A 72,089-nucleotide genomic window follows, 5' to 3' on the forward strand; every position below is an offset into this window, starting at 1 on the left:
TGCTCTAAATAAGATTTACTCTGAAAAGCTCCCCATGGAGTTTACCAAAAAGCATGAAAGCCTACTGTGTGTTTTTGCATTTAGCACATTTTTACCAAGTGTTATGAATCTCAGTTGTAATCTTTCATCTGGCAAATCCTGACGTGATTCTATCCATTATACACTTAATAATAGTATGAATTGTACGGCCGAAATCTTACGGGGCCGAATCAGCCGACCCGAATTTTTAAAGGTATGATATTCCTCTTGCTTTAAGAAAACGTCTCATTTCTGCTACAGTCTATTTTTCCACATATATTTTACCTGTGCAGTGGACCATGACATTATATTTTCCGGAATCATCCGGTAATTTCAAAAGGCGCGAGAGGCAGGTGTGGCGTATACACACCATCAGCGCCGCCCTGGGCCTTTGGCGGCGGGCGCACAAACTACGCTGCGCAAAGCGCCTCCATATGAGCTCAGTGGGTTTAAGTACCATATTTCCTTCATTTCTTATGTAAGATACAATTTCTTTACACTCAGTTACAATTTTTCCTTACAGATGTACATTCACCACCTAAAAAAATGACTGTGATCAATACTCAGGCAACATACTGTAATACTTGCACGTAAACTGTACCTAAACTGAGATGGATGCAACCTTCCATTTCTAGTATACTTTGATAAAGAAGCCATTTTTTCTCCAATATTATATGTAGATATATAAAAAAATTATCCTATTTTCAGCAAAGTAACACAAAAATTGTATTACGGAGGGTAATTCAAGTTGACCCCACTTTTGCACCTTACATTAAGTTATCTGGCGAGCGATGGCATCTTTTTCCAGTTTGTGGGGGTTCCTATTCATATTTACCCAATCGTTCCTCCACTTCTCTCTTATATTCTGACTTTTTCTCATCGTCTTGTAAACTTTCCACTCTCCTTGCAACTACTCCTTCCTCCCGTCCTTCCCTTCTTCTATTTCTCCATTTTACTTGGACCTTGATTATGACCATCACCAAGTAGTGGTCAGAAAGTCCACTCTCCCAACCTCTATATGTTCTTGCATCCATTACACATCTTCACATCCTTTCATCCACACACACATAACCCATCACTGCCTTCCTTTCATTCAGTTCATCATTCACCCTTCTCATCACTCGCCATGTTACAACTAATAACTTGCCTTACAAGTAATTCTTCTGCTTACTTTGATATTCTTTTCTCTCCGTTGGGCTCTTCCCATCACAGCCTTATCACCTGTCCTATTGCTCCAGCAGACCTGTGGACCCTAACAAGAAGTGGAGGCTGTGGCACTTTGGAGCTGCTGAATGGGAGGCCCTCAGGCAATACTTTTTTTATTTTTCTCTGGAATGGTTATTGCTTCCATGGGCAAGAGCCATGTGAGTGTGCCTTGTGCATTATGGAGGTTATCTCTTGTGCATGGAAGCATACATTCCTTTCTCATATCCTTTGACTAATGCAAGAAATACCTTGGTTTAATCACGCTTGTTCTAATGCTGCGAACAAGGAGAAAGCCTACAAAAGGTACAAGAGCCAACCCACCCCTGAATGTCATCTCTTTTATGTTTTTGCCTGGGATCGTGCCGAGTCTGTTCTTCACTCTGCTAATATAAATATAAATATAAATGTGAATATATATATATATATATATATATATATATATATATATATATATATATATATATATATATATATATTGTTACATAGCCTATGATTTCATCATCCTTTGTGTAATTTTAACGCACAGTATGCTGCATGTTTGATCACGAGCGTGTTCTGCCTCAGTTCCCCCCTTCTACCGTTATAGTAGAGTAAGTCGATATCTCTGTTATACTTTGCGGGATTGTCATCTCTTTGTCCCCATGGCTTCATTTGCGCGTCCTTATTACAAGTTGTATCAGGCTCTGCTGGCTCCTATATAATGAGCTCAGTCTCTGCATCATTGCCACTTAGATCTGCTCCTCATTTTGTTCACATCTCTGTCCTCCCCTGTACAGATATTATTATTGTGAGTGCTCAAGAAATCTCCAAACATCTAGCAGCTGTGTGTAATTTGAGTATAACTGTTGTTGCATTTTTTCTTGTACTGTATAGCATAAGTTTAATTTGTAGGCCTAGTGAAGTTTTTGTAATTCGTGTGGGGTTCTTTATGTCAGTCATTTATGATAATAGTTTGTATCTGTAATTATTTATCTGGCATTCACTGAGTATTATCTGGTATCTCATTTTATCAGGGCTGACTTAGATAAATTTACTCTTGCTAACTTCGTGTTAATAGAGGCTATTGCAGTTAACCATATATTTAACCTGTTTATTTGCCATTACATTATCTTATGAGTTCTGAATGTTTTGTTGTTAATTTAAGCATTAAACTTTAACTTGTAATTTTACCTAACTCTTTTGTTTTGAACCTGGAACTTTACGGGACAGTAGTGACTCTTCATATTCTCACTTAAAGTGTACATTATCTTTCTCTGTTCCGTAACATAAATTTGGCGACCTCATATCAGGATATTCAGGATATTATCATAAGGATATTGTTTGATATTTTGTGACTGTGATATATTCATGATGGCTACTATTTCTACACTTGATGAAGCCAAGGACTTTTTGTCAAATGTGCAAACAGTGTGTGATATAGAAAACAGAACAAAGAATGAACTTAAGCTTGTTGCTCAACAATTGGGAATTGCAGTTCACTCTCATCATTCTAAGGATCAAATTGTTGGCATGATTAATAAAAGCTTGTTTAATGTAACTCCTCCAAATGAGCAAACGCAGATTGAATTAGCTAAGTTACAGCTAGCTCTGCAGGAGGCTCGTGCTAAAGAAGCTGAATTTCAGGCAAATGCTAAGCAGGCGGAATCTCAGGCTCGTATTGAAGAGGCACAGATACAGGCTCAGGCACAAGTTGAACTTGCCAGGATTCAGGCAGACCATGAGTATCGCATGAAACAAGGTGGAACTGGATCATCTAACTCTGATGATTTTGATGTGGCTAAAAATGTTAAACTTGTCCCTCCTTTTAATGAATCTGATTTAACAAAGTATTTTCAGTTGTTTGAGAGGGTAGCTACAGGTTTTAATTGGCCTAAGGAGTATTGGCCAGTACTCCTTCAAACTGTTCTCACCGGTAAAGCTCAAGTAACTTATGCATCTTTGCCTCAGGATCAGTCTGATAATTATGATGTAGTTAAGAGCTTGATTCTTAAGGCCTATGAGCTTGTTCCTGAAGCTTATAGAGTAAAATTTAGGACAACTTACAAGCAAGATAAGCAATCCCATGTTGAGTATGCAAAAATCAAAGAAGATTTGTTAGAGCAGTGGTTAAATTCTAAGAATGTGGATTCTGATTTTGACAAATTTAAGCAGATGATTTTGCTGGAGGACTTCAAAAGGTGTATTAGTAAAGATGTAAGCCTATATCTTGATGAGAAAAGAATAGATAATTTGTCTGATGCTGCAGTTTTAGCTGATGAGTATGTTCTCACTCACAAGAGATATTCTAGAGAAAAAAAGGGAAAGCTGAGAGTAAGTACGTTGCCTCTACTCAGAGTACAGGTAACAGGAAAGAGAATAAGGATGATGTTTCTCAGGAAGTAAATACCAGCTTCACCTCTAGATTTCAGAAAAGTAAATGTACTTATTGTAGTAAGCTTGGTCATACTACGGAGAGATGTTTCAGGAGACAGCGTGATGTGAACAAAAAGGAGTCTTTAAATATTCAGTCAATTGGTCTAGTGTCCACTCTTGAGAGTTCCCAGAATTCTTTAACTGAGTTAACTGAACCTGCTTTGAGGGGTAACTTAAATTCTCATGATGGAGCTCCTCTTTTGAGTGACACTCTCAAGAGTTCATGTGCTAATTTCCTGTCTGATGGTTTTGTCAGTCCTCTGGACAGTATTGACAGGAAATCAGTTAAAATATATCGTGATACAGGTGCTTGCCAATCCCTTATGCTGACCAGTGTTCTAGGCTCTAATGTTAATTCCTCTGATGAAACTGTAATCTTACAAGGTGTAGGGAATAATTACTTCTCTGTTCCTCTGTGCAGAGTGAATTTAGAGTCTGGTTTTGTTAATGGTTCTGTTATGGTTGGGTTGGTTGAGACACTCCCAATGTCAGGTGTAACTTTCTTACTTGGAAATGATATTGGTGGAAGTCAAGTGTGTCCAGCTCCTCAGTTGTCTAGTGAGCCAGTGGCTGCGTCCCAGGATTGTGATGTCCCTGATGTGTTCCCTGCATGTGCTGTCACTAGGGCTAAGTCTAAAGTTACTGGTGATTTAGAGGATAATGATGATGATGATGTTATCCTAGCTGACACTTTTCTTGCTAATTTGGACCACTCACCAGATGAGGCAGTACCCCGTAGTGTTGATAATTTGTCTCGTCAAGAGTTGGTTGAGTTGCAGGTTGCTGACCCTGAGTTGAAAGGTCTAGCTAACTCTGCTTACAGTGAAGAAGAGTCAGCCGGTGCTTCTACTTGTTATTATGTAAAGTCAGGAGTACTTATGAGGAAGTGGAGACCCCCAACAGCATCAGCCGACTGTGAATGGGAGGTTGTACATCAAGTTGTCATCCCTCGTGTTTGTAGGCAGGATATCATTAGAGTGGCTCATGATTCCAGTTTGGCAGGACACCTTGGAGTGAGGAAGACTGTGGCACGCATTTTGAAACACTTCTACTGGCCAGGTATCTTCAGGGATGTTTCCTGGTATTGTAAGTCTTGTCACACCTGTCAAGTTGTGGGGAAGTGTAATCAGACCGAAAAGGTTGCACCTCTAGTTCCCATTCCTCCTTTTGAGGCGCCTTTCACCCGTGTGTTGGTGGATATTGTGGGCCCTCTTCCTAAGACTTCTTCAGGATTTTCTTATGTGTTGACCATGATTGACATGGCTACTCGTTATCCTGAAGCCATTCCACTTAGAAACATCTCAGCAAAGAACGTGGTTAAGGAAATGCTAGGGTTCTTCACAAAGTTTGGTCTGCCCAAGGAGGTACAGTCAGACCGAGGAAGTAATTTCATGTCGGATGTTTTCAAGCAGTCTCTGAAAGAGTTGGGCATCACCCAGATCACGTCTTCAGCTTACCATCCCCAGACCCAAGGAGCGTTGGAGAGATATCATCAAACACTCAAATCGATGCTCAAGAAATACTGTTTGGAACATCAGAAAGACTGGGATAAAGGTCTTCCATTCGTTGTGTTTGCCGCAAGAGAATCTCCAAATGAATCACTGGGCTTCTCACCTTTTGAACTACTGTTTGGCCATGAAGTAAGAGGACCCCTTAAGTTACTCAAGGAATGCTGGCTGTCGGAGGAAGATGACGTCAACCTGCTGGAGTATGTGATGAAGTTCAAAGAACTGCTGTCCACTGCTTTACAGCTGGCGAGAGAGAATTTAGGAGCTGCTCAGGAGAAGATGAAGACTTGGTATGACAAGAAGTCCAGGTTACGCCACTTTCAGCCAGGAGATCAGGTTTTGATTCTGCTACCAGTTCATGGGCAACCTCTTCAAGCCAAGTTTAGTGGCCCTTATTTCGTGGAGAAGAAACTCAGTGATGTCAACTATGTCATCGCCACACCAGATCGTAGAAAGAACAAGCAACTATGTCACATCAACATGCTAAAGTTATATCACAGGCGGGACGAAAATAATCCAGTCTGCACTGTAGCTGTTCCACAGTCTGCAAGTGAAGCTCTCCCATGCAGTATGAGCCTGAGTGATAGTTTGGGGAAGAATCCTGATATCATGAATGATCTCCAGACTAAGCTTTCTCATCTACCACCCAAGGAAAGGCAGGAGTTTTCGGCATTACTGCAGGAGTACCTGCAAGTGTTCCGTGCTACTCCAGGAAGAACCACTGTGTTGATGCATGATGTCGATGTTGGAGACGCAAAGCCAATTAAATTGCCTCCTTACCGTGTGAACCCAGTGAAAGTTCCTCTCATCCAGAAGGAGCTTGGCTACCTGTTGGACCACAAGATGATTGAGCCCTGTCAGAGCGAGTGGAGTTCTCCTGTCACTCTAGTCCCTAAGCCAGGTGGGTCACAGAGGCTTTGCATTGACTACAGACGTGTTAATAAGATAACTAAAACAGACACTTACCCTCTCCCTCGTGTGGAAGATTGCATAGACAAGATCGGAAAGGCTAGGTACATAAGTAAGTTTGATTTGTTAAAGGGATACTGGCAAGTACCTATGACTGAACGTGCTAGGGAGATCTCATGTTTTGTAACATTAGGAGGGACCTTTGCATGGTCTGTAATGCCCTATACAAATTGTTTTAGAGTAATAAGAAATTTCCTTTGTAAATTTCTTTTTTCTTTGTGGGGAGGTGTTACATAGCCTATGATTTCATCATCCTTTGTGTAATTTTAACGCACAGTATGCTGCATGTTTGATCACGAGCGTGTTCTGCCTCAGTTCCCCCCTTCTACCGTTATAGTAGAGTAAGTCGACATCTCTGTTATACTTTGCGGGATTGTCATCTCTTTGTCCCCATGGCTTCATTTGCGCGTCCTTATTACAAGTTGTATCAGGCTCTGCTGGCTCCTATATAATGAGCTCAGTCTCTGCATCATTGCCACTTAGATCTGCTCCTCATTTTGTTCACATCTCTGTCCTCCCCTGTACAAATATTATTATTGTGAGTGCTCAAGAAATCTCCAAACATCTAGCTGCTGTGTGTAATTTGAGTATAACTGTTGTTGCATTTTTTCTTGTACTGTATAGCATAAGTTTAATTTGTAGGCCTAGTGAAGTTTTTGTAATTCGTGTGGGGTTCTTTATGTCAGTCATTTATGATAATAGTTTGTATCTGTAATTATTTATCTGGCATTCACTGAGTATTATCTGGTATCTCATTTTATCAGGGCTGACTTAGATAAATTTACTCTTGCTAACTTCGTGTTAATAGAGGCTATTGCAGTTAACCATATATTTAACCTGTTTATTTGCCATTACATTATCTTATGAGTTCTGAATGTTTTGTTGTTAATTTAAGCATTAAACTTTAACTTGTAATTTTACCTAACTCTTTTGTTTTGAACCTGGAACTTTACGGGACAGTAGTGACTCTTCATATTCTCACTTAAAGTGTACATTATCTTTCTCTGTTCCTTAACAATATATATATTCTTCACTCTGCTAATATAAATATAAATATAAATGTGAATATCTATCTATCTATCTATATCTATCTATCTATCTATCTATATATATCATTCGTACTAAATGCTCTGAACTCTCCAACTCTCTTCCTGCTCCTTCTGGCACCTTGACAAAAAAGCTTACAATGTTACCTCATCATCCTTCCTTCATCCTTTCCACTCTAATGGCTCTGTAGCTATTTCTTCTACTGATAAAACAAAACTCTTCACTCAGAGTTTCTCCTCCAATTTCACCTTAGACGTCTCCTACATCACTTCCCCTCTCAGACTTCATAATGACTGACATTAAATTTTTTTCGGCTGATGTATTTTCTGCTATCACTGGCCTCAATACTAACTAGGCATATGGGCCTCATGGGGTCCTTCCTGTTGTCCTCAAGAATTGTGCTTCTGTGGTTACATCCCGCCTAGGTAAACTCTTTCACCTTTAACTGTCATCTTGTACAGTTCCTTCTTGCTGGAAGTTTGCTATCATTCACCCTGTCCCAAGGAAGGGCGACCATTCCCAGCCCACTGACTATTGCCCAATTGCTTCTGTATTTCAAAAGTTCCTGAGTTTGTTCTAAGCAAAAATAAATAAATAAATAAATAAAGCACCTTTCCTATCACAACCTTCTTTCTGACCGTTAGTATTGGTTCTGCCAGGGATGCCCCACTGGTGATCTTCCCACCTTCCTTTCAGACTCCTGGTCATCCTCTTTTCGGAACTTTGGTGAAAGCTTTGCCCTTACACTTGACATCTCAAAGGCTTTCGATCATATCTGGCATAAATCTTTAATTTCCAAACTGCTCTCTTACGGTTTCTATCCTTCTATCTGTGCCTTCATCTCTAGCTTCCTTCCTGGTCGCACTATAGCTGCTGTTGTAGACGGCCATCACTCTTCTAGAGCTATCAATAGTGGTGTTCCTCAGGGCTCTGTCCTACCACCGCCTCTCTTCCTTATACTCGTATTCATCGATGACCTTCTAAGCTCTACAATGAGCGCCAATAATCGTGTCGCGGTTTTGTCCGAAGGTTAACTGTTACTCGTGAAACATCATGAACCGTCCGTATGACTAACGCCGGAATATACCAGACGTTTATTCCGTCGGCTTATGTTTTCACCAAATTTCACGACACGACTATTGGCGCTCACTGTACATCTAACCCTATTAATTCATACGCTGATGACTCCACGCTTCACCTCTCCATAACAACAAAGGGATGAGGCTATGGCATACCTAATATCCGACTTGGCTTATTCATTTTCTCTGACTGGGGGAAAAGTAATCTTGGAGTTTTAAATGCATCAAAAATTCACTTCTTACATCATTCACCCGGACAAAATCTTCCAGAGGAATATCCTCTAATTTTCAACATTATCCACCTCAATCCTGCATCATCTTTAAACATACTTGGAGTTTCACTATCTCGGGATTTATATCGGAAAGATCATATTGCGACTCCTGAAAAATCTGCTTCTAAGAGATAAGGTTTTCTAAGTCGACTCCGTACTTTCTTTACCTTTGTACAGTTTTTTACTTTATACATGGGTTTTATTCGCCCCTGTGTAGAGTACAATTCTCAGGTGTGGGGAGGTTCCTAACACAGCTCCTTTCAGGAAGGTGGAGTCAAAGGCTTTTTTCTCATTAACTCTCCTCCTGTTATTGGCTCCCGTCAGTCTCTCAGTCTTTGCTGCACTGCTGCATCTCTCTCTCTCTCTCTCTCTCTCTCTCTTTTTGTTTTCGCTACTTCAATGGTAACTGCTCCTCTGAACTGTCTGCTTGCATCCCTCCACCACTTGGCCGGGCACGTAGCACCCGTTTAGCAATAAACTCTCATCCTTTTTCTGTTGAACTCTCTAATGCAAGAGTTAACCACTACTCCCAGTCCTTCATGTACGCAACAGGTCAACTATGAACTGTTTCCCTCTGTTTGTATTTCCTACTGCTTATGTGTTCCAAACGCAGTGTGTCCAGGCATCTCGAAATGAACGTAGCTTGAATTTGGCTCTCTTCTATCTTGTCATTGCCTTGGAGGATACAATTTGCCGGCTCCAGGTCTTTGGTTCCTTCTTCCTTACATGAAAAAAAAAAAAAAACTCCTCACCACTCACCCTCCCTCCTCAACAGCCATCATCACACTCTCCTCACCACCCTCCCTCCCTCCCCAACAACCATCAGCACACCGCCTCAAAATTAACTCCCTCAAACTTAAGTTTCCTTGGATTTCTCTACATCTACTGCTTATGCTCCTGGATCTCTCTAGTATTCCCGGCTTTGGTGACGCCCGCACTTCACCCCTACCAAGCCAGTGAGTGTGTTTGATGTTGTCCTGTACGCCTGTTGTCACTGTTATGATAATGATGATGATGTTATTCATAACATTTGTTGTCAGGGTTTGGCACATACACACACACACACACACACACACACACACACATATACACACACACACACACAAACACACATTCATACAGAGAGAGAGAGAGAGAGAGAGAGACTGAGAGAGACTTTTTGATAAACTTTCAGAGAAGTAACTGGGGAGGAATGAAGATGTAGTGATGAGAACCAAAGACTAAAGACTAAAGCTGAAGAGACCTTACACTGGGAGGGTGAGCTACAGCCAGGTGGGAGTCAGGAAGAGCTGTTCCTGAGCCCTACCTGATCTCCCCACGACACTCCACCGATACTATCCATACTATTTAATCTGCTGTATGTGTGTGTGTGTGTGTGTGTGTGTGTGTGTGTGTGTGTGTGTGTACTCACTGAACCATCGTACTGCTACCAAGGCAGACTACATTGAATCAGTGGACTGGCAAATGGGTTACTGGATAGGTCGTTGGGTGGGAGGGGGAAATTAGGGCCACTGAGAAGTAGGTTCATTTGTTAAATAGGTCCATGGTTAGTTAACGTTTGGCTTACTTCCATTTAGGAAAATAGTTCAGTAGAGGAATAAGTCCTTGTTGGAAATAGGTCGACGTGAAAATAGGTCCACAGGGTGAAAGAGGCTCATGTGAGGAGTCGCTGTTTATGCATGGTGAGAGGAGGAGCCCATGAAGGTCAGTAAGTTTATGAATAAAGTAGTCCCCACAGGTAAGATAAGTCCTGGGAGAGATTATACTATAGGTCCATTGTGGAATATAGGTTCAAGGAGGAAATTAAGGCCCCAGTGGACAATAGGTTTCCTGGGTCCAGGGTAAAAATACAGCCATTGAGGAAAATAGGTCCAAGAAGAAAATATATCCATGAAAGTATATAGACCCACAAGGGATAATAGATCCATATGACACTGGTCCATGGAAGAAAATAGGTTCATAGGGGAAAGCTAGGCAATGCTGGGACATATACCTGGGGAAAATATAGGTGAGTGGGGTGTTGACCTTTAGAGAGTGTAGCTGGAGACTTGTTTACACACCAGTTGTCCTTAAATTAACATGGACCAAAGCCACAACTGCTTGGCCAAGAGTGATTATATCTGATTCTATTAATGAGCCGGACGTCCATTTATCTGTAGTTCAAGCTGAGAATTAATAAGACTTTATCGTATGTGATACAGAAGAAAACAGATTTGACAAGGAAATATTTTTGATCGATCCTCCATGGAGAGATCCAGCGAGACACATCGGCTTAGCATTGTTTACGAAATCTTATTCGTTTTGTAATCCTCTTGTATTTTTTTTTATGCGAAGAAGAAGCAACCAAAGGCCGCGAGCCCGCAATCATTGTTCCTTCCAAGAGAAAACCAAAATACTTGAGAGAGACAAATTCAAAATCCGATCATTTCGAGATGCCTGGACACACTGCGTTTGATAGACTGGAAATCATAGGAAGCAGGAAACACAGACAGAGGGAGACAGTTCCAGAGTTGACCTGTTGCATAAATGAAGGACTGGGAGTAACGGTTAACTCTTGCATTAGAGAGTTGGACAGAAAAGGGATGAGAGTTTGCTGCTAGACGGGTGCTACGCGCCCGTCGTAGAGGTGGAGGGATGCATGCAGACAGTTCAGAGGAACAGTGACCACTGAAGTAGCGATAGAAAACAGATAAAGATGTTACTGCGCAATACAGGGCATTCTGCTTTACTCCTACTCCTTGATGAGCAATGACCAGAGTATGTATGTACGTATATATGTATGTATGTATGTATGTATTATAGCGTCCAACATACGGTATACAATACCATGGGCGGGCAGGTAAGACCGTGTGCTACGGCTCCTGACGGGCAAGTCATACCACCTTTCGACAATGGACAAGCAGCCTGACCCTACCCAGTGCTTCAAGTATGGCTATGGGTGTAAAAGACTTTTTAAATGTAGGATTAGATGTACATTTGGAAATTGTGTTTTACTGGCTTTGTTTGTTAGTGACACAGTATGCAATATGTCATATTCGTATAGAAAATTTCTACAGAATGCAAACACCAGAGAATATGACAGGACATACTGCTTTGCGGTAGGTGGTGGCGACCATCTTCCACTCGCTTGATGTAGTGCTGCCTACTTCTTCCTTCACTTCATTACTCTTTTTCTGTGTCTATCCTCTCTCTTCCTATTCCTCCCATCTTTCCTGTTACTTTTTACTACTCTTCTTTCCATTTCAAGTGGCTTTAAATTGAGTAACGAGCCAAATGGTTTCCTGTATGCCAGGGAACCATTTACAGTGCTAAATGGTAACCAAATAACCAACCCTTACGCGTTCCCTATGTGTTAACGAGTGGGTTGGTGAAGGATTAATGCCCTTCCTCGTAAAATTACTAACTCAGAGACAAACGGCCACCCCTTACAGGATTATGGCATCTAGCTGTAGAGAGATAGACATACTGCTTCACCCTTTCATATATGTGGCCTCCCCCGTCCTCCTTGTCGAAGGGAACCAAGGTCAGGATAATTGTTAGAGGCAGACGCTACCCACCCGACCAACAGAGCCTCCAAAAGAACTTCAAAACCTGCACATAACATGCCACCTAACTGTAGGTAAAGCCAGAGGAGAGAGCATACATTGTATTTTACTATTTCATTGTAGTATATTCCAGCACACAGTGTCCCTGCCTCCTTATGCATAAAAAAAAACTTTTTTTTTTTTTTAGTGGTTCTGTATGACTACTTAATCTCTTTGTAGCTTTTTTTTCTTTTTCATCCCTGTCATATCAGAGACTAACACTCTAGCTGAAAGTGGGGCACCTTTGCACCATGGCTAGGTAGCAGGTAGGCCTTTATGACTTATAATCCTAGTCCTCCCTTCACTTATAATAACTAGAATGGCACTCAGTAGAGCGCATACCTCCGCCAACGGCCTATCTCGCAATGTTAAAGAAAGTGAAAAAAAATCCTGGATCCCCACCAATATTTAATGTAGTGCATTCCGGGCCAAGGCCCATTCTTCTACCAAGTTTCGTGGAAATCCGTCCAGTAGTTTTGTGTAATCTTGCTCACAAACCAGCCAACCAACCAACATACAAATGGACAGGATGAAAACGTATCTTCCATGGCGAAGGTAATTATAATTAGCTACTTTATTCTCAGTTAATGCAAAATTTTCCTAAGCTGTAGAAAGCTATGAAATGTTACCCTTTTCTCCTGCACTAGAAAAAAAAAAAAAAAAAAAAAAAAGGGACCCAAACGCGAGTCCGTAAACTCTTACAATGAAAAACACACACTTTTGTTCTATCTTTTATTCTGTAATGTCTTCTTTTCAAATACACCTCTATGTCCTGCTTAACTGAAAATGCTGAGTTAGAAGTTTTGAACCCAGTGATGTGTTTGTTTTCATGTATTTTATTACTCTTGCCAATCTTTGATGAACTGAGGATACTAGGCTGTGACACAAGTTGGCTTTCTCCAAGGATCTCCGTTTCTCCTCAGATTTTCAAGGTTCTTTCTCTATATTTTCATTCACTGATATTCCTCTAGCTTGTATCAAATTCTCACAGATATCTCTTAACGGAAAACTGGCCAAATGCAGTGTAATAACAGCAAGTATTTGGGTAAAAGTTCTCTCCTTCCGTGCTTGTTGATCGAACCATTTTAAAACAGCTTACTCACTTAAGACGCTTTCCCGCATATTGTTGCCGTCCATGCAGGCAACAGAAACGGAAGTGCTGTACACCACTGAATATTGTTTCTTAATGTTGTAACTGAAACAGTTTTATAAATAATAATGACTGATTTTAATTATTTATTTAAGCCCCTGCCTTTTCAGTCTAACTCTACAATATAATATCTATATCTATCTATCGTCTATCAATCTATCTGTCTATCTATCTATATATATATATATATATATATATATATATATATATATATATATATATATATATATATATATATATATATATATATTGTTACGGTAGCGCCGGCCCGGGGCTATTACAAAAAGACCACAAGGCAGCCTTAGATGGTCGGCCTCCACTGCGTTGCAAAAATAACGCAGACCCCGGCACTCACACTCCGCAAACTAGAGAAAAACTGCGCAACGGAAAAGTACTTAAGAACGCAACACTCTGTACTTTGATAATAAAACGGAACAGCCTACCTATAGATCTAGCCTACTATCGTCACTACCGGAAGTAATACCGCCCGAGACAGTATACAGGAACACCTCCCACTTACTTCCGGTGGTGACGACTTTCTACTTAACCCGTGTCCAAGGGGGAACGCAGTTAATAGCTCACGATGGTTCTCACTAGCCTTGTGCAAAGAGATGGGATTAACTGTGTAGGGGTTAGGGGGTGTGTGTGTATGTACGTGTGTTGGGGAACGTTAACAAAGGCAGCGAGAGGACCACGGTGAGCCAAACTGGCCCTCCAAAGACAACACGGTTACAAAAACAAAATAAAATAACTACTTTCCTCAGTCAACAAACAAATGAGTAAAAATAAACTTAAACAAAAACGCCAGCTCGGCATAAAAATGACTGGGGAGAGAGAGTGTGTGCACACACGCACGATACGGAAGCTAGTTGGGAAGAGACTGCCCCGACGCCAGGCTCGTGGGCAGCCAAGCGCGAACGCATGAATCAAATTAATTAATAAGAACTTATATTCGTGCCCCTCTCTCTCTACAATAAATTGGTACTTCTAATGCAAGCAAAACATCATTAAATATACTGGTAGCTCACACAAGACAATCAAAATAATCAAATGCATTCTCAGCATGGTATTAAATAAAATTGCCCTCAGTGGCAGGAACGAAAGAAACAAAAGAACTTGTAGCACTCGCTAATTTAAACTCCGCGAATGACACGGATACATACTGCATAATCCCCTAGCCCAGCTGTAACGGCTGCACCCGTGGGAACGGAAAGGCGGACGGCGTAACAATATATATATATATATATATATATATATATATATATATATATATATATAGTTTGTTACCATACTACATTTGAACTCCGCAAATTATTCCTAACTGTCCCAGAGCGATAGTTCTGAAATTTCAGTTGGTTCCGTTTAGGATTTCCTATTATCGTAACTAACGAACTGGTTCCTACAATTTTGAAATAAACCGGTATTTGTCATTTACTTATTGCCTTCCGCAACAATTTTCATAATAGGTTTCACCTTGTAAAGATATGAGGAAGAGTATGTGTATTAGCGCTGCCCGAAATCTTGTGGCTACTCTGCCATCACTTCTTAAGGCGACTGTACTTACTCATATAACCAACGTTTCCGATTATGATACGTTATTGTTATACCCCACCTGTGGCTAAGGGTTGAAAGGCAGGCCGTCTGTATACAGATAACTATACTGTACACTATGAAATAAATTGCTCTCTCTCTCTCTCTCTCTCTCTCTCTCTCTCTAACTTAAGCCACATCGTGTATGTAATGTCATCATTTGCATACTGAGTAGTGCTTATCAATAACATCAGCGTATAAATGCATCATTACGGGGATAGTATTCCCTCCTTCTTCAGATTCACCCTGCCCATCACTCTTTTTCTCCCCTCCACCTATCGCCAAGTTACATTGCTATAAAGGCATCATCCAGTGAAAAAATAATGTCACTAACAAAATAATTATCATAACCAGTGATGGTCTGTCGCTGACTGCACGTACCTAGGTATATAGAACAAATATATGGCCATGCATACTTCTTTCCTCAGGATCCCTTGATGCCGCTATGTCATTGCGGAGGATGCTCTTGGGTCAACATTTATTTTAGAATCTGGCCGATGTGTAGGTCCAAGTCTGCAAAATTTCGCCTTCCTAATACACACCTTATATGACGTGGAGCCATCCTTCAGAAAGGTACTCAGCCTCAGTGAGTGAATGAGTGACACAGACAGGGACATGCACTATACCTGGTTACTCATGTGGATGCACCAAAAACCTATGGCAAGTATATGATATTCATGTCCTTGGCTTCATGGTATACGCTTACAGGTTTTCGGCCGGCAAGATGTGTCGAACTGGAAGAGGTATTGCCATAACTTCAGACAAGTGCTCTTGGGCCCTTCGGGCACCTCACACTTGCTCCTGCTGGGGGCTCTCGCGTTTATGTGCTGTTCTAGTGTAACGTTGTCACTTGGATTTTTTGCAGCTAACCAACTGATCATGTTATTTGCAGCTTCTGGAATGGAACCCAAGTTGTCCGAACGCAAGTACGAAATATTTTCGTTGTACCTGTGGGCAAAAAATTCTACGGAGATCCTATGCAGGGCGCTAGGAGCGTCTTTTTTTGGTCAAAATGTGATCGCTCATTAAATATAGTAAAAGTTTTTCAATCGTGATGGGACCAAGTTTTTTCATATCAGCGAATTTTTTGCGATTTCTGTGCCAATTTTGGTGCGATTTGAATGTGTAGTTTCGGCTGCCCAAAATACACACACACACACACACACACACACACACACACACACACACTCGGCTACTGCTATAGTATATTAGATGATACAAAATCATGGTTAAACTTTTGATGGTTTATCAGCAGCTGGAGACTCACTTAGTCGACGACGTGACTAAAGATAAGCCAAAGAGAGCAAGAACCAAGCAACAAAAGAGCCAGTAAGGGAGGAAACCACAATGAACAGAGAGGTCAAGACAGATAGCAATTACAAGCCAGAAAAACGATGCTTAATTAGAACAGGGGAAGTCAGGGCTAGACTGAGAGTGAAATGGCCAGACAGGGCTGGAGCTGGAAGGATAAAAGTGAAACTCATAGAGGGCTACGTGGCAGGAGTAGTCGCTGTAAGAGTGATAGAGCCAGATTGGGCTGGAGCAGCTAGGGTGACAGTGAGTGAAAGAGTTAGGCAGGTCCAGATCAGAGGATAGTCAGTTAAAAATGGCATAGGCAGGGTTCTGAACAAGAGCCACAAATCTGAACAGAAATAATGGAAAAAAAAAAAACGCCAAAGTGGAACCAAACGGGGCATGGAAGTGGAAAAGATGATAAACTTTTTTATAGTCAGTAAAACAGTGTAAGCTTAAATATAACCACACACACACACACACACACACACACACACACACACACACACACACACACACACAATGTTAGGCTACGACAGAAATAGCTTCACTGATATAAGCTCAGACATAAACCGGATACCACTGGCAAACAAGGTATCTGCTGGTATTGATTTAGTGTGTATGTGGGAGGCAGTATAACTTTCACTCACTCTATCTCATACGGAGAGAGAGAGAGAGAGAGAGAGAGAGAGAGAGAGAGAGAGAGAGAGAGAGAGAGATTTCGTTCGTTCAAAGATTTCCTGCAACTTTATTGCAGGCCGGGCCATACATTAGCCCGGTCAGTGGGGTATGGGCTGATTAAAAAAATAGTAAGTGGGGAGGACAGGACCTAGGGATTGCCTAGCACACACGTCCTGTCTCCTGGCGGGCTTTGTGGTGTGTGTGGGAGAGAGAGAGAGAGAGAGAGAGAGAGAGAGAGAGACACGGTGTTTTCCACCTGCCTATTTGTCTGGAGCGATTCTACCTCTTATCTTTATACTAAAAAATAATGCAATGAGTTTTGCCTAAAATTACTTTGTCATTTTAGCTGACCCGTCTTTTACGTATCCTTAGCTCATTTCAGAGCATTATGGTGATCTGTTGATAATGTGGTGGTCTATTCTTGGTGTGAAGGTCAATCTTTTGTGTATTGATCTTTATAGTGTTGTGGTGTCTTTACGTAATAGTGGTGTGTTTATGGTGTGGTGGTCTGATTATGGTGTAGAGGTTTGTTTATAGTGTTGTTGTCTGTTTATAGGGTGGCAGCCAGTTTTTGGTGTGGCTGTGTGTTATGGTGTGGATTGTCTTTTTATTGTGGTTGTTTTATGGTGAGGATTGTTAATTGTTTTTGGTGTGGTTGCCTGTTATGGTGTGGATAGTCTGTCTGATCGTTTATTTATGATGTGATGGTGTGTTTATGGTGAGCATTGTCTTTTTCTGTGTGTGTGTGTGTGTGTGTGTGTGTGTGTGTGTGTGTGTGTGTGTGTGTGTGTGTGTGTGTGTGTGTGTGTGTGTGTTGTGACATCTTTATTATGTAGGTAGACAATTTACTTATGGTTTTATGTGCATAAGATAGCCGGGATATGTCAGGGTCGTTGTTCTATGTTGTAATGTGTTTGACTTCATATGATTCAGTTTTACTCGACCAAACAACAACCAACAGGAATTTTTGAGACCTTTGATCTGCTATTCGTGACAGTTATGATGAAGGTGCTCGAACCGACCTATGCATTTCAACCCTAGAGTGATGACTAGTATTTTAGGAGAGAGAACAGTCATGTTCAAGACTGCGGGTAGAGACAGATGGATTTGTCGAATACAGATGCATGAGTAAGGACTGGTTAATATAAGGGGGTTACGGAAATGTGAATGAATACATCAAGGTGAATAAGATTGATGAGAGAGGTCATGAACGGTGAGTGAATCCTAGAACTAAATCTTTAAACTGAATCAAAGTCAGTGAATAAAAGTGTAGATTTGCAATACAAGAGTTTATAAACGACAGAATTGGTCGTTGTGGGCTCAGTAACGGCATGCAAACAAAGATAAGGGTATTTGCAAACATGGAAGGACAATTAGTTAGGCACGCAAATTTTTGTGGGTAAGCACTATATATATATATATATATATATATATATATATATATATATATATATATATATATATATATATATTTTTATGGAACAGAGAAAGATAATGTACATTTAAGTGAGGATACTAAAAATCACTACTGTCCCGTAAAGTTCCAGGTTCAAAACAAAAGAGTTAGGTAAAATTACAAGTTAAAGTTTAATGCTCAAACTAACAACAAAACATTCAGGACTCATAAGGATAATGTAATGGCAAAAACAGGTTAAATATATGGTTAACTGCAATAGCCTCTATTAACACGAAATTAGCAAGAGTAAATTTATCTAAGTCAGCCCTGATAAAATGAAAATACACCGGGCAATGCTCAGTTAATGCAAGATAAATTATTACAGATACAAAATATTATTAATGATGGCTGACAACAAGAACCCTACATAAATTACAAAAAAACCTCACTAGGCCTAAGAATTAACCCTATGCTACACAGCACAAGAAAAAATGCAACAACAGTTATACTCAAATTACACAGCTGCTAGATGGTTGGAGACTTCCTGAGCACTCACAACAATAACTGTACAGGGGAGGACAGAGATGTGAAGAAAATGAGTAGATCTAAGTGGCAATTAATGTAGAGACTGAGCTCATTATATAGGGGCCGGCAGAGCTTGATACAACTTGTAAGAAGGACGCGCAAATGAAGCCATGGGGACAAAGAGCTGACAATCCTACTCTGAACAACAGAAAGGACGACTTACCTTACTATAACGGTAGAAGGGGGGAACTGAGGCAGAACACGCTCGTGATCAAACATGCAGCATACTGTGCGTTAAAATTACACAAAGGATGATGAAATCATAGGCTATGTAACACCTCCCCACAAAGAAAAAGAAATTTGCAAAGGAAATTTCTTATTACTCTAAAACAATCTGTCTAAAGTCTAGATAAGCAATCTGCAATAACATTTTCTTTCCCCTTGACATGTTGTATGTCTAATGAATACTCCTGAAGAAGTAGACTCCATCTTGTCAATCTCTGATTTTTATCTTTAAACTTACTAAGGAATTTCAGTGGGTTATGATCGGTATAAATGACTATGGGGTCAAAACCAGAACACAAATAAAATGAAAAATGCTGTAAACCCAAAATCAAGGCCAAAAGCTCTTTCTCAATAGTTGAGTAGTTCTTTTGAGGTGGAGTGAATTTCTTACTGTAATAAGATACAGGGTGTTCAATACCCTGATCATCCTCTTGCAGCAAAACAGCCCCAGCTCCTGTATCACTTGCATCAACAGCCATCTTAAAAGGCTTAGCAAAATTTGGAGTAGCGAGCACTGGCTGGCTCAATAGGATAGCTTTAAGTTTGTTGAAAGAGAATTCACAGTTATCGGTCCAGACAAATTTAACTCCCTTTTTCAGTAGGTCTGTAAGTGGTGATACAAGAATAGAAAAGTTAAGAACAAATCTCCTGTAATAACCTACCATTCCCAAAAATCTTTGTAGCTCTTTCCTACTTTTAGGTCTGGGAAGATCACTTATAACCTGAACCTTAGCTCCTGGTGGTGCAACATGTCCATCACCAATTACGTACCCAAAGTACTGAACTTTAGCTTGACCAAACTCACACTTTGATAAATTAGCTACAAGATTAGCATGAACCAAACGGTCAAGAAATTTACTGACATGGCATAGGTGATCTTTCCAGTTGTCACTGAAGATTAATACATCATCAATATAAACAACACACCCTGCCAAACCCTCTGTTACAACATTCATGAGCTTCTGAAATGTGGCTGGTGCATTCTTCATACCATATGGCATTACAGAACATGCAAAAGTCTTTCCTAGTGTTACAAAACATGAGATCTCCCTAGCACGTTCAGTCATAGGTACTTGCCAGTATCCCTTTAACAAATCAAACTTACTTATGTACCTAGCCTTTCCGATCTTGTCTATGCAATCTTCCACACGAGGGAGAGGGTAAGTGTCTGTTTTAGTTATCTGATTAACACGTCTGTAGTCAATGGAAAGCCGCTGTGACCCACCTGGCTTAGGGACTAGAGTGACAGGAGAACTCCACTCACTCTGACAGGGCTCAATCATCTTGTGGTCCATCAGGTAGCCAAGCTCCTTCTGGATGAGAGGAACTTTCACTGGGTTCACACGGTAAGGAGGCAGTTTAATTGGCTTTGCGTCTCCAACATCGACATCATGCATCAACACAGTGGTTCTTCCTGGAGTGGCACGGAACACTTGCGGGTACTCCTGCAGTAATGCCGAAAACTCCTGCCTTTCCTCGGGAGGTAAATGAGAAAGCTTAGTCTGGAGATCATTCATGATATCAGGATTCTTCCCCAAACTATCACTCAGGCTCATACTGCATGGGAGAGCTTCGCTTGCAGACTCGGGTGGAACAGCTACAGTGCAGACTGGATTATTTTCGTCCCGCCTGTGATATAACTTTAGCATGTTGATGTGACATAGTTGCTTGTTCTTTCTACGATCTGGTGTGACGATGACATAGTTGACATCGCTGAGTTTCTTCTCCACGAAATAAGGACCACTAAACTTGGCTTGAAGAGGTTGCCCATGCACTGGTAGCAGAATCAAAACCTGATCTCCTGGCTGAAAGTGGCGTAACCTGGACTTCTTATCATACCAAGTCTTCATCTTCTCCTGAGCAGCTCCTAAATTCTCTCTCGCCAGTTGTAAAGCAGTGGACAGCCGTTCTTTGAACTTCATCACATACTCCAGCAGGTTGACGTCATCTTCCTCCGACAGCCAGCATTCCTTGAGTAACTTGAGGGGTCCTCTTACTTCATGGCCAAACAGTAGTTCAAAAGGTGAGAAGCCCAGTGATTCATTTGGAGATTCTCTTGCGGCAAACACAACGAATGGAAGACCTTTATCCCAGTCTTTCTGATGTTCCAAACAGTATTTCTTGAGCATCGATTTGAGTGTTTGATGATATCTCTCCAACGCTCCTTGGGTCTGGGGATGGTAAGCTGAAGACGTGATCTGGGTGATGCCCAACTCTTTCAGAGACTGCTTGAAAACATTTGACATGAAATTACTTCCCCGGTCTGACTGTACCTCCTTGGGCAGACCAAACTTTGTGAAGAACCCTAGCATTTCCTTAACCACGTTCTTTGCTGAGATATTTCTAAGTGGAATGGCTTCAGGATAACGGGTAGCCATATCAATCAGGGTCAACACATAAGAAAATCCTGAAGAAGTCTTAGGAAGAGGGCCCACAATATCCACCAACACACGGGTGAAAGGCGCCTCAAAAGGAGGAATGGGAACTAGAGGTGCAACCCTTTCGGTCTGATTACACTTCCCCACAACTTGACAGGTGTGACAAGACTTACAATACCAGGAAACATCCCTGAAGATACCTGGCCAGTAGAAGTGTTTCAAAATGCGTGCCACAGTCTTCCTCACTCCAAGGTGTCCTGCCAAACTGGAATCATGAGCCACTCTAATGATATCCTGCCTACAAACACGAGGGATGACAACTTGATGTACAACCTCCCATTCGCAGTCGGCTGATACTGTTGGGGGTCTCCACTTCCTCATAAGTACTCCTGACTTTATATAATAACAAGTAGAAGCACCAGCTGACTCTTCCTCACTGCAAGCAGAGTTAGCTAGACCTTTCAACTCAGGGTCAGCAACCTGCAACTCAACCAACTCTTGAAGAGACAAATTATCAACACTACGGGGTACTGCCTCATCTGGTGAGTGGTCCAAATTAGCAAGAAAAGTGTCAGCTAGGATAACATCATCATCATTATCCTCTAAATCACCAGTAACTTTAGACTTAGCCCTAGTGACAGCACATGCAGGGAACACATCAGGGACATCACAATCCTGGGTCGCAGCCACTGGCTCACTAGACAACTGAGGAGCTGGACACACTTGACTTCCACCAATATCATTTCCAAGTAAGAAAGTTACACCTGACATTGGGAGTGTCTCAACCAACCCAACCATAACGGAACCATTAACAAAACCAGACTCTAAATTCACTCTGCACAGAGGGACAGAAAAGTAATTATTCCCTACGCCTTGTAAGATTACAGTTTCATCAGAGGAATTAACATTAGAGCCTAGAACACTGGTCAGCATAAGGGATTGGCAAGCACCTGTATCACGATATATTTTAACTGATTTCCTGTTATTACTGTCCAGAGGACTGACAAATCCATCAGACAGGAAATCAGCACATGAACTCTTGAGAGTGTCACCCACGTTACTGCTCAAAAGATTAGCTCCATCCTGAGAATTTAAGTTACCCCTCAAAGCAGGTTCAGTTAACTCAGTTAAAGAATTCTGGGAACTCTCAAGAGTGGACACTAGACCAATTGACTGAATATGTAAAGACTCCTTTTTGTTCACATCACGCTGTCTCCTGAAACATTTCTCCGTAGTATGACCAAGCTTACTACAATAAGTACATTTACTTTTCTGAAATCTAGAGGTGAAGCTGGTATTTACTTCCTGAGAAACATCATCTTTATTCTCTTTCCTGTTACCTGTACTCTGAGTAGAGGCAACGTACTTACTCTCAGCTTTCCCTTTTTCTTTAGAATATCTCTTGTGAGTGAGAACATATTCATCAGCTAAAACTGCAGCATCAGACAAATTATCTATTCTTCTCTCATCAAGATATAGGCTTACATCTTTATAAATACACCTCTTGAAGTCCTCCAGCAAAATCATCTGCTTAAATTTACCAAAATCAGAATCCACATTCTTAGAATTTAACCACTGCTCTAACAGATCTTCTTTGATTTTTGCATACTCAACATGGGATTGCTTATCTTGCTTGTAAGTTGTCCTAAATTTTACTCTATAGGCTTCAGGAACAAGTTCATAGGCCTTAAGAATCAAGCTCTTAACTACATCATAATTATCAGATTGATCCTGAGGCAAAGATGCATAAGTTACTTGAGCTTTACCGGTGAGAACAGTTTGAAGGAGTACTGGCCAATACTCCTTGGGCCAATTAAAACCTGTAGCTACCCTCTCAAACAACTGAAAATACTTGGTTATATCAGATTCATTAAAAGGAGGGACAAGTTTAACATTTTTAGCCACATCAAAATCATCAGAGCTAGATGATCCAGTTCCACCTTGTTTCATGCGATACTCATGGTCTGCCTGAATCCTAGCAAGTTCAACTTGTGCCTGTATCTGTGCCTCCTGAATCCGAGCCTGAGACTCAGCCTCCTTAGCACGTGCTTGAAATTCAGCCTCCTTAACACGAGACTCCACCTCCTTAGCCTGAGCCTCCTGCAGGGCTAGCTGTAACTTAGCTAATTCAATCTGCGTTCGCTCATTTGGAGGAGTTACATTAAACAAGCTTTCATTAATCATGTCAGCAATTTGATCTTTAGAATGATGAGAGCGAACAGCAATTCCCAATTGTTGAGCAACAAGCTTAAGTTCATTCTTTGTTCTGTTTTCTACATCCAACACTGTTTGCACATTTGACAAAAAATCTTTGGCTTCATCAAGCGTAGTAATAGTAGACATCATGAATAAATCACAGTCACAAAATATCAAGCAATATCCTTATGATAATATCCTGAATATCCTGATGAGAGGTCGCCAAATTTATGTTACGGAACAGAGAAAGATAATGTACACTTTAAGTGAGGATACTAAAAATCACTACTGTCCCGTAAAGTTCCAGGTTCAAAACAAAAGAGTTAGGTAAAATTACAAGTTAAAGTTTAATGCTCAAACTAACAACAAAACATTCAGGACTCATAAGGATAATGTAATGGCAAAAACAGGTTAAATATATGGTTAACTGCAATAGCCTCTATTAACACGAAATTAGCAAGAGTAAATTTATCTAAGTCAGCCCTGATAAAATGAAAATACACCGGGCAATGCTCAGTTAATGCAAGATAAATTATTACAGATACAAAATATTATTAATGATGGCTGACAACAAGAACCCTACATAAATTACAAAAAAACCTCACTAGGCCTAAGAATTAACCCTATGCTACACAGCACAAGAAAAAATGCAACAACAGTTATACTCAAATTACACAGCTACTAGATGGTTGGAGACTTCCTGAGCACTCACAACAATAACTACAGGGGAGGACAGAGATGTGAACAAAATGAGTAGATCTAAGTGGTAATTAATGTAGAGACTGAGCTCATTATATAGGGGCCGGCAGAGCTTGATACAACTTGTAAGAAGGACGCGCAAATGAAGCCATGGGGACAAAGAGCTGACAATCCTACTCTGAAAAACAGAAAGGACGACTTACTCTACTATAACGGTAGAAGGGGGGAACTGAGGCAGAACACGCTCGTGATCAAACATGCAGCATACTGTGTGTTAAAATTACACAAAGGATGATGAAATCATAGGCTATGTAACAATATATATATATATATATATATATATATATATATATATATATATATATATTGGTGAGACACACATTACACGCGTGTGTACATTTTTTTTTTTTTTTTACGCTCTTGGCTGGGAATCGAACCGGAGACATCTAGACAAAAGTCAGGCACTGATTCCATTACACTATGGCGTGATAAAAGCTGAACCGCCTGAATTTTTTGACGAACCAGGTAAATCCATTCAGGGAGGATATATTTCAATCACAACACATTAGGATTACTGCTCAGCCCCACGCAACTCGGCAAGTGACAGAGCAGTTTAAATCTACTGTACCCCAGACACAACACGAGAGTTTTTATAATTATGTTGGAGAGATGCTCATTACACGCGTGTGTACAGATATATATATATATTTTTTTCGTCATTTCTGGACGATGGTATTGAGCTTACGAAACGAGACAAAGGACACCTTCTATTAAAGCCCAGGCTCCTGCATCAGTGGAAGGGGAAAGCGATACTTATTTATGAGGCAGGTGGACAGCCGAGCCCTGGGGTTAATACCCTCTGTAAATTCTGGTCCGTTGAAAGTCAACTACTCTGCAAAATTTCATGAGCCAACGTAAAAAACTATGGCATTGTCCCCCCCTGGGGTTGTTGCCCCGGAGGTTGGCCACTAGGAGTAGCACCCTGCTTATAACGTGGTCAGGGTGAACGAGTACCAATTAACAAAATTTCATGTTCCTCGGCTAAAAACCATGACCATGCATAAATTCATCGGCCATGACCCCCGGGGGTCATAGGGGATGCTCTGTGGTGTAAAACATGGCCATAACTAGAAGGCACCCAGAGAGCACATACCTCCTACAATGCCATTGCCATAAAATTATCCTGATCCTGATCCGCCTCAAAGTTTTATCAATTCTTTCTTGGCCCATGGTACACTCATCCACAAAATTTCCTTGAGTTTCCTAGAGGACTTTTGGAATATTGTGCGGGATACTCCGGATCCGGATCAGCCAAAAAAAATTAATAATTTTTATCAATTCTTTCTTGACCCATGTCCCAACCTTCCAGAAAATTTCATCAAAATCCGTTCTTAACTTGTTGAGTAATCCCGGATCCGGATCCATGGAAATAGGATCCGGATGTGAATCCTGATCCGACCCAAAATTTAATCAATTCTTTCTTGGTCCATGGCCCACCTTTGTACAAAATTTCATTGAAATTCATTGAGTGCTTTTGGAGATACTGTGCAGGATATTCCGGATCCGGCTCAAAATTTTATCATTTTTTTCTTTGCTCTATGACCCAACTTTCCACGAAATTTCATCAAAAGTCGTTCATAACGTTTTGAGTAATCCTGATAACAGACGGACAAACAAACAGACAAGCCAATCAACGCGAGGTAAAACATTACCTCCTTGACGGAGGTAATAAAGATATAACGTTATGCAAAATTTCATGCTTTGGGGTTAAAAGCTATGATATTGCCCTCCTGAGGTATGCACCCCCACCCCCTACTCAGGCTGTAGGGGTGGTCATCATCACACACTGGCTTAGACGTGGCTGACGTAAGAGCCTACCAGTATGCAAAATTTCGTGCTCCTAGATTAAAAGCAATGACTCTGCATAATGAGTTTCCTGGCACCCGGAGTGGGCCACTCCATTTTATGTAGCGGGCTACGCTCGGTGGTTGCACCTTTAGCACAACGTGGACTGAGTACACATCTGTCAATATGTACAATATTATGGTCGGTTTAAAACTTTGGTTGTGAGTTATGACTATGGCGGAGACCACCGGGGGCTGTCCCCCCCTCCCTCGTGTAGAGGTCTCATCATATTTGTTACCTGACCCGAGCAAATCTCTTACTGTTGTGCAAAAATTCGTTTTCTTAGGATTAAAGAAAAGAAAGACCATGCCTAATGATTTGGGGATGAACACCCTTGAACCTCGGCCCTATGAGGAGCGACACTTGAAGGTCGCACTCTGCCTGAACACTGACTCAGAGGGAGTATACGAATGTGCTAATAAAATGTTCTTAAATTACAATATTCTTCCCATTAGACCCGTTCCCTGTTCGCGAAAAAACAGTAACTCAATGACTGACTATGTGACAGAATTAGGGACATACACTTTTGGCAGCCACTGTGGGTGCGGCAAAAACATGCTGTTCTGTTGTACAGTATAAAAGTGTTTCTTGGGGCCCTCTAAAATTTTATTTTCATTAGTGACGGACATATGGTATATGACGTCGTCTGCAGTACTATATGGGCAACATCTGAGCATGACATTTTACTTTTTCTCTTTTATCAGTTAATGTCTTTTCATGAGGCACTCAGCTTGAATCAGAAACTATCTTAATCATGAAACAGTGGATCTTCATAGGGCATGGACGAAAAACTAATAAACGCTCTAAGAATCTTTATGACATTAGCAGAGCATGTGCAAGAATAGAAGAATGCTTAATTGGGTGGTTCAGCATCAGTATTGAAGTTATGATGTATAATGTCGACACGGTTGATCATAGTTCTTCAAAACACGTTTGCATTTACCTGCTTCGTTTGGGGCACCTCACTAAAACAGGAGAAAGAAATCTCTTTCACTTACATTAACAGGTGTATTCTTAAAAATAATCCTTCCCCTAAACTTTCCCTTCCCGTCAAAGGAGTTTTGATTTCCATTGGTATTCAAACAGATTCCCCTGGAAGGAAAGTGAAAATGTTCTGGTTGGTAGCCGTGTTAAGCTAAAAACGACCCATCCTGGTGATATTTGTTATGGTGGAACATTAGATTTGTAAACTAATACATCAAAACACGCATATCTCGTGATGGATAATGAAAGCACAACACATTTGGGTTGTGTTAGATCGCCACCACATCCATACTCTTGGTTTGTATTCAGTCATAAATACCATTCTGGCCAACACGGCAGCGGTGTTCACTCCTCAAGACAATATTGTGATAATCAATTATATTCGAGGAATATTATTATCTTTAATGATGTTATTCGTAAATGTAAGAATCACTTGCTAAAGTAAGTCCCATGTACTCGCATGGCGGCGCTCATTTGTTTTCTTTTTTTTCAGCTGGAAGATGAGCAGAACCACTCGTGTGACCTTGATGGCAGCTTTTCCTTTTCCGGGCAAATTAACAAACAAAATGTTTCTTGAAAAGAAGCCTCGTGTGCCCCTGGCCATAATGTACAAGATTTGTCAGTGTCAGATCATCTAAGACTGGAGGAATATCTGAGGTAGTACGTCATGTGCTCTGTTTATGTCTGGCCGAACATCTCAGCCGACATGGGTAACACTTTTAAAGAGACACAAATAGCACTTAAAAGATAAGTATATTGTTGTAAATCGTATTAAAAAAATTGTACAGTATCGTTCATCGATATTTTAAATATATTTAAGACAATAAACTACAAAAGAATGCACAAAAATTGCAACGAGATTTTTGAAGGGACGGGTCAAATGATTCCGTCAAGTTCCAATAATTTCGGCTGCTCGAAGGGAAGACCTTGCCCTTCGAGCAGCTCAGAAAGAGAAGGAGTTTTAAAAGAATACTAATTCAGCGAAGGATGACCTCCCCATGCAGCTAAAAGGGAAGGAAGAATACGGAGATAAGAGTCTCAACTGTCGTAACTAATTGTCTACACAAAACATTTTTATTCCACTGACATACAGGCCCAACTCATTTACGACTTACGCCATCCGCTAAATATCTTGTATGTTATAGATTATTAGCAGAAAGTCACATCTCTTAAAAACCAATTCATTCCAATTTCTTCCGTTTCATACACATCCCTCACCCTCGTGGAAGCTTAGTCTTCTGTGATTCAGAATTTCTTTCACACAACCCTTTCTCCAGTTTTTAGGCATCTCTCTCTCTATCCTCCCCCAGTTCTGATATTTACACTTTCCTAAATTCAAATACTTACTGCTAAATTCCAACTGAGTTTACGACCAATGCTATATCATCTGCAGACAACAGTTAGCTAGTTTCACAATCTCCCTCCCTTCATGTCTGCTTTAAATTTGGCATTCTTTTTAGCACCCTTATATCTACTTCAGTCATTAGCCCATTCATGGACAGATTGAATAGACATGGAGAGAACACATGCCTAATGCAAATTCACCTTTAATTCAAATTGTTCATCCTCTTCCCATCTCTCCCTGATTCATCCCCTTTGGTAGGATTCTTCACCGTGTATTAAATTACGCTGCCCTCCCATACATATGTAATACAAGGCGTCCGTGTCGTACTTTAGCTTTAACAGTCGACCCTGTACAGCAGAACAAGGCATGGAACTGTCTTAGGTATTTGTGAAGGGGCTCGTACATCATTTGTTGTGGATTATGGTTCTGTTGTGAACTTATTATCTGATTTTTCCTTTGCAAATATTAAGAACATGAGACGTGTTTAGATACTTGAGCCACCTGATGTTCAGCTTTGTGGTGCTGACAGCACAGAATTTTACGTGAAGGGTAAGGTAAGTCTTGAATTACATCCTGATGATTTAGTAGATCCCTTTATAGCTGAGTTCTGTGTCATAAATAAACCCAACATCCAGCAGATGTTTTCACTGGTACTGACACCATGACTCAACATTCAATTGAAATGATACCCAACTGTGATAGTACTTAAGTAAAAGGTTTCTATGTACCATGGGTCACAAAAGTATCTGTCCACTATGCGTGAAACAGTTGGGACAACAGACCGAAAGTCAATGATATATTAGTGTCCGACCTACCACACATTGGTAGCCCTGAAGTCGGGAGGTGTCATATATCGCCAACTAGCAATATCCTCTTGCAAACATATAACTGTTATGTTTATATAAACAGACACTGCCCATACACAATGAGACGTTGGTAAACATCAGCAGCTGTTCGAATGTTTTCAGTAGGCATCGGACCCCCTGTGCACCGATACTTTTGTGACCCATAGTACCAGGTATGGACTACCCACCCCCTGTCCTATCACAGGTAATTTCAGTGACACAACCTACAGCAACTCCTGGTTCACATCTGCCAGTAGACAGTAACAAAAAGAATGTTGTTGGAGTATCACACAAGCCTTGCTCTAGCAGTGACACAATGTCTTTTTCATCCACGTCGCAGTTAAGTACCTTAGTGAGACTGGATGATACTTTGCAACATGGAGATGAAGAGAGGAGTTACAAAACAGTGCACGGATGTCTTGACGTGTTGTAGGTGCGAAAGAAGTGCATGTCTTAACTTTCCCTGAGACCAGCTGTGTGAATGGTATGATTTGCGGGTCAGCCTTGTGTTCGGTGCTACATGATGGCTTGTGTTATCTTTACCTACTGTCACCAAAGTACTATTCAAGCGTAAAAGTGGCACAAAGATTGGTGATTTCCTGGTGTACCCGTCGACAGTAATTGTGTACCAGGATATAACATTCTCTGTAACTGCTACCTGTAAGTTGATGATGATACACATGGTATGTACACCACTGGAAACTCCACGGATTCCACTTTTACATTTTCTCCTGACATTGCTTTTGATATCAATGCTGGTGATTTTCCTGAAAATAAATCAAAATAACTTGACCTTCTGCAGACTTATAGAGATGATGTTGCCCTGTCTGGCGAACCTATGCGAACGACGAATCTTGTAAACCATACCACTGAATTTGTTCCTGGTACTCAGCCAGTATTTGTGCATCCCTACAACTGCATCATAAAATAAAATTATACATTACGGCTTATATATTACATAATTATGTATGGCAGAGTCCTTCCGTGTGTACCACTCCTCTGAACGTTTCTAAGTGTGGGAAGATATTGCATATATGTATACACATCTTGGTTTAGTACGAAAGAAAATATAAATCAGTATAGCAGTAAACTGGGCCAATGACGAGTGACGCTGCAGTGCACTACGCAATAGAAAGTGAAAGTGACACTCGCTTTGAAGTTATTGTGGATTGCAATAGCTATAAGAACAAAGCTCAGTACTGACAGCGACAGAAAACGAAGTGCATAATATGTAAGAAAATAAAAATTAGTGTAATAGCAAATAAGAAAATGGTGAGTGACACTGCAGTGTGCCACACAATAGTGTGTGAAAGTGTCGTTCGCTGCGATAGTATTATGGACTGTTATAGCTATAAAGTACTGACATGTGGAAAATTAACTCCTAATTGCGTAATTTGTAATAAATGGTTGAGTGGGAAGTAAATAAGTTACTAAGTGCTACGTATCTTCCCTCACGTGGCAACTCTGTGCCATTATGTGACTTCTATGCCTTACACATGAGAATGTAGTAATTAGTTGTAACACTGAGTCATACATTTAGTGAAAAAGTCCGTATTTGAAATTTATAGATTTTTTTTTCGTCACAAATACTACTATGCTCACGTTGCATGTGTTATGCTGTGTTGCAGTTGTGATTTTGCTCTTATAGGTTACATCTGTAACCACAACCCAGTGCAACGTGTCCTTATAAATGAAAATTAGTGACTAAATTGGTTTTTGGTGTTAACAAGCATGCAAGTCACCTCCCACACCTGGTTTCCTGACGCAGCCAGGCAGCCACTTGCGGCACTGTCCCACGCTCGCCAGGGAGCCGTGCAATCACCGTCCTCAAAAAACATCTCTTCTACTTGCTCTCCCCCCGTCCCCGGAACACCCACAAACCTCCTCCAGTTTGTTTCAACAGTTAGTGGAAAGACTGAACTTTGACTAGAATTCAAACGTGTTTGGTTAAGAATAAGTGGTTCAAAACAGCTAATGAAAAGCAGAGTTCTTAAAAGTACCCAACTTCTGAACTTTATTATTACATATAAAAATGTTTAATAGTCAAAGTAAAAGTATCATGATGCGAATGTATGCAACTAAAGGTACAAAAGTATCTTGTTTATAAAAGAGTCAAATGCTAAAAGTAAAAAGTTATCACTAACTTCTCAGCCAACTTCAAGCTGTAAACTAATTAATTATTTGTGGCGGAAATGCGACAGCGAGGAATGCTGTGGAAAATAGGAAGGTATCAGATGTTTATGTGTATGTAGAGATGACTAAGGCTAAAAAGAGGCATTGAATTATAAGCTGGAAATATGTAAGGAAGACTGGATGGTTGCTGCTGTACCAATAGAGTGGAAAAAGACTATGCTTGCACAGAAACAAAGGTGACCGAAATAAATGGAAAAACACAACACTATATGGCTACAGAAGGTTATACCGAAGGTGTCTGGAAAAACAATGCTAGAGAAGATATTGAATTCACTGGATTATATGGTGAGATACGAACAAGGAGGCTTTAGGAGTGGTAGGGGATGTGCGGAACGGGGAATAAAACAAACAGTGGAGAAAGCTTTTGAAATGGCCTGTAAGGTATGTATGACATTGACGAATCATGTGAATGTTGCTGAGAGTTTTCATGTTTGAGATGAAACCTGTGTTAGGGTAGGTGGGCAAAAAGTTAGCAGACAGAGATCAGCGTTGGTGTGAGACAAGAAGTTGATCTAGACATGGCTGTTCAGTGTAATGGCGTGTGTGTGTGTGTGTGTGTGTGTGTGTGTGTGTGTGTGTGTGTGGAGAGAGAGGGGGGAGAGCATGGGATACTGGGAAGTTAGAAAATGAGAGAGAGAGAGAGAGAGAGAGAGAGAGAGAGAGAGAGAGAGAGAGAGAGAGAGAGAGAGAGAGAGAGAGAGAGAGAGAGAGAGAGAGAGAAGGTAATGAAGGGTAACGATGGAATAACTCAAATTTGATGTACTGTACGAGTATGCAGATAAATGTTGCTTGCTGATAATAAACACAAGGCTTCCGGACTGTTGTAGTTTTGTTAAGGTCTGTGAGCATCGTGGTTTGATAATAACTGCTGACAAGAGAACAGTGATGTGTGCTTAAGGAAAAACTGATTCCCAGTGTGATGTGGTAGTGAAATGAACGTGACTTGAACTGGAAAATGAGTTTACTTTTCCCTTGGTGCAATAAAGGAAAAGATACGTAAATGCACAAAGAAAGTGGAATGTAGGGCAGCACAAGGAAGAATGTGGCGGGTGGTTTTAAGTGTCTTGATACAAAACAGAAGTTTGAAAGTGGAGGGTGCAATAGGATTGTATAAATGTGCTTTATTACCCACATTATGATATGGATGTGAGGTGTTAGTGCGGAAGGAAAAAGAAAAGCCATAAATAAGAAGAGTGGAAATGTGGTTAATGAGGAAGGCATGTGAAGTGCGTAAATCAAAATGTACAAAATATGATTAGTGAAAGACGTGGAGCTAGGAAGTGTCTTGAGAGTTGAGCTGGAGAGCCTACACAGATGGTATGGTAGGTTAAGAAAAATATAAGTAGGGGGATCATATATGTTTCTGTGAGTGAGTCTGAAGGCGGGAGAAGTGTTAGGCCAGAAGGATGATGTATTGATATGGAAAATTAGTACTCGTATGTGATAAAGCGAGATATGGAGTCAAGGTAAGTGAACTGATGGGAGCGAGTGAGTTCTCGGACTGACCTTGTCTGATAGATATTGTTAGTAACTTCTGTAAAAAAAAAAGTGCTGACCGTCATGCATGCGAGATAGAATCAGGATTTCAGGAGTCTGAATGTCAAGGGAAAGGGTGTTTGGCCCATTTCACTGAAGATGCACTTCATTAGTTCTTCCTGTCTTATTCTTCTCTTCTCTTGTTTTGTGGACTCACCTCACCCGACCTTTACAGGTGAAAATGAGGCCAAAATGATGGTGATGAAGCGAGACACATATGATGGCAGTGATATTGTGGGAAGAAAGCATAATGGCCAGTACGAAAAAAAGAAAAGAAAAAGAAAAACACACATGATTCGTCCAAACATGAACAGCTGATTGTGCTTGGTCACCATCCATGTTTGCAATGTTTTGTGTTCTCTCACTGGCCAGCGAAGACACAAACTTCATTATTTAATGCAGCGAGTACTCTTTTTTTTTCTTCAAATGTATTGGAGCACAAGTATGTGAAAAACATAAATAATTAAAAGCAAAAATAGCAAACGAAATGTGTTCAGTTTAAAAAGTCTTAACCCACAAAAGTTTCTTGAGTACAGTCTTCAAGTGAATGTACTTCATTACATTACAGCTCGAGTGAAAACACCCCATTTGCGCGCGCGCGCGCGTGTGCGTGCGTGCGTGTGTGTGTGTGTGTGTGTGTGTGTGTGTGTGTGTGTGTGTGTGTGTGTGTAATGTATAATGTTTATAACCTTGTGATGCCTGTCTGAACCTTTATGACGGTGAAGTAAGGAGAATCTCTCTCTCTCTCTCTCTCTCTCCAACTAATATTTTGTATTGAGAATGGAAACGAACAACTGTGCATTAGACCTATTGTTCTATATCAGTTTTATGGCAGTTTATAGGCTGAATGAAGATACTGTAATGCTGTGAGAAAGTGAGTCATCTGGTGTCACTTCCTTTACACAGAGAACAAGTACTACCAGTTAAGTGAGCTTCGACCATCGTCCTCTGAGACACTGGCCTTGCTATCTGAGCTTTGGGCCTCACTTTAGGGTCACATCGAACCCGTTTTACTTATCCAACCTATTGTGAGCAAGTGATAAGGAAATTCATTTAAACTGAAAATTGTCGATCATATGGGTATACCTGTAGATAAAACAGTGACCTCTGTAACAATACTTAAATATATTTACATACAGTATTGGGAAATCGTTAAGACAAAGGACCATAGCCTTCAGATGTCTATTTATATTCTTCCATTACACAGGATATCAAAGCTCACTATACACTCTTTCTCACCATTTTCGTGTCCAGCTATGAAAAGCAAGATTACACAGGCAACCTTAGGTCATCATAGACTCCACTGGTCAGCATTTCTTTTGTTTTATTATTTGTTTGTCTTTATTCCTGTCTTTCAAGAATAATGGGCTGAGGATTTTCGATGTGAAGATATTTTCCTTTTAAAACACAACTTTTCCAGGCTCAAAAAAAAAAAAAAAATCATTCTCACTTTATAACTCTAGTGCGGGACTTTTGTTCACCCTCACTCACATACTCTCTCTCAGTCCATTACTGTCACACAAACACTCGCTCTTTCTCACTCAAATTCACTTACACTCACTCACATTACTCATTCACACTAACTCATTCAGTAACAAACTAGATTTCGTTTTTGCTCATTTCTCTAAAACTTGGTCACCCACAATTCAACTGGCAGACATATAAGGTTACTCTTATTCACACATAGATCTTTCACTCCTGCAACCAGTCCGTCACACACACTCACTCGAACTGTAGTTTTACTCCCCATTCACCCTCACATTCAGATAATACTGTATATTCTCTTGATACTCACTCTCCCTTAAATTTATTCACCTACACTTTTAGTCGCTCTCACTCAGGGTCAGTCATACTCACTGTCATATATTCTTACGTACCTTTCACTCATTTTCTTCTATATTCATTCACCTTAACTTTTACACACCCATTCACTCACTTTCATTTCTATTCACTCAAACTAACCGCTGACTTATTTTCACGTTCAGTGTCATTCATACCCACTGTCACTTACTCTCACGTTTTTCCTCTTTTTTTTTTTTTATTCAGATTCATTTTACTGACTATTACATTCTCTCACCCTCATATAAGTCTGCCCGATCTCATAGTCACACACCCATCTATTCTATTTTTTTCTTTTTGTGTGTGTGTGTGTCCAAAAAATGCTGAGTCTCATTAAAAGTTTCGTTCACTTTAAAACCTGTTAACAAATCCAGCCCGAGTGACGTCGCCTTTTTATTACTGTATTTTCCTTTATACTGATAGGATTAAAACGCCTAAAAGAAAACCAGCTGACCAAACACCGACCTCAAAACCACAAGTAGAGCAAGATCAATTTCCTCAGCTCTGTTGGTAATATTGCTTTGCCGGTTCTTTCATCTTGTTTAATCAGCTTTGGTGGCTCAGCCGTAAGTGCTTTGCGTGGCTCTTATTATCATGTGGTCCATTAGCTTTTTAATTTTTTTTTAAATAAAAGGAAGATGGAACCAAAGGCCAGGAGCCAACAAACCGTTCCTTCCAATAGAGAGAGAGAGAGAGAGAGAGAGAAAGAGAAATGCAAGATCCGTTCATTTCGAGATGCCTGGACACACTGCGTCTGAAAGACTGGAGATCATAGGATGCAGGAAATACAGACAGAGGGAGACAGTTCCAGAGTCGACTTGTTGTATAAGTAAAGGATCGGGAGTAACGGTTAACTCTTGCACTAGAAAGCTGGACAGAAAAGGGATGAGAGTTTGTTGCTAGACAGGCGCTACGCACCCGTCGTAGAGGTGAAGGGATGCAGGCAGACAATTCAGAGGAGCAGTGACCATGGAAGCAACGATAGAAAAGAGATAAAGATGCAACCGTGCGACGAAGAGACAGAGACTGAAGGGAGCCAGTAAGAGGAGGGGAGTTAATGAGACGAAAAGCATTTGACTTCACCCTAGTGAGAAGAGCTGTATGTGGGGAGCCTACCCACACATGAGGGTCGTACTCTTCACAGGGGCGAATTAAACATAAAATCAACAACTGTGCAGGGGTAAAGAAGTCACGGAGTCGGCTTAGCACACTTAATCTCTTGGAAACATATTTTTACAAGAGATGTAATATGATCTTCCCACGATAAGTCCCAACAGAATGAAACCCCAAGTACGTATAAGGATAACGCAGGATTGAGCTGGATATTATTAAACATTAGTGGGTACCCCTGTGGAAGATTTTGTCGGGTTGATAAATGTAAGAACTGAGTCTTTGATGCATTAAAAACAACAATATTATTTTAACCCAGTCAGAGATGCGAGCCAAGTCAGACATTAGGTGTGCCATAGCCTCATCCCTTGTTCGTTAAAGTAACTGCTGAGATGGACGTTGCGGGAACGGAATGGAAAGGTGAAGGGTGGAATCATCAGCGTACGAGTGGATAAGGTTAGATTTACAACTTATAAGATCACTGATGAATAAAAGAAAGAGAGTTGGTGATAGGACAGAGCCCTGAGGAACACCACTGTTCATAGATCTAGGAGAATAATAGTGACCGTCTACAACAGCAGCCATAGAATGACCATAAAATAAGATAAAGGTGAAGGCACAGATAGAAGGATAGAAACACTAAGAGGGCAGTTTGGGATTTAAAGATTTATGCCAGACTCGATCGAAAGCCTTTGAGATCAAGTGGAATAGCAAAGCTTTCGCCAAAGTTCCGAAAGGAGGATGACCAGGAGTCTGAAAGGTAGGTGAGAAGATCGGCAGTGGAGCTTCCCTGATGGAACCCGTACTGACGATCAGAAAGAAGGTTGTGATAGGAAAGATGCTTTAAATTTTTTCTGTTAAGGAAAGACTCGAAAACTTTTGAATCACAGAATGTTAAAGCAATTGGGCGATAGTTAGAGGGTTGGGAATGGTCACCCTTCTTTGGGACTGGCTGAATGAGAGCAAACTTCAAGCAAGAAGGAAAGGTACAAGTTGAGACAAAGACGAAAGAGTTTACCTAGGCAGGGTGTAAACACAGAAGCACAGTTCTTGTGGACAACAGGAGGGACTCCATCAGGCCCACATAACTTGCTAGTAGTGAGGCCAGTGATGGCAGAAAATACATCAGCTGAAGAAATTTTAATGTCAGCCATGAGGAAGTCAGAGGAGGGAAGTGCTACAGCACCAGAATTGTTGAAGGTGGAATTGGAGGAGAAAGTCTTAGTGAAGAGATCTGCTTTATCAGTAGAAGAAATAGCTACAGAGCCATCAGAGTAATAATGGGAAGGGAAGGATGATGAGGTGAAGTTGTTAGAAAGGTTTTTGGAAAGGTGCCAGAAGGAGCGGGAAGAATTCGATTTGGAGAGTTGAGAGCATTTAGTAGGGATGAACTTATTGTTAGCAGAGCGAAGAACAGACTTAGCACGATTCCGGGCAGAAACATAATAAAGATGTGATTCAGGGTACGTTGGCTCCGGTACCTCAAGCCCTCTCCTTGTTGTGGACAGCATTAGAACAGGCGTGATTAAACCAAGGTTTTCTTGCATTAGTCAAAGGATATGAGAAAGGAATATATGCTTTCATGCCCGATAGAATAACCTCCGTAATGCGCAAGGCACACTCAAATGGCTCCCGGCCATGGAAGCAATAATCATTCCAGGGAAAAGCAAAGAAGTACTGCCTGAGGGCCTCCCCATCAGCATCTCCAAAGTGCCACAACCAACGTTTCTTTGGAGGGTCCACAGGCCGTACCAGAGCGATAAGACAGGCTGAGGTAATAAGGATTTAATCAGAGGAGCACAACGGAGAGGAAAGATTAACATCGTAAGCAGAGGGATTAGTTGTAAGGAAGAGGTCAAGTATGTTGGAACTCTCTCCAAGGCAGTCAGGGATACAGGTAGGGTGCTGTACAAGCTGCTCTAGGTCATTAAGGATAGAAAAGATGTAGGCCTGTTCATCAGGTGGATCAATGAAAGGAGTGGAGAGCCAAAGGTGGTGGTGAACACTGAATTCTCCTAGACTGGAGATTTCAGAGAAAAAAGAAACGGATTGGATGTGTTCCACCGTAAAAGTAAGATAGTCAAAGAATTATTCATCGTAAGTAGAATAAGGAGATAAGTAAACAGCACAGATATATTTAGTCAGAGAATGACAGGAAAGCCGAAGCCAGGGAGTAGAGAAATCAGAAGAATCAAGTCTAGGAACACGAGAGCAAGATATGCAGTTGCATACAAATACACAACAGCCACCTTTCGCTTTGAAATGAGTATAGAGAAAGTAGGAGGATAAAGACAGGGGTTTGGTACGAGTTGCCTCAGACAGCTGAGTTTCAGTTAAGAAGAGAACGTGAGGTTTAGAGGAGGAGAGGTGGTGATCAATAGAGAGAAAGTTGGAGAAAAGGCCGCGAACGTTGCAGAAATGAAGTGAGTCAGACAGTGGTTCCAGGCAACTCGTTGAGTCGTCACCGAGAGAGGGGCAGATGGCGGGGGCATTTATGGCCTCCCCCCCCCCCTGGAGACTCCGAGGCTTGGTTATTAGACGCCATTTTTTTTTATAAAGGAAGTGTAGTGTGTACTGTGCATGTAGTTTGCTGTATACAGTTAGAGAAACTTGTATTGGAGAGCATGCTGACCTACTCTGTATTACTAAAACACTGAAAAAGTTCAGCAAAGGGGGATGGTCAGGAACTAGTCCCGAGGGCTGGTGAAACGGGAGCTCCAGCTCTCCCTGTCATCAGCTTTCCATCCACCTTGGGAGTACTGCCCTGCTCGACTGGTGCTAGTCTACACACACACACACACACACACACACACACACACACACACACACACACTCTCTCTCTCTCTCTCTCTCTCTCTCTCTCTCTCTCTCTCTCTCTCTCTCTCTCTGTATGTATGTATGAATGCATACTGTGTGTGTGTGTGTGTGTGTGTGTGTGTGTGTGTGTGTGTGTGTGTGTGTGTGTGTGTGTGTGTGTGTGTGTGTATAATATCACTGTTTGCATTCATTATCTATTAAACAGAACAAATTCTTGACTATTAATGTTTTCAGTGTATTGTGGTGATTGCTATATTTCTGATATGTTGTGGTTGTCATGACTGATCCAAAGTTACTGGAAATTGAACCAATCTAGTGAACTGATCTGATAGTTCTGCCAATGTCAAAGTTGCAATACTGAGGCTACTAAGTGTCGCTGGGAGCATTATATTCGGTTGTGTTCAAAGTTTATTTTATACGTGTCAACTGTCACTGACTATATCACGAATGGGAGGCCATGCTGGATATGAAAATAAATTTCTTTGCGAACAGAACCAGCAATATGAGCATCATGTCCGTGAGGCCTGGGGAGAGAGACACTAAGCCAGCCACCTAGACCCAAGTAGCGAGTTCAAGAGAAGCGAGACGGCCACCATGTCCCTGAGGTCTGGAGGGAAAGAGGACACAAAGACAGTAACCTCGACCCCTGTAGTTAGTTACCTCTGCTCTTCTCCCCACAGTAATGAAAAATATAAGTGTAGCCTCAGCGTCACTTACAACGAAGTACCCCAAATATGTTGTGAGTCTTACCACGCTTGAAAAACTGGAGGAAACAGGAATGATAGAATGCGAGGAAGTGAATGTCAAGAGAAGAAACAAGTCCTAGGGAATAATATATAAAGGGTCTTGACCAGTCATGGGCATGTACACGTGTATCTGAGAAAGAAACACAAATATGTCCGCCAAATGTGACACGCAGAACACTCCTTTACATCCAGGTCTGTATTTCCCGTTCTGTATAATGAACAAACTATGGTAAATAAAACAGTCTTATCCAATTGAAACCACTAAGAATAAGATGACTAAACATGAGGAGAAGAACAGGCATTTTGGTTTTACCTCGAAACCGACGTCGTTATAATTAGATTAATCTTGCTGTCATCGATGATTATACTTAGTTTGGAGTGATGTTTCAAACTGGAAATGATAATATTGCCAGCATTTACCCAAACACTATCTCTTGGTCCTCTTTCCATGCATGAATTCGTTGGAAGCATGAGTAAACTAAGACGGTATTACTGAAATGTTTATGTATCAATATGTTCATTGTCTGACGCCACATCCTATGAAAAGAAGCCTTAAGAAATGTATCACCAAACGTTTGTGTCCTTACTGACGACATCCTTTCCCCCGATACACCAACAACGCTCCCTTACATAATCTCATACATTACTCACCATCTTCATCTAGGTCTCCTCCTTCCATCCATCTCTCATATAGGCTATTCTCTGGTCAGTCGCTAACTTTCCTTTTGCTGTAGATGGCCGATGCACATTAAAGTGATCTTTTATGCATTCCCAACAACATCACACACTACACTACATTCTTCGCGAATTCCTTCATAAGTGTATCTATACCTCCATGCCACTCCACAGGCACCTGTGAAAGCAAGAACAAGATGGCAAATTGTGTTATCATGCAACTCTTCACAGAAAGCACATTAGCCATACTCTGAAACTGTCACTTTAGAATTAAAAACGGGTAAAGAACGTGCAGAAAACAATGCCTTTTTAAAGTATTTTCACAAGTAAAATGTAGTAATTTTAATGATAATATTTATTTGTATCTTCAGAGTCATGCGGGAGTCGTGCTTTTTATATTATCCTTAATTTAGGAGTGGCTGCATTACGAAGCAAGCCAGAGCAAAAGTTTAAATTTCCCACACAACACATACTGACTTTAACATTATTAGCTTTACCATAAGTCTTAAACACTAGGCCCGGGGGATCCGAGATATAACAAGGCAATGGTCCAATGTTTTCAAATGTAGGTAAACAAATTCCACTTAACCATGCATTCTGTAGACTATGAGATTCAGAAACAATATCTTATTTGAACACTTAAGCTAGGAATTCTGAGCATTGTGTTAGCAGTCTTATAAATGAAAAGTTAAATCGGCTCCCAGTTGCATCACAAGCAGTGCAGTCATAGCATCAATCAGTTTCTAGTTTTCTAACGAATCAGTGGCAGCATATTCCCGATACATCATAACAACAGGAAATAAACACTCATTCCACAGCTATTACTAATTTTGGGTTTACTGTCAGTTACAACATGTCAATAAATTACAGATGCAATTAATAGCTGTGCATAATATCTGTCCACATTATTATTATTATTTTTTTTTTTCGATTTAGTCTTTACTGTTTTCAAGGTTTATAAATTACCATTATGGCGGTAATTGAAGTCTATACACAAACTCGTAATAATATATGACTTCCTTATTCCCTCAACTATGCCTCATTATGAACTTAACTGATAATTCAACTTTCTCCTGTAAACCAATAATTTCCTTAAGCATGCTAAAAGCTGCAAGACGGTGCGTACCATTGTATTCCTCGTAAAGGGAAGTCTGGAAGGAAAGGGAGAGTGATATAATTTTGGTGTATATATTTCTATATGTAGATCTACACTTTGGCTAATGGCAATTTTTCTAACCACCATAAAGGTCGGGACAACTCTTTCAAGCCACAATGATCGAGCACCACAGTTCATGTGAAACTCTGCTTGTTTCTACCCTCTTTATAAGTGATAATTTTCCTAGTAATTACTTCCCTCTCTACAGTCCAGTGTACTGCAGGTAAATCTCTAATCTTCCTGGAAATGAGTTTTCTATTTCACTCAGTAAAAAATATTGGCTATGAGACAAATAATGGTTGCCGCTGACATATAAGGCGTTATAATAATCAGCAAAAAAAAAAAAAAAAAAAAAAAAAAAAAAAAAAAATACTTTTCACTCAGTTTTTTTTGCGTATTCGCCTTTTCTATAAGAAGAGGTTAAGGTGGCACCGCCTGTCTAGTTCCACAATCGGCTAATGTAGTAAGACTTGAAATGGTTTCTTGGAGCATCACGGACGATCAGGCAAATCTCTCTCTCTCTCTCTCTCTCTCTCTCTCTCTCTCTCTCATTTCATGGTACATCCTTGACCCTTGTATCTATATATGTACCTACCCTAATCCAGATATCTATCAGTCCATATATATATATATATATATATATATATATATATATATATATATATATGTGTGTGTGTGTGTGTGTGTGTGTGTGTGTGTGTGTGTAGACTCTACACTGAGTGACAAGCCCAATGGTTTCCTGTACACCAGGAAACCATTTACTACGCTGGGTGGTAACCATATTACGAAACTGTGGCGCTTGGTGGTTTAGAGGGTAATTAAGGCGCTCCAATCGGATTGAGCCTGTGTCGGTTTATATCCAATGGGTGGTTGGGGTTTATTCCTCACGTAATGCCACTCAGTGAGGCTGGTCACTCTCATCTTAAATGTTAGGACAACTTGCCTAGCCCCGGGCTCCTGCGCTCCTCATGGGGCAACACAGGATTGGATGATGGATGGATGGATAGAGAGAGAGAGAGAGAGAGAGAGAGAGAGAGAGAGAGAGAGAGAGAGAGAACAAAGATAATGCGTTAGTCTGTTTGTCTGCCAATTGAGGGGAATGGTTTTTACTACGAATATAAATGTATACATTATAGTTGCTAAAGAGGCGCCCCTGATGGCCAAGATTAGATTATTAAGAAATAATTAAGTCAGTATCCTGGAAATATGGTAGCTAATTACCGTAATGTGTTTTACTACTGCAGTACAACCATATCATTATTAGCTCCAAGGGGTGGGATGGGTGGACGAAGTGGTCTGGGTGGACAGGGCAGGTGGGAGGGGGTTCGGCAGGGTTGAGTGTATGGGTGGGTGTGGAAGGACAGGGTGGGTGTGGTGGGACAGAGTTAGTGGGATGGGTGGTCAGGGTTGGGTGGGTGTGGTGGGGCATCGTGGGTGGGTGATTGTGTGGGCAGGATGAGTGAATGACTGGATGAATGCGTCGGTAGGGTGGGTGGGAAGGTTGGCGGATGGACAGATAGGGTAGGTGGGTGGATGGGTGAGTTGTGTAAGTAGGTGGAGTTGCTGGGTGGGTGGGTAGTGGGATAATAGGTCCATGGTAAGAATATGTCCTTGCGGAGTATATCCCTGGGGAAATGGACCAAGGATGAACACTGGTTCACTGGGTAAAATGGGATCCCGGCGGTCTTCTTCCTCATGGGGAGTGAATATACAGGTTCCCAGGCAATGGAGATTCGCACGATCATTGGGTTTATTTAGGCTATGCCGGGTGTTCCTGCTAGTCTGTAACATAATGTGACACGCCTGGACGGAAGTAACTCGGATAATAATTAGCAACTTCGGGTATCAGCAATAAAATTCTGGCAAGATACACTACCGAAGCAGTAATTGTTCCTTCAGAGAACGGTTGTGATATTTATTCCTAAATACAAATTTAGTGTTTATGCCTGCTAATTTTACAGTGCCACAAAGACGACGGTGTCTGTTGATCCTTGAGTTTTTCTCTCTCTAAATTGCCAGTCGGTGAGAAACCAAGGATTGTTATATGTGAGAGCGTCTTTAAGAGGAGTCCTGTTTGTCTGTCTTTAAGAACTGTTAGATTCGAAATGCTTCACTTACGTGGACTTAAGCAACTTTAGGCAAGCCACATCATACAATCATCCTCGTACACCACACCACATCAATGACATTAAGCGAATGACCTTGAAGTTTCTGTATTAATTATTTCTGTACTTGTTTACTTCAACCACCAACTCTAGACTCCCTCATTTTAGGTAATAGACAACATTTCCTTATCATATATATATATATATATATATATATATATATATATATATATATATATATATATTCCACCAGCCGTCAAACCCTTCATACAACTCTTTTCGCTGTTACTTTCAAGCCGTTTATTTGTTTGCCTTCCACTCTCCATTTCCTTCCAGTCCTTTATTTTATTTCACCAGTTGACTTTTTTTTCTTTTTCTGCCTCTCTCTCTCTCTCTCTCTCTCTCTCTCTCTCTCTCTTTCCACATGGGCCCCTTTACTCTTGGTCGCCCCTTCTCCCCTTCCGTCCCGTCCATCTTCCTCTCACACTGCAAATTTTCCATTTTCGCTTCCCGCCTTTCTCAACTCCTTCCCGTTGACATGGCCTCCTAGATCTGCCACTCTTTCCTCCGTGTCACTCCGTATTCACCCAATTTTTTTTTTCTTTTTCATGGACTAATGATCTTTCTGGCTCAACTTCCTCGGTGATTATTTACAGTTTTACAACTTACTGTTCTCCTGTTTCTTCTGCCTATATTTACAGTTTACATAGATTATGGCAGAAAAAATAATATATGAGCACAAACTTACTAAAGAAATATTTGAGGCTATTTTCAACATTTACCACGATGGGTTCCAATTCAAGCGAGTAAATTTTCTGGGGGTAGCAAGAAAAAACAGAATATAATGATTTCCAAGATACTTTACAAAAAAAAAAAAAAAAATGATTATCCTTCAGTTTGCAAAATACGTTTCATTGAAGTTATATGCTAAATAATGGTAGCCTTGAGGGTTCTCAGACATTACAGAATGAAAAAATGAAATAAACATTGTGACACCACTACCTCGACTGGTTTTTCTATTACTTTTTGTATTTTAATCTAACGTAACACACACACACACACACACACACACACACACACACACACACACACACACACACTTAAAGCTGTCCTTCTGCTGCAGAAGACAGCGCCTGTTATACTCCCACTGTCTTCAATGCCAAGTGTGTAACTGTGCAAATCAATCCTAAATTCGCAAATTTTGCCACACAGTCGGTATGTCAAGTCCGGGTTTTTTCAGAGAACTCCGTGTTGGTTGTGCCTCCGTTGTCTTTGCTCTTCTCTGGCCAGGTTCCGAGCTTGTTTGAGATGAATGGTTTCTTCATTGCAACGGGCTCTCCACTACATGCTGTCAGAGGCATTGGTTTGAAGATCTTTTGGTATGATGTTACATTTCGCCAAAGTTGTCCTTATATGATCCTTACACTCTTTTTCTGTCCCCCTGGGCTGTGGCGTGCTGCAGGGAGTTCGCTATAGAGAACCTGGCGGGGGGTGGAGGGGCTGTGCTCTGGAATGCAGAACATGTGTCTAAGCCATTTCAGCTGTTTTTTTTTAGCCAGCATTGTTTCTATACTGCTTGATTTTGTCCACTGGAGAAATTGTGAATGAGGGACTTTATCCTCCCATGAGAGTCCTAGGATGTGTTGTAGGCATCGGATGTGACGCGACTCAAGCGGTTTGATGGGCCACGGGTAAGTATTCCAGGATTCATGTGAAGAAAAGCATATAAAGGATAAGATGGGAAGAAGATAGGAGAGAACGTCAAGAACAAAGGTAGAAAAATGGTAGATTTTGCTAGTCAAGACGCCAGGGATTCACTTTTAACAGAAATGATTGTTTTTAATATATATATATATATATATATATATATATATATATATATATATATAATGTAAATGTATTTATATATATGTATATGTATGCACAGTACATATCAACGTGTGTATTCATATAAATAGGTAGACAGAGAGATAGATATTTGTGAGAGAGAGAGAGAGAGAGAGAGAGAGAGAGAGAGAGAGAGAGAGAGAGAGAGAGGCGGGGGAGAAGCCGACGGGCAGACAGACAAACTCCGTTAGACGAATATACAGCGGATTTTTTTGTTGCCAGATACATCGGTTCTGGCGTTGCACAGAGAGAGAGAGAGAGAGAGAGAGAGAGAGAGAGAGAGAGAGAGAGAGAGTTAAAAAAGTTGGCCTTGAAAACGTGTTAGGGAATTGCGGGAATTATTATATACACGCAAATCTTGGCGGCTCAACAACTCGGTCGTATGACGCAATTAGCGGGGTGGTGAAGATGTGAAGATCGGGGTATTATCTGATGAAAATCTAGGCCTGTGAATCCTGGAACTTCACACAGATTAGCGAGTCACTTTGTGTTATCCTGAGATGAATCCATGAATGGACCACAGCAGCAACGTGTTGATGGAAACTGCTTTTATTCCTCTGAACGTTAACTGTTCTTTGTACTGAACAAATGCGTGCTGTGGTAGCCTGAATATTGCACCAAACATCGTCCATGGTGCACTGATGGATAAGGCAATGATAAGACGATGCGTGTATCCTTCCATTACGATGACACCTTTTTCCTTTCAGTCATATTATCACTAAACGACTTTATACGGCTTTGGAAAACCTGAAGTTAACATAATCTTATTAACTCTTTCAAAGAGACAGGACATAAGCCTTCAACAACAACAACGAACATCATAAACGTGGGAGAAACATGAAAGAGGAGACTACAGCGGAAGGTGAGAGAGGTGGATGTGAGAGAGGAGTAATGGGGGGATAAATTCTGGAAGTTGTGGGAATGTTTATCTCCTGAGAAGGAAATGTAATTTGGAGAGAAATACGAGAGGTAGAGGGAATCTGAGGGAGGTGAAGTGAAAAGAAACTGACAGTAAGTAATGTAAAAGAAACCAGCGGATGTGTACAGGTGGGTGACAAGTGATGTTTACTGTTATATTCATGATTATTATCAGTCACCAATAACTCTTTCTCAAAAGTTACGTCACACGCGGACATAGTAAAACTTTTACCTAACTACTGACATTTAAGTCTAAGTCATACCTTAATGTGACCGCTACCAACCTTCCTTCAAATATTTACACTGAATCAAGTTGAAACTGTTTACTTTAGAAAAAAAAAAAAGTGATTTAAAGAGAACACTCTTATTACATCTTTACAGTATTATACTGTCAGCGTAAGGGATATACAGGTTATACCAACGCAACATTTATTCTGAAACTTTTAACACTGACAATAAAAATAAACTCCGACAATAACAGTGTCTCTTAGCTCTGCTATTAACATGCAACAGTAGAAACTCATTGCGATTGGCGGCACCGCTGTCTAATGGCGGTGGTAAGACAGCTCTGGCCTTGGACACACTCCCATGCCAAAAATTTCCCTCATTTTGCTTCATTTTCTTCCACTTGTACTTCAAAGTTCCATAGGTGGGAACTCGAAAAAGGCCTCGAGCTACAGAAGACTGCATCACACTCTCAGCATCTTATCCAGGTCCTGTCTCACCTTAAGATAATATTTGCAGTTCCAGTTCTACTCGTACTAAAACCAGAACTGTGATGACACCCTTTGATACTGTATTCTACCTGCTTGAGAATAAGTTTATTCAGCTTACTGAATGAAGGGATAAGTCGCTCACTAAGTCTCTCATCAGGGACGTCGGATAAGTGGCGTATGTTTTACCAATTCTCATGACTTGGGATCAACCTAAACCGGCGGAGAACAATGTAAGCAGACACAGTTGTACTTTATGTCCTGTTACGGATTTGACATGTATGCACCCTGCCGATGTTCCCCTAGTGGGATATACAGACTCACACAAACGCAGCCACAACACAGCTTCGACATGCACTTCTGACCCTATACTGCAAATTCCTTACGCCACTATACCGGTGCTTGAAACGCTGGGTGTGGGCGGGTCACTTATCCAGTGATAGAGAGTGGTGTTTCTTGGCCCAATGGATCAGTTGCCCTTAACAACTGATAAAACACAATCTGAAGCGCTCAGTACAGCTGTCTGTTAATGCCAGATCTGTGCAAGTCAAACGTTTCAATAAGTACACAGATACATACGTACATACTCATACATGCATGGGTAAGTGCAGGTACACTACAAAAAGAAAAAAAAAATCCTATTTATATCATACTATTGCCAAGGGATATTACAACGCACGAAAAACTCTCTCACAGTGGAGCGGTTTACGGTCTAAAATGAACATCGCTGATATTTCTACAGCCATAAAATGATCGTCAGTAATTGCTCAGCAAAAACGCCAACTCACTCCGTATAATCTTACCCTTCGGAAACTGCAAAAAACTGCTGACCTGACATCGCAGTGTTTGATGTTGCGTTGTTGTGATGCAAGAACCATTTCTGAGTCCACCCTCTTCTGAACATTTGCACCTGATGCATTTCCGTAGACGTCTCAGCACTTTAATGTAAAACTGTTGGTTCGCAGTCTGTTCACGGGCAACAAATTCTTTAAGGATAACTCCCTCATTGTCAAAAAAAAAAAAAAAAAAAAAAAAAAAAAACAAGATCAACATTGTGTTGATGTTGGACTTGATGTGACGCATTTTTCCGCTACTGGAGACGTTGGTGTCTTCCACTGACTGGACTGGTGCTTGGTTTCGGGATAATACTCGTAAACCAAAGTCTTGTCACCTGTAATGACATTTGAAAGAAATTATGGTTCATTTATCGACTGTTCTCTCAAGTCCTGACATATGTTCACACGATTTGCTTTTTGATCTTCCGACAGAAGACGGGATAGGAATTTTGCCAAGACTCGGTGCATGCCAAGAATTTGTATCAAAATCCGTTGCATTGAACTCAAAGAGAGGTCGAAGGACAGCCAGGACTGACATGTCTTTTTTAAAACAAGCACACCATTCGTAAATTTTTCTTTTTTTTTATTTCCTGCTTCTTGAAACTTTGCCCAAGCATTGTCACTGCCTCAGCTGTGGTTTTCCCGAGCAAATAATAATAATAATAATAATAATAATAATAATAATAATGCATATTCTTTGCTCATTCAAATCTGCATAGTGGTTGGAGGAAAATCGTAGAAGTCACGTGAACGAGCAAAGAATAAACGCCAGAGATATGGACTGGACCCTCTCAGAACGATGTCACGTGGTGAATGATTCACAAGACTGCACACAAGTGGTGCTTAGTATCGCAACGGGGAACTATTTCTTTTTCCCGCGCCATCGATCTCTTCCGGGAGGTTTGGGGTCCCCTCTAGTGTATATATATATATATATATATATATATATATATATATATATATATATATATATATATATATAATTGTCAGGCATATATAAATATTTCTTTCATTTCCTATACTGTGTTTATATCGCGTTACAAAGATCTTGCAATTACACCGCTGCAATCTAAGATACAGTGTGCCATGTGTACTGTAGAGTTCGAACCCCAAGAGACGTCTGGATATTTTACGTCATTATGATGGCATCATGAGACATGGGCTGGTAACGGTCCCATTCATGTACTTTAATGAACCATTGCAGCAAGCCGCTGTCCCTTGTACACACACCCATATAAGTATCGTTACACCTCCGGGATACAATCGGACACCACGTATGAAACGCTTGATAACAGCCTTCCTCCACCCCAACTGGGACAGCTGGAATGTTCAGTATGAAGCTCATCGGACCCCCCCTGTAACAATACTATTTTGAGTGTTACAACTTCTCAGGGGTATATGGTACTGCTGGCATTTCTGTTTGAGATATGTTGTTTATATTACCCAGGAGGGGAAGAAAGTGTTCATATTATTTTTACTATTCTATGAATATGTTCGACGTATGTCATGCAGAAAAAAAATTAGTGACTGGAAATTTTTTCGCCTATTTGTTGATAACACTGCCACTTACTTTTCCTCATGGTGTCCATCTGGACACTTCACACAGGTAGGTGTAAAGAATTCATAGGTCAAAGCACCTTCTCTCAATCAACCGGGTACCGCCACCAGTCAGCCTCCTCCACCCACCAACCCCCCTATGCCCAACATATTTAAAGGTCGGGACTGAAGTGGTGGCGACTGTGTATGTCAGAGACGGGTGGAGTTTCTGCGTCTGTCTGTGTCTTTTGGTTTGTTTGTTTTTCGCTTTTGTCTGCTGCTCGTGTTCTTTTTGTGTGTGGAAAAGTTTATAGCTAGCATGGGTGATGATTGTCTGTTACTATAAAGGTCTGGTTCTGCATAGGACCACACGCATTATAATGAGAGACACACATTCAGTCTTTCTGCAAATGTGCTGAATACCGTGTGTTGATAAATAATGTATAAATGTGTATGCACAATGTTAATGGATGAATGTACTTTACTGGTAGCCTTGTGTAAACTTGCAGTGGCTGTGTGGTGCTCGGCAGTGTGTGCGTATATATTTTCGTGTCTTCCTAGAAATGACTGTGTACTCCGGCAAGTATGTGTGTACTGTAGTTCTGGTCGTCAGCCTGCTTAGACTGAACAGCTGACCTAAATATTTGGTGTTCGTCACAGGTGCCAGTGAACCATACGTATGTTGTGTCCTTTGTCACTTTCTCGAGCTCACTTCCCCATCCTAATATAGGCAACTACTCCATCCCATCCCTCCATTTCATCCTCGGTCTCCCGCTTCCCCCTCCCCCCTTAACATCACTCACATGCACACCCCTAGTCAATCCTTCAGTCCCCATTCTGTCTACATGGCGAATATGTGTTGAAAAAAATGTGGTAAATTCACCCCAGATGAGAAGGAAGCGAGCATCAAAGTAATGAAACAATAACAACGCTGGGGAACACAGTTATAGTAAACGTATACTAGAGGGATAATTACCTATGAACATCACTGGGTTGATAAAAAAAAAATATATATCACGAAGGAAAAATATCAAACACAACATGAAAGGCTGCAGAATTTAGGAATATTGAGGATTGTTATGAGCACAGGCGGCTCGTAAGAGGCAATGTATGAAGAGATGTTTGGAAGGGCAATAATATATGAATAAAGTAGATGTGCAGTTTCTTCCTGTGCATTCAGAGAAAATATGGAAACTGTATACCTAATCCTGTGATAGTTTATGCTGACTTCGTTGAAAACCATGTGTTCGCTTTCCTTTATTTGTGATTGATTTTGTTTTTGGGAGGGGGCTGACCTTTCCAAGAATCACTGGGGGTTCACGCTCTCCAAATACTGCCTTATGGATAAGAGTCCATTATACAACACGCAGTAAGATATCAAAGCCATATCTCCCTTTCTTTCACTACTTCCGAGAATTTTTGTTTAGGTGAGGGAGGGGGAGGGCTGGCCCGATTAAAATTCAGAGTTGGAAAAATATATATAGTGGAAAACCTTTCCAATAACCAAACGAACTCACCTGGGAAGTTTCATGCAAGCATTTTGCCCCATTTATAATCGTTTTTACTTTTGGAAGGGGCCTGACCCTCCAAGAATCATTGGTGGGAGAGGGCAGTCGCTCTCCCTAAATATCGCATTACCAATGATAGTCTGTTGTACAACATGTACACCCACGCACCAAAGTTTCTGTACCCCCCGCCGTGGAAGGAGGTGGAAGTCAGAGTTAGAGAGAGAGCAGGTGAACGGACAACCGTGAGTGGTAGTTTTACTGCGCTACGAGGGGAATGGTGAGAAACCTAATGACATTAGATTCGAGACATATTCATGTCATTCACCTGCAAAACATTATGTGTTCGTAACATACATAGCATATACTGTAACACAGACTGCTGTGTTATCATGAACTCCTGTGAAACTGGTCCAGACACGACCCATCTGTTTCGGATCCTCATCATACAAATAAAGCACCGAGCCAGTTGTATATAAGCTGCGACTGGTCATTATCATATCAACGATAATTTTTGTGAATATTTTATTCTTGGATTGTTTATAGCTATAATATAGAATTACTGTGAAGTTAATGCTCATTTCCACAGTAGCTGTTCGGCTGGTTATAAATGTTAAAACCGTTTTATGTGGACGAATAAACCACATTGTGATGGACAGCGGAGGGCACTTACCAATAATTAACTATAATCAGATGAAATTAGATGCAAACAACACAAAACATTATTAGACAATGAAGATACAGCTGTGGTATCTTGCTCCGCCTCATTATCCAGGCCTTAACTGTTGCTTCACCTAATACTTGCATTATTTTCCTCAGTCTCTGCCTCTTCTTTTACTTCCCGGTATCCTCTTACTTCGTGCCGTCATATTCCTTAGGGAGTTTCTAGTCGTCCTTTCTTATAACCCCTACAGTATTACATTATTCGTCACATCATCACTCCCACACAAACAAAATTAGCACAAGACTGCTGAATCTGTTACTACTATTATTGGCACTGCTATTACTAACCCCCGTTTTCCCCCTGACCGTGTCTAATTTCCCTCACAATAGTACTACTGCTACTACTACTGGACATCCGGCCTCTGTCCATGTCCAGTCGTAAGTTTGTTTGTCCACTAACTTCTAGGCTATTTGATGGATGTCAGTGAAACGTCACATGCGGATATTGGTGGGTTGACGGCAAATCGTGCACTATGTTATTTTTCCCAAACAGCTGTAGTGATCCCACAAAGGACTACAATGGGTTGTACTACCATGGTGAAGTGCTATAGAGAAGGTCCAGTGATAATAAGAACGGTTTGTGGTCGGTTCTGTGGTGTATATATCAGCGCTTAATAATATTGGCACGTTATGGGTCTGCATTTTTATATGTAATGTTAGGAACACTACATATCTATGTTGTTGTTATTATAATAATTATTATTATTAGTGCATACCACGTATACTCACCGGTGGACAACAGGCCTGGAGGCCCAGGTATGATGTGGGGGATAGTGTGGTGTCAGAGAGGGGGAGGAGTAGGGTCGATGGTAACCGGGAGGGAGAGGGGTGCAACTGGGGTAGCGGTGGGGGTAAGTGACGAGTTGTCGACGGTGGGACAGGGAAAATGTGGTTAGCAGATACACAGACTGAAGGACAATCATATGTATTATTATACAGACTTATGGTGGAATAGTAGTAGTAGTAGCAGTAGTACTATTGTGAGGGAAATTAGACACGGTCAGGGGGAAAACGGGGGTTAGTAATAGCAGTGCCAATAATAGTAGTAACAGATTCAGCATCTTGTGCTAATTTTGTTTGTGTGGGAGTGATGATGTGACGAATAATGTAATACTGTAGAGGTTATAAGACCGGACGACTAGAAACCCCCTAAGGAAAATGGCGGCACGAAGTAAGAGGATACCGGGAAGTAAAAGAAGAGGCAGAGACTGAGGAAAATAATGCAAGTATGAGGTGAAGCAACAGTTAAGGCCTGGATAAGGAGGCGGAGCAGGATACCACAGCTGTATCTTCATTGTCTCATAATGTTTTGTGTTGTTTGCTTCTAATTTCATCTGATTATAGTTAATCATTGGTAAGTGCCCTCCGCTGTCCATCACAATGTGGTTTATTCGTCCATATAAAACGGTTTTAACATTTATAACCAGCCGAACAGCTACTGTGGAAATCAGCATTAACTTCACAGTAATTCTATATTATAGCTATAGACAATCCAAGAATAAAATATTCACAAAAATTATCGTTGCTATGATAATGACCAGTCGCAGCTTATATACAACTGCCTCGGTGCTTTATTTGTATGATGAGGATCCGAAACAGATGGGTCGTGTCTGGACCAGTTTCACTGGAGTCCATGATAACACAGCAGTCTGTGTTACAGTATATGCTATGTATGTTACGAACACATAATGTTTTGCAGGTGAATAACATGAATATGTTTCGAATCTAATGTCATTAGGTTTCTCACCATTCACCTCGTAGCGCAGTAAAACTACCACTCACGGTTGCCCGTTCGCCTGCTCTCTCTCTAACCCTGACTTCCACCTCCTTCCACGCAGGGGGGTACAGAAACTTTGGTGCGTGGGTGTACTTAGACATCAAAGGCATATCTGTCTTACCTCGCCTATTTGTATCCATTATAAGTTCTGGAAGGGGGTTGATTCCCAAAAATAATGGTGAGAATTTTTTGTAGCGGAGGACATTATCAGGTAACCAGCCGAGCTGACCTGAGTACTTTCTCTGCAGTCCGGCTGCTCACATTCCCTTAATTTTTATTATTTTTCCTTTGGGGAGGAGGGCTGACCCCCCAAGAATCGTTGGAGGGGATCACAGTGGCCAAACATCTCATTACGGATAACGGTCCATTGTACAACATACACGATGACAGCAAAGCCATACCGACCTTCCCTTCATTACTTCTGAGAATTTCAAATTTGGCAAGGGAGCTGACCCCACTAAAATCATGCTTGGAAAATTGTCTATAGTGGAAGACAGTTCCAGGAACCCGACGAACCCACCTAAGTTATACTTAGATCCATCAAATAGCCTAGAAGTTAAAGTGCACACACACACACACACACACACACACACACACACACACATACACACACACACACACACACACACACACACACACACACAGCTTGAGTATAACGCTACGATATAGGACACGTTGCCAGAAATGATACCATCCTGCTCATATAATTTATAAATAAGTAATTCTTTTCCATGGGAATTCCCACTAAAATGCATTTGTGTCGATGGCGGTAGGTGGTGGCGACCATCATTCACTCACTTGATGTAATGTTACCTACTTCTTCCTTCACCTTTATCATTTTATTTTTTCTTCCTATTTCTCCAATCCTTCATATCATTCTTTTTTCCACTTCAGTTGGGTACATACAGAGACAAGCCTAGTTGTTTCCTGTGCCCTTAGGAACCATTTAGAACGCTGGGCGTACCCATATAACCAAAAAACGAGGTTATGTGGAGCCTACCATATTACCTCCGTTACCTAGGTGGGGTAGCAAATGCGGCGTCCACCCAGGAACTAAATCACACTCTTCCCCGCGCGTCGCTGTGGCGCGTTGCTGTCTACTGAAAGGTAACATCGGTTCAGTGCACGGGACGGCCTTCTACAAGGAAGCATCGATTTATTGCACGGGACAGCCTTGCAGGGGTGATCACTTGCTTGCGTTGGATGGAATTGCTTGGCCCAACAGACCAGGGTTACTCAGCATCTACAACAACGCCTGTTCCTAGTTTTTGATGCTACTCACTTAACTTTTTAGTGGGGGCTTAAGCTGGGCTGAGAATGATTACGGTGAGAAATTGTTAGTGATAATGATGAAGGTGACGCAAAAAAAGTGCTGTATGCGAGTTTGTCACGAAATATATAAGCTTAGACTGTCTAAGGGAGCTTAAATCCGCTAAATCTGACGCTTATATATAGCACAGATAGTTTCAGTGGTCGACGTTAGTAAGCTGATGTCTGAAAATTAACAAACAGTATTCTGTATAATAAGAGGATATTCATCGGCTCAAACGTACAGAAATGACAATGATAAAATGGATGTGTAGTGCGTCCTTGAATGTAAGGTCTGGGGCGGCTAGATTTTCGATTGGAAAGTTGGAAGGAAGGATGGGACTAGGGTGTATTGGTGTTGCGATGAAGAGAGGTAGATTGAGATGGTTTGGGCATGTGCAGAAGATGGAGGATGACAGATGGGTGAGGAAAGTGAGAAGTGTTGCGAGAGGCACATTGTGATCTCAAGGATAAGGGGACTGAATAGTGAGGCTGCCAGAGATCGAGCAACGTGGAAAGCCGCCAATAGGCTGCCAAGGTCGAAGCATGCAAGCATGTTGGAGCCTTTATAAACGACATGAAACGATACGAACTTGTGCTGGTACGGTGGAAAGTGACATTTGGCCTACTACGAGGGAAAAAATAAACTTCCGTATGATGATGTAGTGTATTAATTCAGCTTACGGTAGTCCTCTGGTAGTGATGAGGTGAGAAATAATTTTCCTTGCGCCCATTCAGTATAATGACACTAATAATCTTGTGATCGCCAGTAAGAATAATTCTATGCTGTATGATACTTAAACAGCGTTCCAGCAAAACTATATCGTTTCGTGTGACACAGTTAAGCAGAATACAACGAGTCACCGGTATTGTAGGTGTAAAGTACAGAGCGTGCTGGCACCAAACAACACGGCATTTCACGGTGAATGAACAGAGGTCGATGACGCTGGTATGCAAATTTTTGCGAGCACTAGGTATCCACACACACTTTTTGGGCGATGGGGGGTGGTAGGGATGGTTCTATGCACGCTGCCGTCTAGGAAAGTGTATGTGTATACATTTATGCGCAGTTTAATTAAACTGAAACAGTTGGTGGGATGCCAACCATCTCCTGCTTGATATTGCTCTCCCTTCAAGTGTCTCTACACTGAATGACAAGCCAATTGGTTTCTTGCAAACCAGGTAACCGTTTACTGCGTTGGGTACTTGCTATATGACTAGCAGGCGCTGGTGGTCGAGGGGGTCAAGGCACTTCATTGCGATGGGGATTGTAATGGTTTAAGGGTTTACATCCGTGGGTTGGTTGGGGTTTATTGCTCATAATGTCGCACAGGAACGAGCGAGGCTGGCCACCCTGGGCTTAAGTCACGACTATGTAGGCTATCTCCGAGCCATAGGCTCCTCAAGGGGGCACAATAGGACAGGATGATAGACAGTGTTTGACTTTATCGTTACAGTTGTTGAATGATAAAAATTGCTATGCTTTTTTCTGTACAAAGTCTTTGTGATTGAAGAATGTGGTCTTCGAGTGTGTATTTCAAGTATTGTTGTTGTGAGTTAGCGAATGTTGCCTTGTAATTTGGTATAGTATAAATTTTTATTACTGTTCTGTACTGCTGATGTTATATACCTGGAATTTACAGTGCGTCATGCAGGATATGCATGCTTGCTATTGTATAAATATTTATTTTTATGTTCCACTGGCGAATGGGCAATTAAGAACGAATACTTTTTAAATCCCTCTTTTTCTGTACACTTTTATCTGTCATAATGGTAATAAATCATTCATCACATATACACCGCTGCCTGAATCATCATCATCATCACCATCATCCTGAGTTTGTCTTCTGCAGGACAAAGTCTCCTGCTATCCTTTTTCGTTCTGACTTCTTGACTTTAGCCTTTTCCATCTAGACTCAGTAAATCTCCAAATCTCATATCTCAGTCTTGCCCTCCTCATGCCTCTGCCTCTCGCTCCATCTCTTGTTTGCCTCTTATTTGCCGTGGTTGTCTGTCTGATTTCTATGAAGGAAGGGACCGACCCACATCCAATTAATGCTTCATGATTGTAATACTCATGTCCTCTTCTGTCGTTTGCACCGTTAGCAGGGAAACTCTTTTTATATCTTCATACGACATCTAGCTGAATTCTTTTTATTCCTCTCTGAATAATCCTCAAGTTACTCGTCAAAGATTTCCGATCTACAGGTCAAACCAAGATGGACATATTGATTATATATAATTACCTGTCTTGCCATTACGGCAACTGTTTATTCCTTAGTCCTTAATGTAATAATTCAGTTTACCAAGAGCCATCCATCCGACACCCAGTCTTCGTTTGATTTAATTGGCATGAGCTGGATCTGCCTGAACACACAGACTTTGAGACACAGTATTCCTAAATGTTTGGTTAAACACCATGGCAATTCGCACAGACATATGTCAGTGTATTAAAGCTGTGTGGAGACTCACTTAGGACGTTGCCAGTCATATCTTCCCAGCTGTATCAGCTCTGATTATCACCCGTCACTCATAAACGGGCAAATTATTCTCATTAATATTGTCATCTCACAACATCTTTTAGGTAGGAATATGTTGTGGCATATTTATGATGATGGCTGGTATAATAATAATAATAATCATAATAATAATAATAATAATAATAAATCTATGTATATATCTATGCTGCTTCCCCCATGATGGTAATGATTAAAGAAACTATTGCAGTTCTGTCGAAAGCCTCCCGTAATATAGATATGGCAGCACAGCATGTACATTACATTAGGAAATCACAACCATCACACCATACCAACCACACCAAAACAACCTCACCAACCCCACACCACAACCACCACACCATACCAACCACACTAAAACAACCTCACCAACCCCACATCACAACCACCACACCACACCAAAACAACCTCACCAACCCCACACCACAACCATCACACCATACCAACCACACTAAAACAATCTCACCAACCCCACACCACAACCATCACACCATACCAACCACACTAAAACAACCTCACCAACCCCACACCACAACCACCACACTATACCAGCACCACTAAAACAACCTCACTCCACCCTTCATCTTTCCATTCGGTTCCCGCAACGTCCATCTCAGCAGTTACTTCAACAAACAAGGGATGAGGCTATGGCACACCTAATGTCTGACTTGACTCGTATCTCTGACTGGGGTAAAAATAATCTTGTTTTTAATGCATCTAAAACTCAGTTCTTACACCTATCAACCCGACAAAATCTTCCACAGGTATACCCACTAATGTTTAATAATACTCATCTTAATCCTGCATCATCCCTGAACATGCTTGGGGTTTCATTCACTCGGGACTTATCTTGGAAAGATCATATTGCATCTCTTGTAAAATCTGCTTCCAAGAGATTAGGTGTGCTAAGCCGACTCCATTCCTTTTTTACACCTGCACAATTGTTGACTCTATACACGGGTTTTATCCGCCCCTGTGTGGAGTACAACTCTCATGTGTGGGGAGGCTCCCCACATACAGCTCTTCTCAATAGGGTGGAGTCAAAGGCTTTTCGTCTCATTAACTCTCCTCCTCTTACTGACTCCCTTCAACCTCTGTCTCTTCGCCTCACTGTTGAATCTTTATCTCTTTTCTATCGCTACTTCAATGGTCGCTGCTCCTCTGAACTGTCTGCATGCATTCCTCCACCTCTACGACGGGCGTGTAGCACCCGTCTAGCAGCAAACTCTCATCCCTTTTGCTGTCCATCTCTCTAATGCAAGAGTTAACCGTTACTCTCAGTCCTTCATTTATGCAACAGGTCAACTCTGGAACTATCTCCCTCTGTCTGTATTTCCTGCTTCCTATGATCTCCAGTCTTCCAAACGCAGTGTGTCCAGGCATCTCGACATGATCGGATCTTGAATTTGGCTCTCTCTTGTATTTTGTTCTTCTCTTGGAAGGAACAGTTTTTGCGGGCTCGTGGCCTTTGGTTCCTTCTTCCTAGCATTAAAAAAAACACACACACACACCACAACCACCACACCATACCAACCACACTAACCTCACACCACAACCACCACACCATACCAACACCACTAAAACACCTCACCAACCCCACACCACAACCACCACACCATACCAACACCACTAAAATAACCACACCAACTCCACACCACAACCACCACATCATACCAACACAACTAAAACACCTCACCAACCCCACACCACAAACACTACACCATACCAACACCATTAATACACCTCACCAACCCCACACCACAACCACTACACCATACCAACACCACTAAAGAACAAGGGTGGAGTCAAAGGCTTTTCATCTCATTAACTCTCCTCCTCTTACTGGCTTCCTTCGACCTCCGTCTCTTCGCCGCACTGTTGCATCTTTATCCCTTTTCTATCGCTGCTTCAATGGTCACTGCTCCTCTGAACTGTCTGCCTGCATCCCTCTACCACAATGGCGGGCACGTAGCACCCGTCTAGCAACAGACTCTCATCCCTTTTCTGTCCAACTCTGTAATATAAGAGTTAACCGTTACTCCCAGCCCTTCATGTATGCAACAGGTCAACTCTGGAACTGTCTTCGTCTGTCTGTTTTTCCTACTGCCTACGATCTCCAGTCTTTCAAATGCAGTGTGTCCAGGCATCTCCAAATTAATGGATCTTGAATTTGGCTCTCTGTTATCTTGTTTTTGTTTTTTCTTGGACGGAGCAATTTGCAAGCCTAGGGCCTTTGGTTCTTTCTTTCTTGCATTAAAAAAAAAATCACCAACACCAAACCACAACCACGACACCATAACAACCAAACCAATCCCACACCACAACCACCAAACCATACCAACCACACCAACCCCACACCACAACCACCACACCATACCAACCCCACACCACGACCACCACACCATACCAACCACACCAACCCCACACCACAACCACCACACCATACCAACCACACCAACCCACACCACAACCACCACACCATACCAACCACACCAACCCCACAACACAACCATCACACCATACGAACCCCACCAACCCCACACCACAACCAACACACCATATCAACCACACCAACCCCACACCACAACCAACACACCATATCAACCACACCAACCCCACACCACAGCCACCACACCATATCAACCACACCAACCCCACAACACAACCACCACACCATATCAACCACACCAACCCCACACCACAACCACCACACCATAACAATCACTCCAAGCCTACACCCCGACCACCACATTACAACCACCACACCAACCCCACACCACAACTAGCACACCATAACAACCGCCCCCCCCCACACACACACTAGCCCTACCCTACAACCGCCGCATCATTGTAAACGTATTGAAACAACCACACCAACCCCACATCCACAGGCACCACACAACAGCAGCTGCAGCAAACCACCAGCTAATACTGATCAAACCACAACCAGCAATGGACACCAACCACCACACCACACTAAGCAACCATACAACACACCAAAGCATCCACATAACATTTACTACAATATACAGTATAAGTCACACTACAACCATCAAGCTATAATTATTACAACCACCACCGCAAGCCCACCGCAACACAACCACCACACCAACATAACCACAAACACCACACCACACCAACTGCATCTTTAAGAAAACACAGCCACCCGACACCGTCATATCCACAGAGCCAGAACACCACATCCACAACGGCAACACCGCCACGGCCATACCTACCACAACACCAGCACAACACCACCACCATAACACCAGCACAACATCACCACCACAACACCACCACCATAACACTTCTACCACATCACCGCCAAAGCACAACCACTCCGCACCACCACAACCAGCATATCTCGTCCACATCAACTATACCATCACCGCCATAATACCAAACACCGCTGGTACGACACCACCCTACTCTATACCATAACACTACACACACACACACACACACCACCATAACCACAACACCACCCTAACATAACCACACTGACTACACACCCAAGCCACAGGCATCACAACACCATCGCAACACCACAGCCAGCAAGCCTCACAGCACAGCTACAGATACGACCTTCATAACACCGGCGCACCAAAATATAGCCGACATTCTAAGCGGCGTAAAGGTATTTTGTGAAGCATTATTAAGGCATAAAGACATAAATTCTCTCTCTCTCTCTCTCTCTCTCTCTCTCCCCGTTTTTTTTTTTTTTTTTTTCCAAGCTCTTGGATCAAACTCTGAGTCTAACAAAAGTGTCACGACTACATTTAGCCTCTACGCACAAGGGCGTAGATTGCATCGCCCGCGCCGTACCGTTAGTCTAAAGTTCCGTCCACACGGTGAGTGGGCATCTGTGGCTTTGATGTATGGTAATGAAAAAATGTTGGAAAATAGTTATGCTGACGTGATAAACTAGTGTCCCATCTTCTGACACACAGTTTACAGCGTGATTCGTCACCGTGTGTCGAAACTGAATAACAACGTGCTCGGGCACAGCAAGTGCCTGCCTTAAGGCAGAACCTTCCAGCCTGCTCTGTGCCATTGTCCTTTTACTGCAAAATCGCATGACTTCATCTATTTTTGAGCCTCAGCATTCCTCTAAGTTTGGTTCAAATCGTATCAAAAGTGTTTAAGCTGTTAAAAGTGTTCGCTGCCCAAAATGGCATTATGTGAGCAATAAAGCCAAATCAAACTTCTGAGATTAACCCCTTACAGGCACGATCCGGTTCGAACGCCTTAACCAACAGAACAACCGGGTGTTATTTGGTTAAGATTACCATCAACATTGTAAATGTTATGGGTTACTGGAAGTCATCTGGCTTGTCACTCAGCGTAGAATTACTTGAAGGTAACACTAGGTAGCATTACATTGAATGAGTGGTTGGTGGGCGCCCTTTTTATGACAAAAATGTACAATGAATACCCTACTTAATCCTGAATTATTCCTTAACCAGGAATGGAATCTAAGAAGGCAGGTTCATGGATAACAGGTGTTGTGGTAAGGGCCGCTGTGTAGGGGTGAGATTGAGAAACAGGTGTAGGGATGAAGGTCTGTGTGTAGATGAGTGCACAAACAAGTCTTGTGGTTAGGACACATTTGTAGAAAGCGGGTATGGAAACAAATATTATTTTCAGGGCCTGTGTGTAGGAAGGCTGAGTGAGTCAGGTTTATGTTTTTTCACTGGATGGGGGATGATAATCGGGTGAGGAAGGTGAGAAGTGTTAATACTGGGGGTGGGGTTATGAGGGGTAGACCGAGAAAGACATGGGACGAGGTCATTAAGGTGTGACCTCAGGGTTAAGGGACTGAACAGGGAGGCTGCAATGGATCGTGCAGCGTGGAGAGCCGTCATTAGGTGACCAAGGCCGACACATGCAAGCATGTTGGAGCCTTTAAAAACGAAAACGAAAACGAAAAAATTGGAGGGTCACCTGTGCGCTGACGATTTGGAACAGAATTTTAATGACGAGATTTCAGTGTTGTGCAGGAGTACAGGAGGCTGTCCCCATGACGGGCCTAAAAATATATCGTGTGAAAATGTAAAGCTGTAAATGTGTTATCCCACCGGTATTCACCAGTGTAATGCTGTAAATGTTATCCCCACCGGTTGACACCAGTGTAACGGTAAGAATTTACTATCCCCACCGTTATTCTTCAATCAGTGTAATGACGGATATTTATATTCTTACCTGTTGTGGGTACGGATCAACTCATCCATGGATAATACAAGCGGTACTCGACTTAGTATAATAGTTTATAGTAATTTAAGAAATATTGTGGTAGCGTTTGTAGTTTTTGGCCGAGCTTAGATTTAGTCAGTACCACGGGTGGTCGTCGTTCCCTCAGCGAAGGAATCCTGAATTGGAAGGGGAGTGAATTTGGCTTGAGGACATAATTTCCTTGATTAGGTACACCAATAAAGAAAAGAAAATGATATATACTTTACGCTACTTTAATAATTTTATGCTAATTTCCACAAAACATTTTTAATTACATGACCCTTTTTAGTATTAAAGGAGATTGTACATGGTTTGGATGATCATTCCTCTAACATTACTACCAGGCGAAACAATTTGATACATACCAACGATTTATGAGGTTATTGTACTTTACTTTCTTTTTGTCAGTTACTCTTAGGCTCAACAATAGCCTCAAGTCAGGGACCTTTTTACGAGCATTTTCGGGCTGGCATAGCCTCGAACCAATAAGAATGATTACTCGTGTTCATTTTCATCCATATAATATACTCTCATCATGTAATTCTCCAGAATCCAATATAAATTCAGTACTATTTACAGTTCATAATCATCATTGCTATATAATCACTAAAAATGCATAATCACTCGGGCTTGTTTAGCCTCGAGGAATAATTAAAAAAAAAAACCACTAAGAATTCGTAATCACTCGGGCTAGTTTAGCCTCGAGGAATAATTCAGAAAAAAAAAAAACAGTCACTAAGAATTCGTAATCACTCGGGCTTGTTTAGCCTCGAGGTACTACTCAAACATTGTATAATCACTAAGAATACATAATCCCTCGGGCTTGCCTAGCCTCGAGGTTCATTTCAAAATTACATCATTGCTCACAGTCACTAAGTTCCCTTCCACGCTCCTAACTTCCTTAGTTACAAGCAAGAAAACAGTTAATGGGTTTGAATTTCGCTCTTCCGTTACCAGATTACATCACTTTCAAATTTCTATTTCTTATTTACAAAATAAAATTCACTTGATAGATCAATAATACTAATACATTTGGTTTATATAATAATAATTCATGGATAGTGTAATGTGTGTATGCTCAAGTCCTTGGACAATACTATGGGAAAAACGTCGTGCTCACACTGACGTCGCCGGTGTCTGGGGGACTGAACTAACGTCCATTATATACGACGTCTGGGGCTCGAGAGTCGAGTGAGCTCGTCGGGCGCTAGCGACGCCACTGCTCAAGTCAAATGAGGTGGTGTTTTTGAAATATGGTGAATTTCAATTCTCTTTACAATTTATTTAGCAGTGTACCCATGACGCCAGGACTTTTGACTGAATTGGGGAAAATTTGGGATTTATTCCTTGCTCAATTTAGATACTGATTCCATCACTATCTCACTTTGAATCTGAGAGCAGCTCATGCCATCTAGTGACGGCCAAGACAAACGGGACCTTTAAATCCTCACAAATGACCTTATATAGGCCTTTTGGACTGTTAATCTTACATATTTGGGTTCTAGCAGCTTCATTAGCAAACATTTCACAACTAGGTTACGGAAAGAATTGTATATTCATCATTATTCTGTTTAAGGTTTAAACTCGGCGCCCAACAACAACAAGAAAAGTTGCGCGCATGTTATTCGTTACTCTACCACACGGGGAATTCCCATAGCTCAACATCCACAATTACATCACCCACTGCATAGATAGAGAGATACATACATATAAAAATAGAGTTAGCCCTACATTAATCATTAATATATGAATTACTACTTAGGATAGGAACTTATAAACTAATATTCAGGTTACACCCTATCTAACTTAAAATTACAGTACTACTACTATCCATTTCATGGACCGTGTATCATGGTTTTTCTCAAATATCTTTCAAACTAATCAATTGATCGGTATGATACTTTGACACAGTGTACATGACACCTCCCGCAAATTTTTGGTAATATACGGCATTGCCAAGTGGTGTTAGTGAAGGCGTTTACTCTTGACGTTTAAAGGCAAAGTCGCGTGAGTCGCCAGACTAATCAACACAATCGAACGTCCGCTACCCCCCATCCCCTTCCTCTCCCTCCCTACCTCCTTCCCTCTCCCCCCTCTCCCTTCCCCCTCCTCATTTCCCCCCTCCCCCTCCTCACTTCCCCCCCTCAACCCTCATTCCTGCTGGCCTTCCCGTGCCCCCCCCCCCTCTGTCCACTCTATCATGTTATAATGATTAGTATCGGGTATCATAAATACAGTATGTTGTTGTTTGTAGAGTCTGTGTTCATTTAATCATTGTTATTGTATGTCCTGAAGTTATATAAACGGGAGTTGACTAAAGAGCGTATGACCGTCACCTTATTCACCCAATATAATGTGCCTACTATCACGATCTCTTAATTCCTTTACCCCCCATATCGACGTGTTTACTACGAGCAGGTAAGATAAGGTATCCAAAATTAAATCACACAGTTTAACTTACAAACCAGTACGGTACGGTATATAATCAACACAACATAATAGGGCCGTAATGGATTTATGAAATTCTCTCTCTCTCTCTCTCTCTCTCATAATAAATATCATAATAGGTAGAAAAGTGATGCAAACAACTGAGCATATTACAGAAAGTTTATTCACAGTCTTCGTCACTATCAAGGAACAAATCATCCTCGGAATCACTCTCGATGTTGATAATTACGGGATCTACACGCTTATGGATGTTATCCGTGCACCAGTACTCATCCTCGAAGGCTCATTAAGAACTTTCCAGTTATCTGCTACTACTGAATAATATAATGGTAAACGGTATTTTATTGCATATTGTATGTTACATACAGGTATTGGGGGGAATGCTGAGAGAAAGAGAAAGAGTGAAACAGTGAGACAGAGGGAGGGAGGGAGAGAGGGAGGGAGAGGAAGGAGATGGGGGGTAGCGGACGTTCGTTTGTGTAGATTAGCCCTGCAGGGCTCACGCGACTTTACCTTTAAACGTCAAGAGTAAACGCCTTCACTAACACCACTTGGCAATGCCGTATATTACCAAAAATTAGCGGGAGGTGTCATGTACACTGTGTCAAAGTATCATACCGATCAAATGATTAGTTTGAAAGATATTTGAGAAAAACCATGATACACGGTCCATGAAATGGATAGTAAACACATACATGAATATCAAATTTGTGGCACTACAAAAGAAAAGCTATATTTGCTGGATGTTCTACCTGGGGGCCATCAGGTGTGCTGGCTGATGGACCATTCAGAAATAAGTCAATGGAAATGGTTAAGTGGTCTGCTGGGCTGCATGAATGGCTGCCCACTGCACGTAAGAGTTATGCCTGGACAGTAGGCAATTTCCTGTGAGGATGATGTGAGAGCCCCGTCTCTGATCCCAGATGTATTTTACCCTAAATAAGCTGTGATCAGGGTCACAATACACCGAGTTCAGATGTGACCTTTATGGAATGCTATGCTTGACTGACGAGCAGGACCACGTGGATAATGTACTGACCTTCGTCCTTGCTGCTGGTCTCCCTCTGTTCTTTGAGTCTGCAAAATTAAAACAGGAGCTCCTTTAGCCCCAAATGCGAGATGGAAGGATACCAGTAAAGAGTCGGTATCTTACGTTCTGCAGAGTAGAGAGGAAGTATAAACTGAAGAAGAGATCAACTGCTGGGTCCAGTGTGATGCCCAGTGTGATTCTGGGTTTCCCACATATTTTCAATGCCGGAAACGCTACTAATAAAAAGTAGCGGCGCTCCCATTCCTGTTACTAGCTCAAAAAAAGTAGTGGCGTTACTGGTTTCGCTACTTGATACGATATGTAGCGGCGCTCCCGCTCCCGGTACTTTGGATAAGAAAAAGGTAGACGAAGGAAAGGTTAACAAAAATCTGTGATATAGCAATACACTAGATAATGTTTCGATAATATTGGTCAGTCTGAGTGGTTATGTTGTGTACCAGTAAGGTCAGTATATACTTATATTGAAAAAAAAATAATCATATACATGTCGGTGTCACTTTAATGAAGCTTAGAGCCGAAGGTACAGGAAAAAGCTGTTTACTGTATAATGTAACAAATGTTCTTTTACATTGTTACCTAGTATACCTACTGAAAGTAACATACGTAAATATAAGGCAAAAAAATGTGGCCTACCATTGATACATATTATATAGATTTATCATATTTTCTTTGATACCTGTTTAAGATATGTACGAAAACGAAAGTAAAAATGAACCGGGGCTTTCTTTTAAAAGGTATTTATACAATAGCAATGTTGTTGTTTTTTTCCACTTCTTTAAACTGAAAGTAACATACTGTTACGAAATTATAACGTAGTGAGTAAGAATTAGTCTGAAAGAGACAGTGGGGGAGAGAGCGGGAGTTAGAGACGGGGATAGTTAGAGGTGTGTGTGTGTGTGTGTGTGTGTGTTTTGCCTACATCTAGCTAACATCCTTATTTATCTTTACTTAATTTAAATGATCGAAAATTAACTAGCAAAGTTCCTGTCTAATTATGGCATATTACTAATTAATATATTACTGATGTAATGTAGAACAAACATCATTAATTGACAAAATTGACGAAAGTACTATTCTTCGTCATTAATAAATACAACCAAACCGTCGGCATATCTGTATGTACTCACGGACTCCGGAACTGTATTCGTCGCTTGAGTAGCGAGGAGCGCGGTAACGCGTGAGTACAGCCAAAAAGTAGCGGAGCTCTCAGTTCCGCTACTGGCTAAAAAAGTAATGGCGTTACCACCATCGCTACTAATAGCGGCGCTATTCCCAGCTTCGCATATTTTTGACAATGTTCATTGGCCTTGTGTGGTGTGGTACCCTCTTCCATCCCACTTCAATTTTGGTCACCGCAATAGTATTTCTCTCTCTCTCTCTCTCTCTCTCTCTCTGTTTACACTTCATTCCTCACCTCTCGAATCCTTACATTTTTATTCAGTCTCCTCTTTCTTTGTTCCTTTGGCTCTCACCCCTCTGTTTACACTCTATCCTTCACCTCTTGTATCCTTATATTTTTATTTAGCTGCCCCTTCCCCTCTTTGTTCACTGAACCATTCACCTGTTCTCGGCTTCCGCTGCCAGCTCGTTTCCATCAATCCTTGACTGAATCCTTCTGCCTTCCTGCCTGCCTCTCTTGCTTTTATTCTCGTGCTTGACCCCCTCCCTGGCACACTCACTCTTCTATTTTTGTCCTGCTTCCCTCCCACGTTCATTTTCCAGCCTCACCTACAGATGCTTTCATATATATATATATATATATATATATATATATATATATATATATATATATATATATATATATATATATATATATAACGCTCCTGACCGGTAATAGTAACAGTGCCTGACTTGTCAAGAAGTCTCGTGTTCGATTCCCAGTCAGGATTGTTGAATCCATTTTTACACACGCGTTTAATGTGTGTCTCTCCAGCATATAAAGACGCTCGTGTCATGTCTGTGATAGATTAAAACTGTTCTGTCACCGAGTTGCGTGGGGCTATGCAAAAATCCTGGTGTGTTGAGACTGAAATACATCCACTCAAAACGGATTTACCTGGCTCTTCGTAGAAATCAGGTAGCTTAGCTATCACGCCATGGTGTAGTGGTAACAGTGTCTCACTTTTATCTAGAAGTCTCGGATTCGATTCCCGGTCAGGAGAGTTAAAATCATTTGTACACACGAGTGTACTGTGTGTTTCTCCAACACACACACACACATATTGTGATACCAACTCTAACGTATGGAAGTGAAGCTTGGACCTTGTTGGAGGGACACAAGTCAAGAGTGGAAGCAGTGGAAATGAGTTATTTGAGAGGAGCATGTCAAGTCACGTAGGGAGACAGACTGACAAATGAGGAAGTGAAGGAGAGTTGTGGTGTGGATGTGGATGTGATAGGAAGCATTTTATGAAACACACATTGAGGTGCTTTGGCCATGTGGAGAGGATGGTGAGTGAGAGACTAATGAGGAGAGTGTATGTGAGTGAGGTGGAGGGGGAGAGAGGGAGGGGAGGCCAAAGATGAGATGGAGAGAGGTTGGAGAGGTATATGACCTGGAAGCACGGCAGTCAAATTGCGGGGGACAGGGCGACATGGAGGCGTTTTGTTTGGGGCCACCTCTTATGGGATTAAGGAGTCTGGCAATACACACACACACACACATATATATATATATATATATATATATATATATATATATATATATATATATATATATATATGTTGCCCCATGAGGAGCGTAGGAGCCCGGGGCTAGGCAGTTGGTCCCAACATTTAAGATAAGAGTGACCAACCTCACTCATGCCTGAGTGGCATTACGTGAGCAATAAACCCCAACCATCCCTTGGATATAAACCTTCACCGGCTCAATCCGACTGAAGCACAATAATTACCCACTAATCTACCAGGCGCCAAAATTTGGTTATATTGTTACCACCCAGCGTAGTAAATGGTTTCCTGGTGTACAGGAAACCATTTGGCTTGTCACTCAGTGTAGAGTCACCCACAGGCAGAAGGAAGAGGAAAGAATGAAGGAATGAAAGACAGAAGAGGGAATGTAAAGTCACCCGTAGGCAGGAGGACGAGGAAAGAACGAAGGAAAGAAAGATAGAAGATGGAAGGAAAGAAGGATGGAGGAGAGGACAGGGCAGACACCCGAGAGCAGCACTACATTGAGTGAGTGGATGGTGATCTCTCTCTCTCTCTCTCTCTCTCTCTCTCTATGTATATATATATCATCATATATATATTTATCATCATCATCATCAGCTGTTGAGGTCCACTGCAGGACCGGCTTATCCCTACCGAAGCAGGGACGATACAGCCAATGTATCTCTACCCAGTGGCTTAGGCTGTCTGGTAGAGACTGTATGTAGGGTGAAAAGTGCTTGTGAGTGTGATTCTATTATTATAGTGGCTTTGGATGTGTGTTTAGTCTGTGAACAATCTTTAATAGACCCGCCTTAAGTCGACTGGGTGCAAGCATACTTATATGCGACACTGGTTAAACCACAGCACCCTTTATGTCCACCAAAGCGGTCACTGGCTCGGTGAAAGCTTCCCAAAGTTTTTACAACTCTGGCAGGAGGCGAAACCGCGTCCACCAGCGAACGTGACGCACACTCTACCACTGCACCACAAAGGCTCCATATATATATATATATATATATATATATATATATATATATATATATATATATATATAAACACACACACAGTAATACTGGAGCTGGTTTAAACACATAGTTACCTGCTGTCTCGTTGATCTTCCCTACCAGTAACTCTCCTTAGCTCCGTCCTTTCCGTAGCCATGTTTATTCCCCTTCAGCTCTCCTGTCTTCCTGTCCTTACTCCTTCTTCCTTCACCTCCCACGTGGCTGCACTCCTTCACGTCCTCTTGTCCACTTCAGCATCAGAGCTACGCAAAACTTCAGTATTACTTAGTAAGAAGGATAGTTCAACACATATATGGTTCGTAGTAGTTTTGAAAATGCAAACATATTTTGTTCCTTTACACTGCCTTACTATTCTTCAGGCTTTAAGAAAAATACAGAAGCTGGACTTGTCCCAGCCAAAGTAAACTCAGCCGAAGTGGAAGCTATATTTGTGAGCCGTACGTTTGAGAATTGTCCGGACGGGTTGCTTTGAAAAGGGTGGAGGTCACAGGTCTCGTAATTGACTGAAGAAGAAGTTGCATACATGAACGACGAAGTACCTATTAACTCTTCCATTAGGGTTTTAGGTAAAGAAGGGATGAAGGTATGCAGCTGAAAATGTTTTATTACTCGCCTTTATGGATAAGGAATGAAAGCAGAATGTCTAGAACAATAGATACCCACAAAAACAAGAGCGAGCAAGCGAGAGAGAGAGAGAGAGAGAGAGAGAGAGAGAGAGAGAGAGAGAGAGAGAGAGAGAGAGAGAGAGAGAGAGAGAGAGATGCAATATTGCAGTGAAGGGACAGAGAAACATAAAGGAGGTAGTGAAAGGAAATCATTTGATGACAAGAAAAGCCTTTCGACTCTGTTTAGAAATGCTGTATATGGTGACACTTACCACGAGAATGGTAATAGACATCTGCCTAATTCTTTTTGCATTAGATCAAGGTACAGTAAGTCCAGTGAGTGTCAGGAAAAAAAAAAAGGGGGGGGGGATTGCGCGCGACGCGACAGCGCAAGATTATCAGAAATCGCGACACGTGAAAATTTGCACAAAAAAAAAAAATATATATATATTTTTTCAACCTTTTAGTCAGAATTGGTCAGTGTGGGCTCAGTAACTTTATGAAAACAAAGATAATGGAATTTCCAAACATTTTGTGATGCAAAGGCTAGTAGTTAGGCTCGCAAATTTTTGCGGGCAAACAGTACCTATCTATCTATCTGTATATAGATAGATAGATACATACATATATAGATACATATATACGGTACACGCATACATACATTCATATATATATATATATATATATATATATATATATATATATTGTATATATATATATAGGATAGATCTATCTAACTATCTATTGCCAGACGCCTCAATCCCGTTTGGGGTGGCCACAAACAAATCGCCTCCAAGTCGCCCTGTCCCCCGCCATTTCACTGCCCTGCTCCCAACTCACACCCCCCTCTCTCATATACCTCTCCACCCCATCCTCCATCTCATCCTCGGCCTCCCCCTCCCTCTTCCCCCCTCCACCTCACTCACATACACTCTCCTTGTCACTCTCTGACTCTCCATCCTCTCCACATGGCCAAACCACCTCAGTGTGTTCCTCATAATGCTTCCTATCACATCCACATCAACACCACAACGCTCCTTTATATCCTCATTCGTCAGCCTGTCTCTCCATGTGACTCCACAGGCTCCTCTTAAATAACTCATTTCCACTGCTCTCACTCTTGACTTGTGTCCTTCCAACAACGTCCAAGCTTCACTTCCGTAGGTTAGAGTTGGTATCACAATACTGTCATGTAGTAACTTTTTCACTTCCATGCTCACTTCCTTGTTTCTTATCACTGCTTTCAAAGAACCAGCAACCTTTCTTCCCTGCTGTACCCTTTCAAGCACTTCACCCTCCAAACCTCCATCCTTACTCATCACACTACCCAAGTACTTAAACGTACTCACATTTTCCAATTCCTCACCATCCAACCTCGCTGTACATTCACTGACTTCACCTCTCTCAAAGACCATCACTTTACTCTTCCCTACATTCACCTTTAGATTCCGTTTCTTACACACTCTCTCAAACTCATCCACCAAGCCTTGCAGCTCCCCTTCGTCTTCAGTCAACAACACAGTATCATCTGCAAACAACAGTACAGGGAGTTTCCAAGCACTATCCTCTCTCACCAAGGCCACTCCAACATCCACTACCCTACCTTGTACCTCTTTTATTACCCCATCCATGTACAGATTGAACAACCATGGAGACATGACACATCCCTGTTTCAAACCAACTTTCAAAGAGAAAAATTCACTTAGTTCACCATCCACACGCACTGCAGCCTTCGCACCATCGTACAGTATACACTCTTCACAGCATTCAACAACTTCCCATCTACTCCATATATTCTTAACACTTTCCACAA

Source organism: Coenobita brevimanus, chromosome 45 (genome assembly GCF_032717465.1).
Source record: "Coenobita brevimanus isolate Jiangsu-jjx chromosome 45, ASM3271746v2, whole genome shotgun sequence".
In the NCBI taxonomy this organism is placed as follows: Eukaryota; Metazoa; Arthropoda; class Malacostraca; order Decapoda; family Coenobitidae; genus Coenobita; species Coenobita brevimanus.